General features: G+C 33.2%; 4 protein-coding genes, 2 non-coding genes and 3 pseudogenes across 7 annotated transcripts; 7 read left to right on the top strand and 2 right to left on the bottom strand.

Annotated features, from left to right (window-relative positions):
* Window positions 1-12,588: 12,588 nt before the first annotated feature.
* On the top strand, window positions 12,589-16,557 carry LOC120155134 (putative E3 ubiquitin-protein ligase UBR7). 2 transcript variants are annotated; one of them, XM_039166706.1, is made up of 6 exons: window positions 12,589-12,714; window positions 12,844-12,974; window positions 13,465-13,623; window positions 14,473-14,733; window positions 15,311-15,973; window positions 16,212-16,557. In XM_039166706.1, exons 2-6 carry the CDS (start codon window positions 12,894-12,896, stop codon window positions 16,296-16,298), a joined length of 1,251 nt encoding a protein of 416 aa, XP_039022637.1. In that variant the 5' UTR covers window positions 12,589-12,714; window positions 12,844-12,893; the 3' UTR covers window positions 16,299-16,557. The 2 variants fall into 2 exon arrangements, with proteins under 2 accessions (XP_039022637.1, XP_039022636.1); XM_039166705.1 differs by having other exon boundaries at window positions 12,838-12,974.
* Window positions 16,558-18,683: 2,126 nt separating this feature from the next.
* Window positions 18,684-19,001, top strand: LOC120155287. Its single transcript, XM_039166852.1, has one exon. The coding sequence runs from the start codon at window positions 18,684-18,686 to the stop codon at window positions 18,999-19,001; it is 318 nt and encodes a 105-aa protein (XP_039022783.1).
* Window positions 19,002-23,963: 4,962 nt separating this feature from the next.
* LOC120155204 (nucleoside diphosphate kinase III, chloroplastic/mitochondrial-like) lies at window positions 23,964-32,854 on the top strand. The gene is made up of 15 exons (XM_039166786.1): window positions 23,964-24,020; window positions 24,855-24,988; window positions 25,076-25,184; window positions 25,267-25,349; window positions 25,653-25,716; window positions 25,834-25,951; window positions 26,297-26,451; window positions 26,747-26,784; window positions 29,196-29,272; window positions 30,881-31,018; window positions 31,718-31,755; window positions 31,867-31,917; window positions 31,988-32,155; window positions 32,229-32,341; window positions 32,429-32,854. Exons 2-15 carry the CDS (start codon window positions 24,864-24,866, stop codon window positions 32,550-32,552), a joined length of 1,401 nt encoding a protein of 466 aa, XP_039022717.1. The 5' UTR covers window positions 23,964-24,020; window positions 24,855-24,863; the 3' UTR covers window positions 32,553-32,854.
* A 757-nt stretch (window positions 32,855-33,611) lies between these two features.
* On the top strand, window positions 33,612-33,684 carry TRNAA-UGC. Its single transcript has one exon. It is a non-coding gene; the product is annotated as a tRNA-Ala (tRNA).
* A 101-nt stretch (window positions 33,685-33,785) lies between these two features.
* TRNAA-CGC lies at window positions 33,786-33,858 on the top strand. The gene has a single exon. It is a non-coding gene; the product is annotated as a tRNA-Ala (tRNA).
* A 155-nt stretch (window positions 33,859-34,013) lies between these two features.
* LOC120155201 lies at window positions 34,014-38,546 on the top strand (annotated as a pseudogene).
* An 870-nt stretch (window positions 38,547-39,416) lies between these two features.
* LOC120155202 lies at window positions 39,417-40,508 on the top strand (annotated as a pseudogene).
* A 1,522-nt stretch (window positions 40,509-42,030) lies between these two features.
* Window positions 42,031-42,901, bottom strand: LOC120155203. The gene has a single exon (XM_039166785.1). It carries the CDS (start codon window positions 42,724-42,726, stop codon window positions 42,097-42,099), a length of 630 nt encoding a protein of 209 aa, XP_039022716.1. The 5' UTR covers window positions 42,727-42,901; the 3' UTR covers window positions 42,031-42,096.
* Window positions 42,902-64,241: 21,340 nt separating this feature from the next.
* LOC120155206 lies at window positions 64,242-65,590 on the bottom strand (annotated as a pseudogene).
* Window positions 65,591-72,089: the final 6,499 nt, after the last annotated feature.

Here is a 72,089-nt window from a genome sequence, read left to right as displayed (position 1 = left end):
ATTCATCCCCCTGTGGATACCTCTTTTTACAAAGGTTTCTGTGTATGAGATGATGAATGCCATTGTTTCATTTATCCTTTAATATATATATATATATATATATATCCTTTGTTGTCCCCATTTGAGCCTGAATATTTTTTCTTCTAATTCAACCCTAACCAAGGATCACCCTCTACATTGGGGGGCAAGGTAAGGATATTGGCTCACAAGAATAAGATTGTCAAAACAGTTTTATTACGAAGACAAGTTTCCATGAAGTCATGAAAGTTTTGAACTACAAGTATGTCAAATACAGAGTGCTTGAAGATCAATCCAATCAAGAATAATGGAAAACCTCCAAAATGCAAAAGGAAAAGGAGTGCTTAAGCAATTGAAGTATTATACTCATCCAGCAAAGAAAGAAGAAAAAAAAAAAGAAGAAAAAGGAAAATTGAATCAAGATGGGTGACTTATTGAGCCTCAAGTTACAAGGTTGATCAAGTACAAACAAGAAGAGCAAGAAATGCTGGAGATATGAGAAAATGGAAATGAATATAAAATTTGGCAGTCTAGAGGGATCCAGATGATGGAAAATACCCCAGCAAGGCAGATCCAAGTCAAACAAAACAAGATTGATGGCATCAGAATGAATTGATCCTTGGTTTGATTACCCTTAAACACTTATTTGGGCCTTTTTATCCCTTTTTTTCATAACCATAAGCCATGGCCTACGTTACGTACCTGAAAAGTCCATTTTAATCGTACATGGATTTCTAAGTAAAAGAGAATATCTTCAGAATTCATTCCGCCTCTCAAGATTGATTTTTATTTGCAAAAATTGGTTTTTAAAATCTTTAATGCATGATATGAAAAATGATAAAAGGAGAGTTCAAGATATAAATTTTTAAATAACATCTTTGAAACCAAAGGAGGATTCGAGTTGAAAACCTGAAAAGGCGGCTCGAATATTGAATGGTGCAACAACGACATAAGAGACGATCTTAAGCTCTTAATGAAGCACTACACATCCCAAAGACGTTCCTGAGATTCTAGAATCAGAAGTATCTCTACAAGATAGCATAACAATCATTCTTCAAGTTAGTGGAAGCCCGAAGAGCATACTGAACCAACTTGAAAAAACCTACTTTACCAGAACTAACCTACACCTCAAATCAGTCAATAATTTTGACACTTGCCATAGGACTATGATTTTTGAATGATTTAAAAGTGTAGTTGATTTATTTGATATTCATTAAACTCAAGGTTTATGATTCGATTATATTGTGAACCTGAAAGGGATAATACTTTACAAAATTCTTTCATTCTTCAATAAAGAAAGGAGAAAAAAACATTTTCAAACAGGACAGTCTCAAATGAGGAAGGTCCTTGAAGCAATTGTTGCTTATTTTACCTCTGTTGTAGAAAAAGAATGAACGAGGCCAGAATAATGAAGCACTTCACATTTTTGAAGGCAAGTGGTCCTAAAAGCCAGAAAGTCTGGAGAATTAAACTTGTGACACTCTCCTATGACATTATTAGTAGCTCATCAAGAAATATTATCGTTTATCTCATGCTGAGGGCGATAAGCATCACCAGACAGATTATTTTCCCCAACCATCAATTCATGTTCTCTAGAAGATTACATCATAGAGCCATGAACAAGTCACTACCTGCACTCTGGTTATACAGTGATGCTAGCTCAAGTCTTGATACATCATGCTATTTCTTCTATGCCGATCATTTCTTGTCAAGATGATATCCATTATGTCATTCAGAGATTGCTGAATTTGAATTTGAGGACTTATGGCACAGATAAAATTGGAACAGAATCTACCCTTATAGGCCTTTTATATAGGGTAGCATTGGTTACAGGATTCCAAAAGTTGAAGATGACCCAGTTTTACTGTCAACTAAACCGTTCCATGATTCGAAAAGAGGGGATATATTGGAACAGCAGAAGAGACAGCTGTCGTAGCAGTCATTGTAAGAAAATGCACCAACAAAAATCTTCTAGTTCATCCTGATGATGTTTATTTCTTCCAGTAAGGTTGTTACAATGGATGCCACTTACAACAAGGTCGAATTCAACAAAACTACTCATCATTCTCCAACCGATCATCATTCACTTGCACATCTGTTTTCAAAAGTATGCAAGACAGTAAAAGGCAACTTCTGCATCATTGATCCAGAAAGAGAGGTTTGATACCACCATGGAACATGTCTCTATATAGATCCTTGTATATGGTTTTTTAGGGAAACCTAGAAGCATTTCCACCTCATCAGATTCAAGTGGAACAAGTGGCCATGTGCTCATAGCATCTTCTGGAAGTGTTCTTTGAGTTATCTGATCTGGTTTGATATGAACCCTGAAAACCAATCATTGGATTTGAAATATGAATGTGCTCGTAGCATCTTCTGGAAGTGTTCTTTGAGTTATCTGATCTTGTTCGGTAGAAACCACAGAACCAATCATTGAATTCGAAAGATGAATGTGATCATAGTAGAAATAAGAAGACCCAATAACATCTTCTGGAAGTGTTCTTTGAGTTATCTGATCTGGTTCGGTAGGAACCCCAGAACCAATCATTGGAATTAAAAGATGAATTGCATGATCGTTTTCATTAAGAAGCTTCTTTTCAAGCTTCTTCTGCTTATTCCTTTCCCAAAAATCATAGCCCAAGTTTCGCATTTTCTTGTAATTGGGATCATTGCATAATGGATTCCTATCTTCTATCAGAAGAAGTGTGTCAGCAACTTTAGCCATTTGAGCAGAACATATAAAATCTGTCAATTCTGCAATTGATGAATCTGGATCACATCTCTCCATGGTTATTGAAGTCTCAGCCTCTGAGAATCCTATTTTTGTCAAGTATAACAGTTTACTCTCCTCATCAGAATCAGAATTCATGATTTCCTCGATATCAGAAGAACTATCAATATCTGTGAAATCATCCTGAAAGATCGCTTTATAATCAGATGAGTTGTTATCAGAATCAACATGTTGCATGAGTGTGGATTTTTCAAGAGCCTGTACCACTGTATATGTAGCCTTGCCAATGCATCAGATTACTGTTTGCGAAATTGGTTTCTCTCCCACAGAAAAGTATATTTCAGAGATGACCTTCACTGAAAGATGATAAGCCACTGTGTCAGCCTGGAACGGATTACCAAGCTATTTTTACTACTCTGTTTGACTAAATCCCTCCAGATACAGAAAATGGTCACCTCATTCAGAAGACACATATCTCAGACGTTTCTGTCAGAATGATTGAGTACTTCTTAAGTTTGTGACAATATTAAGAGAATTTCTCCAGTTACTTGACAATATTATTGTTTAGTGACACCAGAATGAGAGTATTCAGGATAAACATATTTGGAGCACGAATAAAGCTACAATTACCTACAACAGTTCATTGTCAAAATTGGACCTCGTGGGGATCATGACATACCAGTCAAATAGAGATTGAGAGTGAATCAGATAAATCTAGAGGGACATCTTGAGGGCCCATTTCAACCAGAAATAGAATATTGGGGCATTTTGAAGGCTCACAGCAATATGAATATTTGGGCATTCTTGGAGGCTCATCTCAACAAGAAGTAATGTTGAGCATACTTTTAACATCTTTATCAGCAAATGTTAGGGCATTTTAAAGGTTCTTTCAGACAGATCTATGTGGGGCATTTTTAAGGCTCAGATTAACAAGAAGCAAATGTTGAGGCATGTTGAAAGTCCATTTCAATCAGAATCAAGAATGTCAATGCATTATGCACGCTTGTATTAGCCCATGTTGGGGCATGCTGAAGGTCCATATCATCCTGTGTTAAGATCATTGACTTGAAAAAATATTTCCAATAAGACAGAAAGGTATGAAGAATGAAAATGGTGAAACAATGACAATGAAGCTGAGTATACATAATTGCTTCGTTCATCAGGCAGTTACATTATGATCATGTTGTTGAAAAAATATATACTCAGAAAATATGTTTTCAAATACCCAATCTTCTTAACCATGTGTCACATGATAGCGTGTTCCTTGTTAAGCTACATCACAATCGCATGAATAAAGATGGTTCCCCAGGCAGACTACTCGATCCAGGGTTCAGTTCCTGAAGATCTCCAGCTTTGAATTTTGCATTATCCGTATCGGTGATGATTGGAAATATTCTTTGAGATTCCTGGCAGTTAGTTTCAACCATAACGTTGGGATTATGAAGCTGTTTTTCACATCGGTTTTTGCTTACTTGATGACATTGGAAAGGGAGACTTGACTCACTTACATTACTGTTATTCCCGTTGTTATTGGGATCATCATTGCTAGACAAGATGAACTGAGTTTTCATCTATTTTGGTTTTATCATGTGCGTTTCATCCCCAGCAGCAAGAAATCCATGGATATCTTTATGTACGTAGATCCTATAGATGAAGTGTTTCTAATTCCTACAATGCTCATTACAGAAGAAAACGTGATCAATATCACACTTGCCCTTGCCCGAGATGATATCGAGATCAGTTGGTATCTTTTATTCAACTCAACACTAGCATATATAGTGAATTTGACCAACTTTTTGGTCATACCAACATCTCAAGTGATCTTGTGATATCATACAAAAACTTTGAACACTAGGCAAAGAGCTTCAATAATTGAGAAATCTGAGCAGAAGCCATAGAAAAGGATGAATGTGTTGTCAAATGCTTTACGAACATCTGAGCAGAAGCCACAGAAAAGGATGAATGTGTTGTCAAGTGTTTTACATCCCACAGAAAAGGATGAATGTGTTGTCAAGTGTTTTACATATGAGCTGAAACCACATGAGATGAAGAATGCGCTGTCAAATGTTTTACGAACCTGCTATTCTAATGTTGAACCAATGTTGCGATCATATGGTTTCCATTTATTGATCCAAGATGAAGTTTGTCTTCTTCAACCCAAAGATTAAAAGTGAGATATGATGAAGATTTCTTTCTACAGAATGAGAGCTGAAATTTTAACAACAAGAAACTAATGGCACCAACTAAGGTTGAACGACAGGTTGTTGTTAAACATCTCGACATGATATGGTCCAAGTTGCCATATTCGAGATTGGATTAGATGTGGAGACATGAAAGGAATTAGGATAAATCCTCCTTGTAATATGTTTCAAAGAGTTAAATTAGAACAGACTCTACTCTCCTAATTAATTCCTGCTGAGTCAGGCATATCTACATCTACATTCTTCAAAGATGATAGATTCCCTTTTTAAAGATGACAGATTCTCTTTTCAAAGATGAAAGCTTTATCGGATTTCTGCACAACTCCAAGCAAAGAAAGTTGGTTTTATCCAAGACAAAATGGGGCATCAAGGTCATAATTCTGACTACGACAAGAGTTCCACAAATGAAACAATTCTTCTGAGACTTTCATGAAGCAAAGAATACATAAAGATACAAGTTGATCAGATGGTTCTTTAGAAATGCAAGCTTGATAGTATAAGTTGCTACACTGATATCCAGAGGTGACCCTGGCAATAAATGATGAAGTGGAGGAAAACTGAGTTTACCATTTTGAAGTCAAATGAAGATTGCATCAACATTCATGCATCATATTTAGACATTTGCAAAAATAGGTGCATTTTCATTCATTCTCATCCATGTTGAATATTTGACAGGAATTTCAAAGATTTTAGCAAAGTTCAAATCCATCATTCAATGGATCAGCATTACCAGGTCGAGTTCATAATGAGAAGAACTCATCTGAAGAAGGAAGAAGAAGTTCATAATGAGAAGAACTTGTTCAACTTTTCGCTTGAATTCATCATTCGATGGATCACATTACCAGGTCGAGTTCATAATGAGAAGAACTCATCTGAAGAAGGAAGAAGAAGTTCAAAATAAGAAGAACTTGTTCAATCTTTTGCTCAAATCCATCATTTGATGGATCAGCTTTTCCAGAGAAAGTTCATAATGAGAAGAACTCATCTAAAGAATGAAGAAGAAGTTCATAATAAGAAGAATTTGTTCAACCTTTTGTTTAAATTCATCATTTGATGGATTAACATTGCCAGGTAGAGTTCATAATGAGAAGAACTCGTCATCTGAAGAAGAAGAAATTCATAATGAGAAGAATTTGTTCAACCTTTTGCTCAAATCCATCACTTGATGGAGCAGCTTTTCCAGAGAAGTTCATAATGAGAAGAACTCATCTGAAGAAGAAGAAGTTCATAATAAGAAGAACTTGTTCAACTTTTTACTTGAATTCATCATTCGATGGATCAACAGTGTCAGTTAGAGTTCATAATGAGAAGAACTCATCTGAAGAGGAAGAAGAAGTTCATAATAAGAAGAACTTGTTCAACTTTTTACTTGAATTCATCACTTGATGGATCAGCTTTTCCAGAAAAAATTCATAATGAGAAGAACTCATCTGAAGAAGGAAGAAGAAATTCATAATGAGAAGAATTTGTTCAACCTTTTGCTCAAATCCATCATTTGATGGATCAGCTTTTCCAGAAAAAGTTCATAATGAGAAGAACTCATCTGAAGAGGAAGAAGAAGTTCATAATGAGAAGAACTTGTTCAACCTTTTGCATGACTCTATTACGAAAAGAGATAGATCAACATCAACTTTTTCAGAGAAAGTTCATAATGAAAAGAACTTATCTGAAGAGGAAAAAGAAGTTCATCCGAGAAGAACTTGTTCAGCCTTTGCATGATTACATCATATAAGGAGATAAATTATCATCCCAGTGGAAAAGTTCATAATGAGAAGAACTTATAGCTAAGAAATTTAAACATTTTAAGCTAAAAATGGTGCTTTATGTCTTTGCTCCATTCCTATTCCACAGCAACGAGCAAAGAGGGGCAGCTGTAATCACCATTTTTACCTCTCCATTCCAACAGCCCCTCCACGTTGCACATTCCAGCAGCAGCCACGAAGCTACCCTCTTCGAAGACTCCAGAAACACCACGCCGGCCGTCCACGTCGTAGCTATGGGGAGAGTCACCACATAGTTTGGTGACTCACCAGATAAAACCCTTTGGACTGGTCCGATGAGAGACTCGTCGAGGCTTATAAAAACCATGGAGAACCTGCAAAAGAAGGAGAGAGGAGATAGAGAGGGCACCAAAAAAAAAGAAAAAACAGAAACGAAGAACCCGAGAGAAAGGGGACACCAACAGAGAGGAAAAAGAGGAGACCAACAACCAGCAAACCAAGAAACGGAAAATAAACGAGAGAATGGGAAGAGACTTACCAACATCGTCGAAGCCTCCACTCGCCACCATACGCCTCTAAAGCACTCGAAAACCGGAGGTATAAACTGTAGATTTGCTCCGATTAGGAGCTTTTTAAAGAAAACAGAGACTGTATTCGGCCTTAGGAGGTCGAGATTTGTAATCTAGGATAATTTGGGAATTTCCGGCCACCGGTGGTGGTGGCCGGCGGTGGAGCTCGTGGCGGCGTATGGCTGCCGGCGGTTCCCGGAATTTCCTAAGACGAGGTAAATATAGAGAGAGATGAGAGAATTCTCTCATAAGAGAGAGAATTAGAAAGAAAGAAAAAGAGAGAAATGGCCTTTGAAGGCCGGTTTTAGGGTATTTGTACCCTCATCGAAAAACACTGTTTTGATGAGGGGCCTGGGCGTAATTTCACTAATGGCTAAACCACACGCGCAGTCATCCTAGTTTGTAATCTTTTCAATTTAGTCACCAGAATCATTCTTCTGAACATTTTAATTTGGGCTTCTAATTTTATTCTATTATATTTTAGTCATTACTAGCTTATATTTATATTTAAGGTAAAATAACCTTTTTAGCCCATATTAATTTTAAATTTTATTTTTATCCATTATAATTAAATAGGTTAAATTATACTATTATACATAGTAGTTTATTAATTCGAATTATGCCCTTTAATTTTGATATTTTATTTTATTTAGTCACCAATTTTTTGTTTCTTTTCATTTTTATCCTGATTGTTTTTATATATTTTGCAATTTAATATTATTACTTTTAAATTTATATTATTAATTTGTTATTACTTTTATATTATTATTATTTTCATATTAATCACATAAATAAATATATATATATATATATATATATATATATTTATATATATATATATTTTAAATAATAATGTTTATTTATTTTCAATATCAAAGAAAAAGGCAGTCTTAATATAACTAGATGTCCTATTCTGGTATTTTAAAATTAAATATTATAAAAATTTTTAATTATTATAATATATATCGAAGAAAAGAGCTGTCTTAAGGTACCTAGAAGTCCTTTTCTGATATATTTTTAAATAAATAAATATTTTATTTATAAATATATATATATATATATATATATTTATATATTTATATATATATATTTTAAATAATAATGTTTATTTATTTTTAATATTTTTTTATAATTATAATTTTGAAATAATAAGATTATAAATTAAATATATTTAAATTTTTAAATTTCTAATAATAGAGACAATTTATAATTAAAAAATACCAATTTTGGGCGTTGTAGGGGTGCTAATCCTTCCCTAAACGTAACCGACCACGAATCCCTTTTTATTATTAAAAAGAACGAATTTTTGGTTAAAACGCATATCAGTTTATCTTTTAATTGATGTTTTCTTAAAAACTCTTTTAAAAGATATTTTTTAGGTATTCGACCTACCTGACCCAAAAGGCCGATGGCGACTCCCAAATTATTTTCAAAACCATTTATTCACATCACTTTTCCCGCCAAATAAAAATTTCGTGCCCAGACGAAAACCGGTTACGACAAACCTCTTAGTTATGTGAAAAAGGAAAATGAACAAAAGGTCTATAGGTTAAAAATGCACTTTATGGACTAAAACATGCACCACGTGCTTGGTACAGTCGCATTGAAACTTATTTTATCAATGAAGGTTTTGGGAAGTGTGACTATGAGCATACTTTGTTTGTAAAAACAAAGGTCCAGGGGAAAATATTGATTGTAAGTCTCTATGTTGATGACCTTATCGTTGTTGGAAATGATGAATTGATGATTGCAGAGTTCAAAGCCTCGATGAAGAATGAATTTGATATGACGGATCTTGGAAAATTACGGTATTTCCTTAGTCTTGAAGTGCTGTAAAAATCAGATGGATTTTTTGTGAGTCAGAAGAAGTATACATCAGAATTTCTACACAAATTTGGAATGGATAACTGTAATTTTGTGCGTAATCCGATTGTTCCTAGCGTTAAACTCACGAAGGATGAAGATGGAGTTAAGGTGGACAAAACTTATTACAAACAAATTGTGGGTAGTTTGATGTACCTCACAGTAACTCACCCAGATATAATGTTTGTAGTGAATCTGATTAGTCGATACATGGAGAATCCTACTGAATTGCATTTGCAGGTGGCAAAACGAGTGTTACGATATTTGCAAGGAACTACTGGGTCTGGAATTTATTATAGGAAGGGAGGAGAAAATGATCTGATTGCTTATAAGGATAGTGATTATGCCGTAGAGTTAGGATAGGAAGAGCACTTCGGGCTATGTGTTGTTATCGAGTTCAGGAGCAATATCTTGGTCATCGAAAAAGCAACCGGTAGTAAGTTTATCCACCACTGAAGATGTGCTTTTATTGGGTTCAGGAGTAATATCTTGGTCATCGAAAAAGCAACCGGTAGTAAGTTTATCCACCACTGAAGCTGAATTCATTGCTGCAGCCTCTTGTGCTTGTCAAGCTGTGTGGTTGAAGAAGGTACTTGGGAAGTTGGGGCAAAACGAGAACAAGTCCATTATCATTCAATGTGATAGTAGTTCAGCCATCAAGCTTTCAAGAAATCCAGTAATGGATGGCCGAAGTAAGCATATAGATGTGCGTTTTCATTTCCTTCGAAAACTTACCAAGGCTGGTACGGTGGAGTTGATACACTGCAGTTCACAAGAACAATTGGCTGACATCATGACAAAACCTCTCAAATTAGATGCATTTTTGAAGTTGCGTGAATTATTGGGAGTATGTTCAGAAACTGATGTAATCTGAAATTTTGCAGTTTTCAGTTTAAGGGAGGATATATTAGGTAGTTTGTTATTTGTTCCTATTATCAAGGGATTTTATCCCTTAAAAGTGTTTTGAATTAGTTTAGATTTCTTTAGATTTTCACTTGTTATGTAAGAGGTTATTTATACAGCCAACGTTGATTCAATAATGTAGCAATTATCTCTAAAATCCTATTTTTCAGTCCAGGCTTAACAAAGACGAGTGGTAACAAGAAGAGAAAAATCCACCGCCGCATGCTGGACAACAGTCCGATAGTCAACCCAAGTGCCCACAGAATCATAAACGCCACAAATATGATTTTTAGCTCTACGACCAGAAGCTCTCGCATGGAAGATCGGAGTCCGATCACCTTGAGGAAGCTAATGAACCTGACTATACTGCCGTCAATACGTTTCAATGTAGGAGAGGATGCGTTCGAGTTCCATTTTCAGAGTTGTCAACTCCTCCAGGCCAGCTTTTGACAAAAAACCTTGCAACAGACCATCAATACGCTGGCGTTGGGAGAGGAGTCCCTGCTCTTATTGCCACCGTTCACGTTGCCATGCATGCAAAGTTGCACCAACCGCTGTAAGTTTGTGGGGAACAGGACCAACAGAGGAAAGCCACGCATCCGTCACTCGGTCAATACAAGCTGAGTTAGTGCCCCAACATTCATCGTCCTTAAAATAATCAAGCCGACCATGTCTTCTCGAGTGGGGGGAGCAAGAGGCAACAATATCCAATTAAATAAAGCAATGATCAAAAGCAAACATATATTCACCAAACGCACGTTACATCGAGTATGGTTAGCTCTAGGATGACGTTGCAAAAATCGATCGATACGCTCACAGAGTCAACCAGAAAAATCTCGTCCCTTATACCACTTGAACCAACCTTTGGAAGGGCGAGTATCTGTAAGATTATTCCACTGCAGTGCTAAGCGAAAGACGGTCATATCATTACGAGAAGGAAAACATCCCTCCTAATTTCTTGGAGTCAAAAAGTATTTCATTGAAGTCCCCACCAACCAATCATAGGAGAGAGGAAGCCGATCAAGTAGAGCCCAAGTATTATTGTACTGACATTAATCATTATACCTATAAATACTCGTAAAGCGAAAGGAAACATAATCATTCAGAACAATTATATCTATAAATAGATGAACTAAATAACGTGAGTACCTTTAAATAAAAGAACTAAATAAAAACTTTTCTTTTGGGTAGAAACTAAAAAAATAGTTGATTGAAATTAAATTAAAATACATTTAAGAAAAAAATAAAAATAAAAATAAAATAATTTTTGTTATTCTTCAAACATGAAAGTGATTCCACACTTGAGAGAAAGTCTAAGAAGAGGCTGCCTAATTTAAAGTTAAAAAATTGTGAATTTTGAGTGTAACAAAAAATATGATAAAATTCATAATATTATCGGTTGAACTAAAAATGATATATTTTTCATAATATTTTTTATTGACAATAAAAAATGTTATTAAAAAGATAATATTTTAGGTTGCGTTGAACCTAAAATATTACAATTTTTATTACACTTTTTGTTGTGTCCTAAAATCACCGTTTTTAACATTAAATTAGGCTACCGCACAACATAAGTATCCCACACTTAAACTAACTCCGGTGCATGAAAATGAAAAGAAAAAAGTGGGTTTTAAATTGGATAGAAGGGTGAAAATGGAAAAGAGAAAGATTCGACTGCAGCATGTTTGGTCAAACGGAGCTTAAGGGGCCAGTGAAAATGGTGCGGTGAAACAATCTCACCATCTACATCTAAAGTCCTGTTTGAGATTGTTTTTAGGGTCCAAAAATCACTTATTTAAGCAAAAGCAATCTCAAACATTTAGCTTTTGATTTATAAAAACCGGTTCAAAAGTGATTATTGACCCCACGGAGAAGTTGATGTTCAGGTGTTTAAAGCTTTTCATTTTGGCGTTTTACATATATTACGGAAACACCCTTGTTCCAGCACCGTTTTGTATGGGTAACTAAACGAGCATATGCATTTAAATTTATTTATTTTTTAGTGAAAAGAGTGCGTTTCAATTTATTAACGTCGGGGTTTGATTACGCCAAGGTTTAATTTTATAATAACTATATTTACAAGTGATACTAATTTTTAATATCTAATTTATATATTCAAATAAATTTGATGAATAAATTATATTAATTCTTTATAACGTAATAAAATTAATATATTCTAAATTTTATTTAGTAATGCCTAAAAAATATTTTATTTTCTAAAAACACTTTTTAATAATTTTTTTCATTTAAACATTTATGAGTTCTTATAATTTTTATATTTGTATTATAATTTATGTTAGATTTATTTCATATATAATAATATTAGTAAACTTGAACACCATTTAATTTATTTTCAACTTGCCTAAATGGTGTTTTTGGGGCAGTGAGAAGGAATAACGGGGAATATTGCCCTAGCAAAATGTGAAACATTGCACCGTTTATAAATGAGAAAGAAAACAAATTGAGGGAACGGGCCGCGTAATTTGATTCCATTAGGGCGTTTGTGGCGGGAAAATGACCATATGCTACTCAGTCCATTACTACTCTATTTATTAGGTATAATTAAACCCCAGCTCCTCTGCTCCAAATTCTAAAATCTCAACCCCTAAATGTTTTTGTTTTTCTCTGATTTTCTCTCTCGCGTTTGTACAACAGGAACCTGATTCCTTACTGATCCGTTAAAATCTGTGATTTGCGAGGTTGAAAAGGTATCCTTATTCTTTTTTACAATTTTAGGGTTTCTCGTTATACGAAACATCTAGATTCCCCGAACAAGTAAAGTATCCTTTTATATTTTTCTGCGTTGCCCCTTTTTTTTTGTTTATTTACAGATTCAGTTTCGAAGAGTGGAGATTTTGGCTTTGACTGTCACGGTGATTTAGGGGAAATGGCTGCCAATCTCGACGATGACGGTGAACAGACTGTGTCAATCAACGAATATCTTGAGAGCATCGAAGAAGAAGAGTTGGTAAAAGCCTGTCCCTACACTCTATATGAAGCCGTTGTTTAGGGTTTTGTTTTGCAGGAATTATAGAATTTAGTTAGGTAGGATTTTTCAATTTCTTCTCGCTTATGGACATGGAAATATTTTTCTCTTTTTATTCATTGGCTAGAAATGATAAAATCAATATTATTTAAGTTTTATGTAGTGAAAATTTTGGTTATAACATATTTAACATTTGAATTATTGTGAACGTTGATTACATTTTGAGAAAATTTCTGGAATTCAAGTGCCGTTTAATTCTATGCTGGTTTGGAATGCATCGAACTTATTCTATGATATCAGTCAAATGCACTTCTTCTATCCTAAATTTATACTGAAAAAGCGTTAGATGCAAATATATATCGTGTATAAGAATAGTGAAGTATCTATTAGTTGTTTTTATTGGTGATGTTGTGCTTGCTTCAGCTATATATGCTGATGGGCAATATGTAACGTATTATTGTTTAATCTAAAGGAGGCAGATTTGGTTTTGGGTGGAGATGAGGGAGACGAATGTACATATTCTAAAGGTTACATGAAGAGACAGGCAATTTTCTCTTGCCTGACATGCACCCCCGAGGGGAATGCTGGAATTTGTACAGCTTGCTGCTTGTCTTGCCATGATGGCCATGAGGTAATTTCCTTTGCACCATTCTTTATTGCATTGGTCGTCCCCTCATGCAATCTTATCTCTCATTCTTAACGCTAAGCTTTAATTTTTTTTCTGTTGGTTCAATTCTTAAGATGTGACTGAAATTATAATGTATTGAAGTGGGAGTTTTTGTAGTAATTTTGCTTTATGCAGATCATGACTTGAGTTATGTTATGGTTTGCACTTTGTGGGTCATGTAGTAGTCATTATGACAGCAAAACGGGAGTTGATTCCTACGTTCATATTATTTCCAACTGATGCAGCCTTTTCTTTATTTTGTCCTTCTAACTTGGAATAACATTGACCTCTTTGCTTCTGTACTAGTGTTAACTGCATTAAACATTCACACTGCTCATTGTTTCTGGTATCTAACTCTGCTCTTTGGTAGTGATTTCAGTTCATATTTTTATCATCTGTACAGTTACATGGTTTTTTGGATCATCATAGACTATTGAGTTTTAACATGTTCTATAATGGAAGAACTTGGAAGTTGATTTAACAATTCTTGATTGGTTAAAACATGTGGCATGCAAGGTTTTCATTCTTATCATTTCATATGTTGATTTGAATTTCTGCATGCTTACTTGAGTCTTGAGTACTGAACATATTTTATTTATGCTATTATCAAAAAATAAAATAAATGCACAAGCTTACTTGAGTATTGGACTAAAGTTATGTATGTTATGCTGGAAATATTATTTGTGTCCAATTGGTCATACTTTTCGAAGAAAAAAAATCTTATTTTACTTATTTTTTCATAAATATTCAATTCTACTATTTCTACCTGCTTACATGAATGTAAGGGATTTCCATTTTTGCTACAAATTCAAGGTTTTGGAGCTGTGGACCAAGAGAAATTTTAGATGTGATTGTGGAAATTCAAAATTTGGAGAGTTCTCATGCAAGCTTTCCCCAAATAAGGATGTAGAGAATACAGAGAATTCATATAATCACAACTTCAAAGGTCTATACTGCACCTGCAATCGCCCCTATCCAGATCCAGATCTTGAGGAACAAGTAGAAATGATACAGTGCTGTATGTGTGAGGACTGGTTTCATGAGGAACATATCAGTCTCAGCTCTCCCAATGAGGTTGGTAGGCTGCATCTCAGTGAATGTACTCCATTCCTGTATCATGGTTTTTCCTTTGATAGTTTTTGCGTAAATATCCCATAAAATTGCAAAGTACTTTGGTTTCACTGTTAAAATTATTGGCAAATCTAGATATGACCTATTGAGCAAGCCCATATTATTATTTACCACTGTTAAAATTATGAAATGTTCTGTAGCCTGCTCGTGATCAAACTTTTTGTGAATACTGCTGCTGCCTCCTTTAGGGTTCAATTCATATTAAGCATGATGCCATTGACACTGTTCTGGCCTGAACTTTTATCTTTATGGATATGTACTCTAATCATTTGTAAACATTGAATAATTTGGTGAACTTATTGATTTTAATGACAATTTATTTGTTTGAAGGACTTTTCAATGGGGAATTTTTTACATGGTTGGTTTAATTGAAGTTGAGCAATGTAAATAGCTAACTTGAGCTTTGATATTGCATAAGAGGAAGTAAAAAAAATGACTGCTATTTAGCTGCTTTTGCACTATTCTTTTGAGTTATTTGTATTGGGTATCAGATTATGATCTGAAAATACTTGTATGACAGATTCCTAGAGATGAGGAAGGGGAGCCACTATATGAGGATTTCATATGCAAGGCATGTTCGGTGGTTTGTTCATTTCTGACTCTGTATCCTAAAACCATATGGGCAGCTGGGAGACAGCTTGTTGCTGCTAACAAAAATAAAGTTGTGGTGGAAGACATCCCTTCTAAAGATGAAGCTGGGAAACTTGACAATGATTCGTGCTCTGAAGCTGTCCAAAAGGATCATTTGGTTGCTGATACCAATGGTGCAGCTGCATCTGATGAGAAGAAGTCCATTGTTGGAGAAGGCTCTGAGAGCAATGCTAGCTCAAGTCTCTTTGGAAGTATTGCTAGTTCACATGCTACTTGTGTTCTTGTAGTAGACTGGATGGCTGCATCACTTGATTCAGAAAGTAGACCCTTTTTTCTTTCAAAGAATTGGAGAGATGCCCTCTGCAAATGTGATAAGTGCTTGGATATGTACGAGCAGAAACATATCAGTTACCTACTTGACAAGGAGGATTCAATAGCAGAGTATGAAAAAAATGCTAAGCAAAAGAGGGATGAAAAGTTGCAGCAAAGGGAGGGCGCTGAATTGAATTTCTTTAACAATCTCGGTCATGTAGAAAAAATGGAAATTCTGACTGGCATTGCAGACTTCAAAGATGAGTTCCGGTCCTTCCTGGTATGGTATTGATTGTCTATCTTTTTTTAAGTAGTTATTTGTTTCTCTTGACCGTGATTGTGCACTTTTTTAGTTTCTAACCTGCGCTGAATATATTCCAAGGAAGCCATGTATTTTTTTTAATGTTCCTTCATCATCAGATTCTTCATTTATGTACCTTTAGATGACTTTGTATTTCTATCCTTTACTAGCCGCATCTGAGATTTAAGTTTAATACTTTTGTTTTCCTATCCTTTAGGGCTCAGTTGATCCTTCAAAGGCAATCACAGCAGCGGATGTCAAACAGATGTTCGAGAACCTTAATAACAAGCGCCGCCGTGTGTAGTTTAAGGTTTTTTCAGTGGATATTACTGCACTTGCTGAGTTTTAACTTAGACTACTATCTCTAATATTATGAATGCAGTTGTGTCTTTGATGACTTTGTATTCACTGTGTTTCTGTACTAGCTGAAGTTCTGCTATGTTTGACAACATATATGTACCCTGTTAAGTGGCTTCTAGTATACTTTATGCATATGGGTTTTATCCAAGTCAAAACATGCCTACGCCCAACCGGTGTGGCGCTTTGACCGATTGTGGTTCTCATACTGGACCCAACTAAAAGTTTTTTTGAAGTTCTTTGAGTTCAAACGAAGTAAGCAGGCGGACCCTTCATAGGTAGTCTATTTGATTTCCAGATTATTTTTTTGTTTTAATTATTGATGCAAGCTATAGGTTTTATATGCAACAAGCAAGAAGATAGTATACCATATCAAATCAAGGTGGCTAATTAATTTTGTTTTTCAGTTAAGATTTTGTGCATGAGGAAAAGAAAAGAAACAAAATAATGATTGTGCATAAGGATAAAGATGAGAAAAAAAAATCAAGTTTTGACAATTTAAAATTGACCCATCTCTATTTCGTAGGCCGTTTTCTGTCGTTGATCAACTTGGTGGATCATTAACCTTCTCTCCTACTGGTTTATGATGGTATTTAGTCATTGATTACTGTTTAGTATAATCAAACTAAATTCTTTCAAGTGCAATACATTCACAAGGCTAATAGCAATTCATACGGTGTTTGGTAAGCATGAGATCATATAGTTGCATTCAAATAAAACATGCAAAATGGTCAAAACAAAGTTCAAGTGGAGACAAATTGTTAGGTTGCATTTATGTCCTCGATGAAATGAAAAAGTTTATGTATTTCCACAGTAAAACATTTAAATAATCTGAAACCAGTCACTCCCCCTACCTAATCTTTGGAGATTGTCGACTAATAATTCACTGCTTTGACTGACGCTCCTTGATTACGAAATCCTCTTCCTAAAAGAAAAATGGTTAAACAATGGGTAAAATATATATTTTTTTAATTGATAGAAAATGTCGATTGATTTTTAATTCGGTTAAATCAATTGATATTATAGTATAATAAGAACTCGGGTTTAAACATGTTTAAGTTCACGATAATCTTTAATTTATAGACATTGATAAAATGGTAAAATTATATTTTTTTCTTCATTAATTTATAATTAATTTTGAATTCTAATATAAAATTACTAGTTTTACCACTATTTACATATAACAAATAAATAAGTATATTCAAAGTCGATATTGCGCATGATAACCTCATACAGAGTTGGAGGTCCTTCAACCATGTCTCATCAGCAGTGTCAGATTTATTAATAGTGTTGGTTGGCAGTTTGTACGACAGAATTTAGTTGAAGCAAAATGGTGGACCCACGCCAACATGCATTCAATAAGTTGAAGCAAAGGATGTTCTTTGCAAACACCACATTTATCAGGAATTTTCTTCTGAAAGAAAATACAGAATTTCGGTGCATAAAATCTATGTCCACATCATGCAGTAGAGATATGCTTGCTGATCACTAGGTTTGACAGAAATCAAAACCCTAATTAAACAACGTTGAACAAGTCCAAGGAGATTGATTTAAACCATCAATGCTTTAAAATCTTGTTTTTGGCCTCTCTTTATAGATAAATGCAGTGCTTGCTTTTGGTAACTTGAATTTCTAAGCTTTCACCCAATGGATGAAGAAGATGCTTAACGATGTATAGACTAGTGTTTTCAAATCAAGATTATCGACGATTAATAATATTGTTAATTATCACTCTCAGTCTAAGGTAAATAACGGTAAAAATAAAATATTATTCTCTTTAAAGTATTCATATTTCAGTAGTAAAAGAGAATTTTATTTTCTTTAAAGAACTCGGATTCAAACAGGTACATCTGTAGAGTATATATATGGTTAAAAAAAATTAAACATATATTATCATTCCAAACTATTATGAAAATAATATTGTAAGTTGTCACTATCAGTCTATAAGACAATCCTTGCATTAAGATCAACAAAAGATCAAAAGTAGTTGAACAATGTCTACGTAAATTCTGCCACTTCTTCATGCACACAGATGCCGACAATATATATAAATATTATAATGCGGTGGTCGATCATGGAGGGCCAAGTGTTTTTTTAATACCCAACTACTATGGAAACATCCTTTAAATACTTATCTAACTCGTAGTCTTAATAAAAACCAAGTTGTAATTAGTTTATATTAAGTTGTCTCTTTCTGTGCGGAAAAATCAAGTCTCGTGAGGAGAAAATCAGTGTTGATTATACAGGAGATTTAGTGTATCTAATTTTGTTTATAAATACCCTCATTCAGTTCCCATTTAACAAGAAGTTTTTGCAGTTGAAAAAAGAGCACATGGGGAATTGTATGAAGAAGACATTCAGATCAAGGCAGCAGGTGGAAGAAGAAGAAATAGAAGAGATTCGTGAAGCTGCTACGAAGGAAAACGAAGGAGGAAAAGGCAGCATGAAGGTGAAGATAGTTCTTACAAAAGAGGAGCTCGAGTTGTTGTTAGTGAAGCTGAAGAATAAGAACGGCAATAATGGCGGGTATCGGTTAGGGGAACTTTTGGCTGAAATGGAAAAAGCTAGATCAGTTAAAGTGGAGTGTTGTTGGAGGCCTTCATTGGAAAGTATCATGGAAGATGAAGAAGACGATGTTATCAGTTCATGAAAGCTTCAGTCCATCCTTTTGTAAACTATTAATATACCCTTTTACTTAGCTAACATTTTTTATTCTGGATCTTCGGGTTAGTGAGTGATGAACCGGGTTAGGCCTTAGGAGTTTTTGGTTTTGAAAATAGATTACTATCTCTTTCTCCTTTTTACTGCAACCTTGAATGTTTTATATTCAAGCTTTCATGGAGAATTAGGTACAGATGGATTTATATGTGCATATATATGTGATCTAAAGAAGAGAGTTTGTGTTAAAGTTAAAACTCCAGTTGTTGTAGGCTGGATTTTTCTGGGGAATTGAGTGATGAATTTTCCTCTTTTGCGGATATATATATATATATATATATATATATATATATATATGTAGTGTTAGTACCCGCTTACATAATATAAAGTTTTAGTTTTACATAAATTTAAGATCATTAGTGAATGAAAATAGAGATTGATTCTTTATTTTTTTTTCCGTGAATATATTCTTATTTCCTACTATTAATCTCGATATCTATTTTCACTCTTCTAAACATTGTGTAACAGAATATTTTCTCATATATATATATATATATATTACTTTTAATTATTAGAACCAGAACCCTAATAAATATTTAAAAAATCCAAGATATAATCATGCCAAATCATCAATAATAGAATACTAGAGGCATGCGGAAACATAACTGAATTAGTTGCTAGGTTGAAATCATTTAGTATTTCTTCGGTTGTGATCTTCCAAGAAATATAGTTCTCTTGCGTATAAACTCTCTCACATGGGATAAGAGAAAAATATTATATGATATATTTCTTGGTGATCATAATCTTTTTATAGAACTGATTTAAGAATCAATTATTGTATGTACTTATAACTTTATCGCTTGTTAAATTATAAATACAATTTAATAGTATCTACACTATTTTCATGATACTTCTAATTCCTTATGACTTTATAACATAATTGATCACTTAATTTATGACAACAATATATATAAAAATTATGTATCCATAATTATAGATTTTAATCCAACATTAATGATCGTCGATGAGAAAAATCATAATTTATATTAATGTTTCGGGTTTCAAAATTACAAAAAACAATAACCCTAAATTTAAAAGTTATATAATATTTTGGCTCAAAAGTTTGTGTATCATTATCAGTTCGAGATTAAATCGAAATAAAATTAATTTGTTTTTGAGACCAATATACTATTTAACTCATGTTTTAAGTACCTAATTTTTTTTTGAGAGTTTGAAGGGAGTTAGCTGTAAACTTGATAAACCACAAACAAACCCAACGGATCAAAAGTCTCCAACTCCTCGACTCCTTGAACCAGAGCTTCTGTTTTCATACTTGTATTAATTTCTGTAGACCGCCAACAATAATTGTTTCTTGTATTAATTTCTTTACACATATAATGCCTACCCAATTGTTTCTTGTGGCATGGCGAGGACTTGGCGGAAAGAGAAGAGAAGCCTGGCAATGGCAAATGTTTAGACCAATGAGCTTCTGGAAAATGAAACTGAGCTCAGATCATAATGATGTAAGCTTTACGACCCAAATCCCAAAATAAATATTAAGTCAATTAGTATAGACTAAATGCTTATGTGATTAAAGGAATGATTGTCATATGTAAAATTCTTGGGTTTAAACATGATATCTAAATAGGTATTTGTGTGTTTATTACTAATAATTGAGAATCTTTCGAACATATACTACATTGTAAAGTAATCGGCCTAAATTAATAAATAAAAAAAATCATTTTTAACCCCTTTTTGTCATCCGGAAATCATCCGGTGAGCGTAAAATGAGGTTTTCATTGATCAAAAGATAAGATTATTATTTATAAGTTTAATCATAACATTATTGTTTTCTTATTGAAAGTTTGATAGGCTGAGCTACCATTAAACCCTCATTTTAACCAACTCTAAAGCCCATTGAGTAAAAATGAGGTAAAAGGTTGGTGCTTAAATGGCCTAATGGCTAATAATTAAATGTTCGGTGAGTAATTACTAATTTCTGCTTACTTATTCCTCCAGGAAACGGGATACGTAAGTCTCAATTATCGCTTATTAAACAATCACCTGTGACCAACAACACTTGATTTTTTTTTGTTAATGTATGTTCACTCAATTACAAATTTAACCTTTTTTTCTTTAAAAATCAAAACAATAATAATAATAATTGAAAAATGCTATGGTTTTCGTTCCGCCTCGCGCTCCAGTTCCTTCTTCCTTGCCTCTAGGTTCTTCTTCAAATAATCTTGTTCATTTGAGATAAGTACTAAAGGTTAATAGAAAAAGAAACAACTCATTGAACGTCATATTTCAGGTCAATAAACTTCGTAGCTGATGGAGAAAAATAGCAATATATGGGTTGCCGAATGAAAACCATACATTGTAGTCGCCGGCATAGTCCTGCAAATAAGATTTTTTTAAATATTTTCAGTTAAATAAGAATTTTTAATATTAACCGGGTACTCGGTATCCGATTTTACGGGTATCCGAATTTCACTGATATTCGATTAGCGGGTATCCGATAATCATTGGAACACTAACCGAAAAATATACTATTTCAAGAACTGGGTACCATACATCTCGAGTACCCATAAATCTGGTTACTCGGTTATAAACACCCCTACTAAGAGCTACATAAAGGTTATTCAACAAGAATATTGATTAAAAGAAGGGTGTATATAAACATATTTTGTTAGATTAAAATATATATTTACGGACACATATTTTTAATGTATATTGTTATAATAAAATATGACATAAATTAAATGACTAATTATGTTATAAAGTCAAAAGATATTAGAAGTATCATATAAATAAAAGCATAGATACTATTAAAGTTATATTTATAATTTAATGAGGGATAATGTTATAAATACAAACAATAAATGATTCTTTAATCAACTATATAAAGAGGTTATAGTCTCCAATAAATATATTATCTTATATTTTCTCTTATCTTGTCATAGAGTTTATACTCAACAAAACTCTATCTTCTTGGAAGATCACAACAACAAAAATACTCAAAGATTTCAACCTATTGATTAATTCAGGTACGTTTTCGCATGTAGTATTTTATTTTTTATGATTTGATGTGATTTGATCCTGATTGTTTTCATATTTAATATGGTTTGATTCTAACATATTTTAGTACAGAAAATTGGTTTTAAGGCGTGACTTGACATTTAATCTTTTTTATTCAATTAGATACTTAAATCAGGTTTTAAAGTTTTTTTAAGTTCAATTTGGTGCCTAAAGTTGACTTATTGTTTTAATTGGTGTATGAATTTCCTTTTTTTCCCCTTTCTAAATTAGTATTTATTGTGAATGATCTACTTGAATAAACTTACACTATGAGATCAAATCCATGTATCAATTTGAACTAAAAAAGTAAAGTCGAAATGTCTAACTGAACCACATAAACAAAAAAATGTAAGTACTAAACTGAACCTTGAGACTAAATTTAGTTATCTAATTGGATAAAAAAATGCTTAAATGTCAAATTGCACATTAAATCTAAATTCAAGCATCTAAATATATAATTACCCTTAAATCATTTTTTAATAATTTATAATAATTATAAAATAATACATGATCATTTTTTTTAATTAATTGGTATCGTACATATCCTATAAAAGAAGTTGCCCAAACATAAAACTTTTAACAAAAACAATATTCTTTTTTAATAATGATATGACTCGATTAATTCCTTAAAACACTTTTTATAAAAACCCAAAAGAAACGCTAATAAATATTAAGAGAACGACTTCTCGAAAAGATAAAATGAACCGTTAATTTACTTGTAAAGTTAATGCGGCATTATCCTAATCTAACCCTACCTTATCTTACAAAACTATAATTCTAGTTATTTGTTTGGATAAACTACTCACATGATCACCCAACTTTTAGAGAACTATCAATTTAACCACAAAATGAAGGAAAAATAAAATCTCCCCCTTAAAATTTTTTAAAAAAATGTCCTTCTGAGTAAACCTCAGATGCACGACTGCTATATCAGACTACTAGATTTGTGACATGATTGAAAATAAATAATTTTGAAAACAAATTGATATTGAAATGAATACATTTATTTTACAAAAATATACTATTAATTATATAGTTAATTAAATTTATAATATTATAATTATGTATAACATTAATTCAAATTATTTTATAATATTAATTAATTTTATAACTGATATATTTTTATGAAATAAATATAATTAATTTGAACATTAATTTAATTTTATAATGATTTATTTTCAGCCATGTAATAAAATTCATAAATTTTTGTGTAATAGTATGTATTACTTGTAATTATACATGTTATTATTTTATTCGAGATAATCTATCATGTTAAATGCCATTAGGAGACTGAACGAGTGAATGAAATAAAAATTCTTTTCGGTGATTAATTTGGTAACAATTAATAATCGGGTGACCATTTGATTAGTTTATTTTAGGATAAATTTTGTATATTTTCTTCACACTAAATTCAAAAAATATAATATTTAATTATTTTTGTTTTTATTTCATTAAGATTTGATCACATTCGTTTTTATTTAATTAAGATGTGATCATTTACTTTATCAACTTTTAAATGTTTAGTTACTAAAATTTTAGTTTCTGCTCATGAACAAAAGGGAATAAATTAAATGGATGTGATCATATTTTAATTAAATAAAAATAAAAATGATCCAATATTATATTTTTTAAATTTAGTAAAAAAAATGCATAAAATTAAAACAGATGTGATCAATAATGTAGTTTACCCTTTATTCTATTTACTCTATTTTCGTGAACTAAAAAAAGGTGGTGGTATGATTGTCTTTTCTGCATAGAAGTAAGAAACTCGAATAAACAACTCGACAGACCGGTGATGGTTAGGAAAGTGGTCGAAAGTCGAAACTCTTTTGGTGGAACACAGAGTCCTTTTCCCTTTAGCTTTCTTCAACCTTGTTCCTTTTGATTCAACTCTTGCTGCTGATACGGTTCACGAGATCAACTGTTTCTGTAAGCTCTGCAGAACCTTTGTTATTTATTATTTTAACCGGGATTTAGATTAATTGGGATTTTTTTCTTATTAGATTTCTTCTTGTTGGTAGCTTTTCGTTTTAGTTGTTGTTTTAGCCGTTGATCATGGGTTTTCACTTGTTTGTTTCCTTTTTTTCACGGTAATTGTATTTCTAGTTGTTTGAGCAGTTAGTTATGGTTTAATTGATGCTGTTTTGGTATTTATGTATAGAGTTAATGGAAATTCAATGGTTTGACCGTTTCCTGTTAAAGAAAGCCTTCTCCCTGTTAATTATTATATTGGCTGATTAATTTCTGGTTAGGACTTGGGAAACAATAGAGCTATGAGCAATTTTAGTTACATTGAAGTCTAACTGATGACTATTATTTTGATTTTTAAGTCTGTTTTTTTTTCTGTGGTGCTTCTGGTGCATAATTGAATCTGATATATTCCCTAAATGTCATGAATTTTCATATACGTTGACACCTTTTAGTTTTCTAGAGATTAGCTAGTTGTATACATCCATATGAACCTGAAATCTTATATTTTTCAATGTTTTTAAGGAGCTACACTTGTTGATTCTTCTGAAAGAACTCAAAATCCCGGTTGGAAATTAGTCTGCTTACCATTTCGACTCATTCTTCTCATATCTGCTCTCTATAATATTGCCTGGGTTGTAAAGCTTTCTGAATAAGTCAGTGATTAAAGCAGATACCCTTTCCTCTTTGTTGGACTTGGAAAGCTTATTCTAACATCTTAAGTTTCGTTATGCGTTATTAGTCTGACTGCTTTATTTGGTTTTATTGATAATAAGTTTGTAAATCATCCTACAGTGAGTGTAGCTTTATGGATGACGGTTTTGGGAGTATCAAGGTGATTCCAGATCATTTTCAAGTCTCAACTCCTCCAAGGGGTGACTCTCTTCAAAACAGTTCACCTGATTCACCATCAAGTACTGGAAATTCTTCGAGGTATTGCTTTCTGAAGGTAAAAAAGAGAAGAGATTAAGTATTTTAGTTCATCTTATCTCAATGTCTTTTGGTTCTGCTTTAGGATAGGTCCCGTAGCAGTTTATGGTCTCGGCGAAAATTTAGAAAGGCTGCATTCATGTTGAATCTGTTCAGCTTACGTGGCTTGTCATTTAGTGGTGCTGATGGTCAAGAAAAGGTTCATATACTATTCTCTTTGTATCTTGCCATTTGGTTTTATTAATAATTGGACATTGCTCACCTGAATTTTTCATATGCAGGTTAATTTGACTGCTGCGGAGTTGGAATCACTAAGATCAGAACTTGCCGATATAGAAGAGAGAGAAGCTCACTTGAGAGCTCGGTAAGGAAGAGTTGAATCTTGACTTTTAATCCATGAGCTATATATGTGTGTCCATAATGATTTAGCATAAGAAAGAGTTATACTTGATTCCAGAATTTCAAAATTATTGTTTCTGAAACTGGAAGTTATGTGATGTTATCCTAGCAAATAATGGTCTCTGAACCATTGGTGTTTCAATGTTTTCTTATGGGTTTCTTTTTTCCTGAGATTGCATGTCCACAATACCTAGCAGCATTGATGTAATATTGAGATTTAGACACAATATTTCTACATTTCTTTTATTGATGTTTCTGCTTTATGCAGGTTGGAACATATTGATGAAATTTTACGGTCTGCGCGTCTTTCTGGCTATTTGTACATCCGAACAGTATGAATATGCTCATCCTGCTATCTTACTTCATATTTTGTTTTTGCTGCATCCTCTCTATGCATGCACAGCTACTGTTATGGGGTAATGATTTTTCTATGAATCTTTCATTTGCAGAGGTGGACAGCTTTACCTGGAGAACCTGCTCCTGTTGATGATGTTGATATTGATGACTGGCTTCCTAGATTTATTTTTCTTCATGGCCAATGCATATTCTTCTATTTATCCTCCACAGGTAATTAGCCTTTGGTATATTCTCCTTTTTTTTCTTTTACTATTATAAGTTGCATCTGGATTCGGTGATGCATGTTGTTGCAACTGCATTGTTGGTGTAATATGGAAAATGACAAAATTTTCTCAGTAGTAGCTGAAATTTCAAATTCAAGATCAAGTTTTTAATTGTTCTCTGCTTTGATGAACACTAAGTTTCAAATAATGTCTTTTAAGATTCTCTTCGCTTAACTTTGTCAAGCATCACCACTAACAATGACGAATTCGTGCAATAGGCTGGTCAAATGTAAACATAGCACAGGCTGGTGGATTATGAACATTACATGCTGATCAACTTCTTGCTTTGCAGATTTGAGCCCTCAAGATTCCACACTTCTGTCTGATGTTGTTGAAGTAGGTTCTCTGCCAAGCTTTATAAGAGAAGATGAAGGGACACAATATGCCTTTTATATCTTAACTTGTCAAGGACTGCGTTACGAGTGTTCACATGTTTCTAAAGTACAGGTATACCTTGTTTTTGTATATGTAATATGCATATATATAAATTCACGAGTCGGCATTAGATTCGGATCATTTTGTTCATAGTATGGATAAACTATAGATGGTTCATGGTTGTGAGGATTGTGATATGCGATAACGCTTCCAAATTGTTTTCATTGGCTTTAAGTAGGACCAAAGAAACCTGTTGGAGCATAGATGAATTCTGGACAACCTACAATAGAACTTCAATACATATTCATATAATTGTTTGTTTTTTCAATTAAAAAAACAACTTTGACTCTTTTCTCTCTTTTCCTAGGTGGACACCTGGTTATCGGCTTTGCAGACAGACTGCAAGTTGGGTTCTGATGTTAAAGTCCCAAACGGTTCGTAATATCATTTACGAGTTCTCTTGTTAACAGTAACTTGGGATAGAGGTCAAGCAAAAATTATGATATCCAGATTCCTTGTTTTCCTTGACGTATCTATGTCCGATTCAATCATTTGCACGGGAAATGATCCTCCAAATATATTGGACAAGTACATATATTCGATACTCGTGCCTGGTTCAGGTAACATATATTAGATCTAGCGTATTGAACTCAGCTTACATTGAAATGTACTGGGAGTCTGGGACTGGGATCCCACTAACAATTGCTTTGTTGTTGTACATATGATTGGCATTTCTAATGAAGCAGCACCTGTCTTGAACGATCCCTTAAGAATGAGAGAAGTTTGATTCCTGGTTTTATTGTAATAAACTAGCTTTGCATGCCAAGGAAGGTGTTGGATGTTAAAAAACTATTCCAAACAGAGTACTTTTAAAGCATTATTGACTGCTTTTGCCCTGTGAGAAGACAACTCCCCGAAGTTCTTTTCTTGCGATTAAGCCCTTAAATGAACATGCAAGACAGATCAAAACATCCCTTGTAACTGGAATATCCAATAATATATATATATATATATATATTATGAGTTAGATCACCATGCATAACAGAGAATAAGGTTTATCCTGAAGCAATCTCATGTTGGGAAACTACAAATATGAAAGATGTATAGATAGAAGATTTTACAGCAGGTAGTTTGGGAAATAAATATTGACAAAAGAGTTAAGTGTATCTGCTTTATCATTATCTTTTTCATTTGTTTTAGTTTCCCAAGACGGCTAAGGATTTTGTTGAAGAATATAACATTTATCATTAGACAGTTATTGTGAGTGATACGATTCTACTTTTGTGTAGTGTGCCCACCGCATTTTGTATATTTTTGGGTAATTCATCACAATTTAACTATAGGATTATAATTTAATTATTAATCTTTTAATTTTATTAATTAAATTATATTTAATTATTTAAATGAGTTCAATAAAGTCACATATCATTAGCATTCCATATAAGAATAATGTGACAATAAAATTAATATTGTTGCATAGTTAGTCCCTATAATCATATATTCTATCAATTTGATATTGCTTTTAATTTAATTTAATATATTTAATCCTTCAATCAAATGATGACATGTGTCATCATTTGATTAATTTTTTCTTAATTTTAAATTATTTAATTGAATAAAATAAGAAAGATGATTTAAGTGGTTCAATTAATAAAATTGAAAGATCAATAGTTAAATTAGAATCTCTTTAAGTCGTCATTACTATAATTCATCTTGTATTTTTTCATATTAGAGCAAGTACTGAGTTTTATTTTAATAAAATACTCTATACTTTTCATCAAATAAGATTTTAATTTATATGAAATAAATCAATTTGATTTCTTAAGAATATAATTGGAAGGTGGGGATTAGGGATTGTGATAAAGTCCAAAAAACCCTAAACATAGTGGCGATATCTGAGGTTCAGATATGAGACACGTGGTTTGTCACTTTTCACCTACAAGTTGGGATAGAGCCTTTTTTGGGCGAACCAAACCCAATCGCGCAACAAAGAAAAGTGACGTCTGCCCCTACTCCAATTGAATCTCAGCCACACATCAACATATCAACAACAACGACAACAATAGTAGTATATTGATTATTAGGATAAAATACATATGATATATAACTCAATTATTAATTTGATTACAAAATGGTTATTTTATTTCTATAAATTATAATTTAATTATTAAATTAAAACATTATCACAAAAATTACTAACAAGTTAAATATTAGGGGAAATCATAATATTGACATAGTATATTAAAAATTTCAATCTTCAAAATTTATATATTTTATCAAATTTATTCTAACTCAAAACTATTTTATAAATTTAATCTTTATTATTTAAAAATTATATTAATTTAATTATTATTATTCTCTTAAATTGTTTATTCATCTCTTAAAAATGATATATCACTTTAATTTAATAATATTATAAAAATGATTAAATTAATAAATTTTTTAAATATATTAAAAATTAAATTAAATAAATAATTTTGAATTAAAAATAAAATGATAAATTTTTAAAATTAAAACGATTATCATATGAAATCATATTAAACATATGATTAATTTTTTTAAAAAATTGATCTATTTATAATACTATTTTAATTAAATGAAATTATTATTATTATTATTATTATTATATTAGAGATCTCAAATCAGAAAATAAACAAATAAAAACTATAGTCACACAACGTGAACGCCCCAAGAGCCTAGTATAAATAAAAGCCTCTCATTTTTCTACTTATCTCCCTCTCGCTTCAAACACTTCACACCCGTTGCTCTCGGCTTATATCTATCAATCAAATCCGCAAAATACAAACAAAAATGAGCTCTCAGATTTTCAGATCTGCTTCTAGAGCTGCGAGGTCTCTCCTTTCATCTTCCAAGTCCTCTCGCTTTTACTCTGGTAATCAAGTCTTTTCTCATTTCTCTCTTCTGTCTGTGTTTTATTTACTTAATTCTTTTTGACGGCTGACCCGTGAAGTGATTTCTTTCACGATGAATATATTTCCTGATAATGCAACCTTGTTCCCCCCCCCCCCCTAAAGGAAAACATATTGTCAAACGTAGAATAATGATTTGAAAGTGTTTTTTTAATATACCAAAATGAAAAAGAAAAAAAGTGTTTGATTTTCATTTCACTACTGTGAAGTATTTGATTATTATCCCCTAGTTTTAGATCGATCCTATGAATCATTTTCAACTCTGAATTTTAACTAGCTTTCGGGATTTACTTTCTCATTCAGATATCAAAATCGATACATTTATTTGATTATTTTGCATTATTTTTTGCTAATTTTGAAATGCGTTAATTTTGTTTGGATGGAAGTCTTCCTACTCTTACTTCCTAGTTGCCTGTTTGCAACGGAAAATCACTTTTCAAAGAAAACTCTAATTCCAGTTTTTAATTGTTATGAACAGTGCTATACTTTTTTCTTTATTCGTAAAAAGTTGTCCCGAACTCATAGTTCTGTTCTTGACGTAGGTTCTCAAAAGGGAAAAGATTAGAAGAATATGTTACTTTTCATGTTTTTTATTTGTAGAATCAATTCTCGTTTTATTGCCCCATAATGATTTACTTTGCATCCCCTATTAAAGAGGAAAAGGGAAAGAAAAATATTTATTCCAAAACTTTATGCCCCCATGCCACATGCGCTATCTGTCTTGGCTTCAACTCTGTTTGTACTGTGTTATTTCTTGCTTTTAATTATTTCATCCACCCTGTTGGGGACACATCCTTTTTCTCTCTAATTAACGATTTTGTACTTAAGTTGGAATATGATCTTAGTTTTGGCTAGGCATCTGATGCTTTCTCTTTGTTTTGGTGCAAGGAAAGGAACGACCACCATGTTTTGTTTTAACATTTCTTTTAACTTTTCAATTTCTGATGCTTTCTCTTTCCTTCATGTTTTATATCATACATTGCATTTATTTTAAGTCTTGGAAATCTGAACTGCTGTTAGGAGTGTTGGCCTGCTAACACTCTTTATTTTCTTTTATTAATCACAATGGCAGTTTAAATTTTCAAAAACAAATACACTGCATTTATTTTAAGTTCTAGAGATGATCGTTGTTAGGAGTGGCGGCCTGCTAGTACTCTTTATTTTCTTTTATTAATCATAATGGCAATTTCAATTTTAAAAAAAATGCACTGCTTTTATTTATTTTTGAATGGAAGACCATTGAAAAGTGAAAACTAATAAAACAGCCTACTTAAGGTTTCTAGACACAGTAGAAGACCGATCCTCAGCTTGCACAGCAAACTGGACTTCCTACTTGAATTTTTGTGCCTCAGTGCACCTAGCGCCGTTTAAAACTAAGAATATGGTTGGGGTGTTCGCTATGTGCTTGGACCTACTTGAACTTAAGTGGGCGGCATGCGTTACTGAACTATTTATGTTAATAAACTAAGAAAAGCGTGCATTCATGTGCTGATAATTTCCATTGCATTAAATGAGAATGTCTATGCAAAACGTTCGTGTGCTGATAATTTCCATTGTATTATGGTTTGTAGAAGGGCGAGCTGTAGCTGCTGCTGCTGCAGTTTCACTTAGCGGTAAAGTGCCTCTTTTAGCTTCGGCTTATGCAAGTACTGCATCTGCCAATGCATCAAGAGCATGGCTTTCAGGAGTTCTTGCTCTTCCAATGGCAGGTTTGGATGACTTTTAACTTTTTCCTCAGTTCTCTGTTTTGTTAATTATGTGATAGGATTCGGATGCATGCCCCTTTGGTTTCATCTGGAATAGTACTTTCTGTAATTTGGATCATGCTTGTAAAACAAATTGATATGGTGAAAGAAGAGGAGCCTGCTCCCTTGCTCAAGTTTTAGCATTGTGGCGTCCTGGACCTCTCCAACAAAATTATACTTTGCATTTGCATAGTAGGGAGGAAATGCCTTATTTTGATGCATTTTAGACTTGACTTCTTCCATTAATTTCTCCCAACATTGTGCCCAAGTCCCTGAATAATGAATGTGTACTGGTTATCATCATGTATTGCTGCATTTATCTAATTTGATTCTACTGCCTTTTCTTATTCTTGCCTATGCTCTCCTTCTATTCCGTGTCCATCTACTGCATGGCTTCACAGATGGTTCCCCATAATTAGTTGATTGTGCTTCCTACGTCCTTGGAATGAATTTTGATTGGTTGCATGATGATGACGATGAATAACTTATTTGCTAGATCAAGTTTCTACCTACTTTTGCTCTTGGAATTAATTCTAAAACAGAATGAAGAGTATTAGCAGTGTAGATGATTGGCTTACTGATTGTAATCTTTGTGGATGTATTCCACACACATTCCCCCCTTAACCCAACCCCTGAATGTTTGTGTTTTCATCATCTTTGTAGCTTACATGCTTCAGGAGCAGGAGGTTCATGCTGCAGAGGTAATCCATCACAATTCAATTATGTAGCTAATACACTATTTTTCATTGTGTATGCTGTTCATTTTTTCCTCATTCTGTTCTCTGTATAATTTACCATTTTTGTTCATTCAGATGGAACGCACCTTCATTGCAATCAAGCCAGATGGAGTACAAAGAGGGCTGGTGAGAATGAGATTCATCAAATCTTTATCTCCAACTTAAGATGTCTTCTCATAATCTTATTCTTTTCCAGATTTCGGAAATCATATCTCGTTTTGAGCGCAAGGGGTTCAAGCTTGTGGCCATCAAGCTAGTGGTTCCATCAAAGGAGTTTGCCCAAAAACATTATGATGACTTGAAGGAAAGACCCTTCTTCAATGGCCTGTGCGAATTCCTCAGCTCTGGTCCTGTTCTTGCCATGGTAAAGAGAAACCATCTTCGTGTTGTATTTGTTTCAAGCCGAACTAAGCTAAGTCAACTTCATTCACACTCAGGTCTGGGAAGGAGAGGGAGTGATCAAATATGGCCGGAAACTCATTGGAGCAACCGATCCTCAGAAATCAGAGCCTGGCACCATCAGAGGTGATCTAGCAGTGGTTGTGGGAAGGTATAAGCATCCGTTTTTAGTGTCGTTTTTACATATGCTAACTTCTTCCTCACGTATCTTAAATTGAGCTCTTCTTTTGCTGCGCAGAAATATAATTCATGGGAGTGATGGTCCTGAGACTGCCAAGAATGAAATCAACTTGTGGTTCGAGCCACAAGAATTGGTTAGCTATACAAGCAACGCAGAGAAATGGTTGTATGGAGAGAACTGATGAGGCGTGTTATAATCAGTAGTTGAGGAAGATTTAGTCCCACATCAGGTGTGGGGTTGAGGCAGAGTTTTTGGAATAAGAGCATCTTTATGGAGGCGAAACTACTTTGTTATCATTAAACTACCGCTCAAAAAACAATCTCTTTTCTTTTCTCGGCAATCTTAAAAAAATAAGCAATAATCCTCTTACCTCCTTGATAGTGGAAATACTGAAATTTTCGCAGTTAATTATTCCTCCTGAGGGATACGATTGTGAACTTGTTTTGCAAATGGAATGACAATTATAATGTGTGTTTTTAGGTCTATGGGTAAACTAAGGATAATTTGAGGGTCTGAAATCTTGGGGGGGGGGGGAAAGAGAGATAAATTGAAGTTAAAATCAACTCTGAAAGCTGGGTTTCCCTACTTCTCTTGTCTACTAAAAAATCGAATTCAAGAGAATTTTGCATGTTTAATTTTATAGTATTTAAATGTATAGAAAGTTTTTGTAATACTTTAAAATATAAAATTAAAGAACTACGAATATCGTATTGTCAAATATTTATATTATAATCTAATTTTATAAATCTAGATAAAAAATTGATAGTGCAATTGGGAGGCTCGAGTAAAAATAACAAATGTAATTATATAATATTGAACGAACATGTTTGAATGATGAATATCATTGACACGGTAGGATCAATTAACGTTACGTGCCTGAGATTAACCATGACAATTGGATAATGTAAATAAGAAAACCATACGGATTCAAAGCTGTCTGCTCCTAGCAAGCTAGACTAAACTATTTGACATCCCGTGGAGAAAAAAGCTTATTAAGTTAGTGGAGTGTTCTACACATTGCATAAAGTGATGTGATCCCAAACAATGTAATTCGTCAGCAGAACGATTTATTTTATCAAATGCGCCTAAAAATTCCAATTACGTCTCATGTTTTCATAACGTCTAGATGGTATGTCTCTGAATATCCTTTTATACACATATACATGTTCTTTTCCAGAAGAAGAAAAAGGCTGTTTAATAAAAGAATTATTAATTTTATCTTGCATATTATAAACGGCCTGGGGGTGTAGCTCATATGGTAGAGCGCTCGCTTTGCATGCGAGAGGCACGGGGTTCGATTCCCCGCACCTCCACTTATAATTTTGCCCATTGGGCATTATCCATATCTTTCTTACTTATCGTTGAGCATATGGTTTATTTTAGAAAATTATAGTAAACTTTCCCGAAATAAGTTGGGGGTGTAGCTCATATGGTAGAGCGCTCGCTTCGCATGCGAGAGGCACGGGGTTCGATTCCCCGCACCTCCACTTGTATGGTTTTTTTCCCATCATCGCCAATGACCATGGCGTATCTTTTACAAAATCACCGTACCAACGGCTGGAAATCAATCAAAGAACATTCACAGTACAAAACAAAATAATCCTTTCCCATCCCATTTGCAGTCTGAACCTCACGTTCCTCATCATCATCCGTCCTCCAAAGAAGGGTTAAATATTAACTTAAAATGCAAACATTAAAACACTGTATTTCCCCGTTCTAGAAAGAGCGAAGAATTGAAAATATGAGTCTGAGCATAGCTTCTTCACCATGGCTCTCACGCTTTTCCCCCCCAAATACTAAACTACCCGACTTTTCTCCAAACAACAACTCCACTCTCTTGTCTCTTCTTTTACGCTCCAATCCCCTTTCTTCTCTCAAACCGAATAAACCTTTCAAACCCATAGCTTCCTTAAAGGAAACCCAATCAAACGGCGTCGTCGAAGAGACCTCCGTTTTAGACGAGACGTTACTGAGCAGGGTCTCGGCTACTAAAGATTCCGAAGAAGGACTCCAAATGATCGCTCAGAACCAGAGTGAAAGCAGTGGTCAACTAAACGGCGGCGTTGTGAGTGTTTCTGACTGTCGTCTGATAATAAAATCTTTCTCTTGTAGTTATTTATTTTTTCAGTTATAGGTGTGAGTGAGAATGAGCCATTGGTTGATAGATGGAAATGGTCAAGACCCGATGTTGGGATTTACACTACGTTAGTTCAGGGATTGGCTGCATTGGTTAGGGTCTCCGATGCTCTTCGAATTATCGATGATATTTGTCGAGTTGGAGTTTCTCCTGGTGAGGAGGTATGGACTTTGAACTTCATTAGCCTTAAAAAGGATGTTCCTTTTTATCATTTTGATTGGAAAAACCTTTTGGGTCTTTTTGTTTCTCTTATCAAAGGTACCTTTTGGGAAAGTTGTAAGATGTCCCATTTGTTCCATAGCTGTTGGTGTTGCTCAACCACAACTTGGAATTCAGGTGAAAAATGCATTTTTAGCTTTTTGGTGCTGGTATATTGCCTGTTCTTTATTTGCAAATCGTAGGATTTGAAGCTTGTTAAGAGTGCTACTACGGCCACTACATTTAGGTTGTAATTGCATGGTTTTAAACCTTTATGCACATAAGCCAACTACAAGGTTATTGTCTCAAGATTTTGCTTTCTATATTTATACATTTTTGCAGATAGTATGTTGCGCCAAATGTCGCTACAAGTATGAGCTAGTTTCTGGAAACATAGTTAGTGTTGATTCAGAAGAAATCAGGTTGGTTTGTTTCTTAATATTTTACTTTCTGAGAATGTTCGACTTTTCCCTAGGAGATGTAAATTTGTTTTTTCCTGACTTATGTTTGAAACTTATGTTCCCAACCACGTAAGTTCTGATCTGTCATTGCATTCAGCTTTAAGCTTTGTTTGCATTTCTATCTCAGCCATCAAAGTTTAGTGCACTCTTGGAATACTTTGAAAATGACTTTCGTAATAGAATAATAAAGGTTGAGTGCTTTTACAGTATAATTTTGATATATGCAATTCAGACATTTCATTTTTTTTAAATACACATGTCCAACAACTATGCCAACATATATTCCAAATGAGTATGGGACATGATCCTCTAAATTTATAGAAATACATGTAAAAAGTTGAACTTAACTGTGTTGGATACACTTTCTTTTAACCTTCATTATGAATGCACTAATTAATATTATTGATATTACACTATATTCGTGTATGGTGTTGATGCTGGGATATTCACTTTTTTCTAAGGAACTCCTCCTGCTGAACGCAGCATGGAGATTCCAGCATGGAAAAGGGGGCTAAAATCTCTGCAGATACTCAAGCAAAGAGTTCCTACTGCTGTTCACTCTATTCTGGTATGCATTTACTACCTTGTTTAGTATTTAGTTTTCTGATTTGACAATATGTTTTTTTGGATTCAAAACTTGGTTTATAACAACGTGCTTTGTGTTCATATTATTTATCTCATCAGTGGTGAAAGGAATTTTTTTCACAATCTTCTTATTATGGAAACCAAATATAAACCCTCTTTATTTGATTTAACACTTTCAGTGATTTTCTGCCAATTCTCAGTTTATGTAAAATAAACCCTTTGGGCCTTCTTTGATTAGTTCCACTTTCATCCATATTTTAGGTACAAACCCCTTCTGGTCTGACCCGTACACACAGGTTTGCTACTGAAACAGTTGATCTTCCTGCACAAGAAGGAGAAAGAGTAACGATTGCTTGTGCTGCTCCTTCAAATGCTTATAGAGAGGTAGGACCCTTCAAGTTTAGTCCTAAGGCACCTAATTTTTACCCTGGGGAACCGATCTGCCTGACAAACCACAAAGATGGTCGGGAATCACAATTAGTACGAGCCCCTGCAAAAGATGGAAACACATCCATACTTAAGCCTCAGTTTATCATTCCACTTCTCACTGTCCTGGCTGCTGGAGATGCTGCGTCAGGGGTAATAGACCCAAGCTTACCACAATTGCTTTCTGTGGCTGCTGTAGGGACCCTTGCTGTTGGAGCAACTTTAAATGCTGTGATTTTCCCCCAATTAAATCAGGTAAGCCGTGCTCTTGGCTTGCTTTAGTTCTACTGTTATGCCTGCAAAACCATAAAACCTTGTTACCATTGAGGTTCCAACCCATTATTAAGGCTATAATTTACCTATATGTTTCTCACACCATTAAGTCTCTACGTTTCTGGTTTGAATGCTAAAAATGACTTGATTGTATCACCTCAGTGATTTAAGGTATTATTTCTTGCTAATGGTAATGAGGATAATTTAGTACAGCTCTGATTCCAGTATTTCTATGGATACTGCTAGGATAAAAGAAGTTTTTTGGGGAGAATAAATGTATACTCATTCTGTTATTGATGGTGACAGCTTCCTCAAAGATCGGTGGAAACAACCGCTATCAAACAGCAGCTTTTATCTCAGTATGACATACTGCAGTCTCGCATCAGGGACTTAAAAGAAGCTGCTGAAAAAGAGGTACGATCTAGAAATGACAACTGCACATGGTCGACTATTTTTCTAGTTAGATCTATCACTTGGGCCTCCTGGTATTCAGATTTTCGGCTCAGGCCCCAAGTTGCATGGGACTCCCTGTCCTTAAACAACATTTCATCAACTTAAAATTATTGTTTTGAAAACTAGCAGTGCTGCTAACAAAATTGTTAAGAATTAATTCAGTTTAACGTGCATGTCTTTTTTTTTCTGGTTAAGCAACTTGATCATACGATTGATTCTCTATATAAATTGAATGATGACATGATTTTTCTTTTGCGGTTATAAATTGAACTTTTATAGTGGAACTAAATATGAGCTTGATTGGACTATCTGTTAATCTTCTAGATGTAAGTCGGAAGAACAAATTTTTCCAAATATGTTAGATAAATCGCACTTCTTAATCAATCATTAGTCAATAGTGTTTTTCTAAATCAGTTCATCCTAGGGTTGTTTGATGTTTTATTCAAGAAGCTTTGTTCATTTCACGGTGTAGGTTTGGATGCTGGCTCGCATGTGCCAATTAGAGAACAAAATTTTTGCTATAGGAGAACCTTCTTATCGGTGAAACTCTTTACACATATTAATTACTGTGTTATTGATTAATTTTATGGCTTCTTGTCTTTATTTAAACATATTTCCCATCATCTTTTGTTTTCAATACAGTGTAACAATGTTTTCTTTGTGATCTATTTTCAGTGCCCGGAGAAGTAGAATCAAAAGGGTGCGCGAAGGCTTGGAGAACTCGCTCAGGGGAAGGATTGAACTCATTGATAGTTATGCAAGAGTAGGTCTTTCTATTATTGAAACCTTGACAACTCTTCGTTTATGTTTATTCGTTATGGATTGTATCGGATTAACATATGTTGTACTTTTACTCAGCAGATCTCTTCAATGATTGAAATTGAAGTGGAAATGGATTCTGATGTTGTAGCTGCTGAAGCAGCAAGCAATGCAGTGAGCACCATTCTTCATATATCTTATCTGCCTTTAACAAGCATACATAGTAATGTAATTGACAATTTGTTTCCTGTAGGAAACCATTGCTGAGCAGATACAACAAATCATGGAGCTCGAGAATCTTGAAGAGGCATGCCCCTATCTCTCAAAGCGATTTTCCTTTCTCTTCCTCCTCCTGCCATGTTCTTCAGTATGTCATTCAACTTTTCTTGATCAATTGTCTCCTGACATGTTTATACAGAAATGGAAACTCCAAGCCGAAGCAAACGACGAGGCAGAGAGACTACTTAGTTCCCAAACTATACCAACCAAACAGATTTAGTAAATATTTGATTCAAGCAACACTCAGTTGGATCATCATATGCTTTATCTCCAGGACATTCAATTTTGGTTGGATCAGACAGAAGTTGTGGAATCGACATTGGAGATTAGATGTCTGACAATGATTCAAATACCCTTTGAAGCATATTTCAATATAATACTGGTATCAGATGTGGGAAAGATGGTGGCAACAAAGCATCAATATGTGTGGCTACTTTCCTGGTCATATACCCAAGAGCTACTCCAACAACTTTCCGGATAACTTGGTCCAAAAGTTACTTTTTATATGTTGGATTCCATTTTTCTCATGTAATTCATTTTGGAACTTGTTAATTCTGCTGCAAACTGTATGTAATAATATAAACAAAGTACTGGTGAAAGCCTGTGTCTATGATTAAAAGATGTATGCAAGAGTGGGGATGAGCATTTAATTCAAAAATATATATTAAATATTGAAATAAATATATTAATAAATTTTATATGCCTATTTTTGAAACAATCCTTTGGGAAAAAACGAAAAGGAAGCTAAAACAATGCCTGTGTCTTACGGGATCCATTGCTTTCTTCCTCGTTTCAGGAATCGCAATAAAACCCGACAGCCAGCACGACGTTAAAAACTTCTGTTGGATGAAACAAGACATATTTCCTCGTTACTTTTATGCCTGTCTCAACAACCAACTGGTTCAAATTTATTACAAAACCCCCATAAATAATATTGAAAAACAAACACAGATCTGCTCCTTTCTCATTTTCAATTCCACCAAAAAGGTAAAATCTATCCTGAAGCAGGAAATGTCTTTTCTTCTTCTTCGGTTTATTCTCGGTGAAGCATATCTATGTTCGATTGTTTTAGTCGTTTGCCTTTGATGGGTTTGCCTTAGTCTTTGTTCATCTCATATAAGTAAACTTGTTAGAAGAACTTTATTTCAGTGGCATGACTAATTTTGAAAGGATGCACTTTCAACCATTTCTGTTGGTTGGTTTGCTCTTAAATTAGTTGATTATTGGTTATGCTGATGCGACCTTTGGTGTTTATATTCCATATATATATATATATATATATATATATAAATTTGTATAATTAGTATATTCCACAATGTTCTTATTGATGCTTTCTTGGCCTTGATAAATGCATCTCATTGAGCAAGTCCTTAGACTGCATGTTCCATTCATATGTAATTACAGGCAGCTTTGTGTTCACTGGCTCAGTTCTGAATATCGAAAAGTAAAGAGAAGAAGAAGAAGCAATTCTTTGATGGGGTCTGCGAGCGAAGATATTGGTCTTTCAGGCCCCTTGCACCTAAACAGTATAGATTGGTAAGCTCTTCCCCTGTTGAACAGAAAACGAGAAGATATTTAAGGTCTAAGAACTTGAATCTTGGCAAGTGGATAGATAATGTCTTGTGTGCTGAAATATTTGTTCGTATGTTACTCGTATGCAGGACAAATATGAATCATCTAAGGTCTGTAGCAGCTAGTTTGGTTCAGGGTGCCTATATTTTGGAGCGAGATCGCCAAGAAAAACGTCAAGGTTCTCAAGCACTGGCTCCATCACGGAGTTCTTCCATTTCAAGTTAATTCGCCAGCTTGTTGATGATGCCGATTCGTGCATCTTTGGTGCCATTTATGAGTATACACCACCATCATCTCATTGTAATGACACAATTGACCGATGCCCCCGCTATGTGATTGCCTTTCGAGGAACCATAAATAAACCTGACTCCTTCTCAAGGGACTTCTCTTTGAATATCGACATCATACGAAATAGACTTCAGACTTCTCGCTTCGAGATTGCCATGAAAGCTGTTCGAAATGTGGTTGCTATTGTGGGTGATGCAAATGTCTGGTTGGCCGGCCATTCCCTCGGTGTAGCAATGGCAATGCTGGCAGGAAAGAAATGGCTAAAACAGAATTTTTTGGAAGCTTTCCTCTTCAATCCACCATTCTTATCTGCCCCAATTGAGAGAATCAATAATGGGAATGTAAAACATGGACTGCGGTTCGCAAGCAATGTCATCACAGCAGGACTCGTTCTAGCCACGAAGGGTAACAGCGAAACAAATCGGTCTGAAGATCCATTCCCTGTTTTGTCTACATGGACCCCCTGTCTATTTGTGAACCCTGCAGGCCACTTGTGCTCTGAATATGTTGGTTACTTTGAGCATAGGAAAAAGATGGAAGAGATCTATTAACGAGTGTCGAGGCTGCAGAACCACTGCATTTGATCCCTTCGGCATATTTGACCGTGAATCCTACCCCTTCACAAGATTTCAAGCAAGCTCATGGAATACAACAGTGGTGGAGACCGGATGTGCACTTGAAGTGCAATCTTCATAAGTACAAATAGTTTGTCCTTATCCAGGTTGTGTTTGAAATATTTGTTGTATGTTACCCGTTTCGCGAACCAAAACGAAACGCGGACTAGGTAACACCGATATGTACACCATTAGACGAACACTTATTACCGGTCTCTGTTGCAGTGGGTTAAGTATTGTTTTCCATGTTACATTGAACTGGTGGATTCCTGTCAAGTATTGCACTACTGTCAAAGATCCATATTTTCAATTAATTCTTCAATCAATTGAACCATAGATTTAATTAAAAACAAATGCATAAAATATTGTAACTATAAAAGCCCAAGCTAAAATTCCAAAAGCCCATGGCTTATATTCAAATCACGAGTCCCAGTCCTTCAGAAATTAAAAAAAAAGGTATAATAGGCTTCTCTATTTCCTCTTTCAAGTCTTGAAAAACCGAAAAATTGAGTCTTTTTAGAGTCCATGTTTGCCGGCCAATAATTATTATTTTAACTTTTCTTCTTCCTTATTCAAAGGAACATACGATTTTAATTTTATTTTCTTTCATATTCCTTTGTTAATGTCATTCTAGAAACGCTCCTCGCCACTGCCTTATTCATGCTTCGTATTATTGTCCTTATTTATGAATAGATTAACATCATTACATGCATGTTATTTTATTGATTAAAAATTGATTGTCCTCTTAGAAGTTTTAGAGTTTTCATTATCTAATAATTAAAAAAATTTAGAATAAATACTATATTATAATCACTTTAAATTAATAAAAAAATTAATATCAATGTGTATATTTATTTCTTTTTACTAATAAGGTTATTCAATAAATTAATTGACTCTCAGTTTAACTTTTTTAATATAACCATAAATATTTAATTTATTAATTAATTAATTCGGATTGAATATTATAAAGTTAATAGTGACAATCCCAACTCAGTTTAATTCATTGATAAATATTAAATCCATACTCTTAACCTTCTTTAAAGGATCTAATACCTCGTCGTATTAGATCAATCGATTATTGGTGACCTATATCAAAATTATAAATAATAGTAAGGTTTTATTTAATGACCTATATAACAAGCAGTGACAGATCCAAACAATTTTAGAATAGATTCCAAAATTTATTACACCTATGTCACAACTACCAGAGAAATCCTGAGCGAAGGCCCGATATTGCAGATGCAGGGAAAGTCGTATACCGATATGCCATGCCGGACTGAAATAGTAAAACACCACCAGCAAGAACTATTCTGTTGGATTAAAAGAAGGAAGAAGACAGACTGAATTTCGAGGTTAGTGGAATCTGGATGATGATGATTTCAATGTCTGCTGCTGTATGTGGGCCCCACGTGCCTAGAACAACTCCGCCAGTTCTTACCCACAAAGTAATTATCAAACAAGTGCCAACTAGTTCGCCCAAACTCTTCCACCTGATTCTCAAAACGCCCTACTTCTCGCAACACTAAATAGTTTGATAAATTTAAGCACAAAAGCTTCGGTTTCCTAAAATAAATTGCAATTGGAAGAAACGCTATTTTTACACTTCTTTCAACAAATCTGGAAATCTTATAATTAGCCGCTCTTAAGTTACATGAACAAAACTACAAAGGACAAAAAAAATCAGCAGTGAAAACCTAAAACAGAACCATCACTCACTGCGATGCTGACTCTGCACTCAGATTTAGCATCCACATGATGTGTGAAGAAATTCAGAACCCGAGTCCGACCCGCCATCTCCATCCGAGACTCTATCTCCATCGTGGGTCCAACTCGATTCCCATTATTAATCCCGCCAAACCCACCAATCACACCGATGGGCCCCGTCGTCGGAGTTATAGGAATCGTTGCGGCCGACGCCTCATTTGGTGCAGCCAAGGGAAAAGACTGAACGGCGAAAGTTGCGGCCATGTACTGGGTCCGACCCGCCTCGATCTTTCCCGCGGGTATGAACATGAATCCGACTTGAGAACCCGAGTAAATGAGCTGGATAGAGCTGTCGTAGTGAGAGAAAGCGGCTCTGTTAGGGTTTTTAACGGAGACGTATTGGGAGAAAGTGAAGCTGACGGAGTTGTTACCGACTGAGAACGACGGAAGCTGGACGGAGTTAACGGAGATCTTCGGATCCGTGGGTTTAAAAACGGTGAAGTAAACGATGAGACCTATTATTACAACGAAGATCAAGAAAATCGTTGCTACAATACACGAAGCTAGATTTGTGCGGCCAGATGGAGGCTTTTGAGGCTTCACCATTTCCTCTTTCTTCGATAATTTAATTTTTATTTAACAAACAGATTAAAGCAAATCAAAGAGAAAAACAGATTCCTGGAGTGAAGGGGTGTTTGGATGAGAGGAAAGTGTATTTAACAAGGGAAAGTGGATAAGGAAAATGATTTAAGTGACGTAAAACAGTAAAAGTGGAGACTTTTGCTGGAATTACTAGGGCCATGCGAATGGTAATATCAAAGGAAATATGAACTAATATATGCTTAAGATTTGACTGAAAATTTAATAAGATATTTAAAAAAGATAGTTAAGTGTTATTGAAAATGTTAATTGATAATAATATTATTGGTGGAAAATATAAAGAAATATTAAAAAAATTAACAATCGATAAACTTTACTTATCGGTAGATATTGATACCGTGCACAGAAATATCGATATATATAGTAATATATAAGAAAGTGAAAAAAATCGATTAAAAGTAGACATGTATCGATACCTTTATAAGTATATGTATAAAAGTATTAATACTTTAGTAATTTATAAGAATTACAATGAAAGTGCTTATAAAACATCGACACTTTACACACATGTATTGATACATGACAATATAACATGTTGAAATTTGACAAATCCGATTTCAATTTAATAAAATAGGTAATGAATTTGACAAAACCGATTAGAAATTGACAAAACCCGTTGAAAATGTCCAAGTATCAATACACATTATTAAAGTATCGATATTTATAATTTCGAAACAATGTATGCAAAGTATGTAAATGTCTAAGTATCGATAATTCTTATGCCGGTATGGATACTTTTATTCCAATATGATTCTCAAACAATTTGCATGCAAAATTTATCAATACACATATATAAAGTATCGATACTTGGAATTTCAGAAACTATTACTTTAAAGTAATAGATAAATTAACAATGTAAACGGTAAAAATTTATCGGTATAATGATAATATGCGTAAATACCAACTATCGATACTCTTTATATAGGTATGGATACTATTCCAGTATGTTTCTCAAACAATTTGCACGCAAAATGTATCGATACATATATATAAAGTATCGATACTTGGAATTTCGAAACATTTTACTTTAAAGTAATAGGTAAATTAATAATGTAAACGGTAAAAGTCTACCGGTATATTGGTAATAGGCGTAAATACCAAGTATCAATATTTTTTATAGGTATAGATATTTTTATTCTAGTATGATTTTCAAACAATTTGCACACAAAATGTATCGATACACATATATAAAAACAATGGCTATCCCTTGTTCCCATATGTAATGGGGTAAGGGGAGGTAAGATAGTAGACTGCCCCCAACACTAGGTTGAGAACAACTTCCGTAGGAGACCTACAAATTATGAAATGCCCTCCATGGGACTTGATCCCACGACCTCAAGGTTAAGAACCTTGTGCTCTACCAACTGACCTGGATGGTCATTTCATATCGATACACATATATAAAGTATCGATATTTAAAATTTTGAAACTTATTATTTTAAAGTAATATATAAATTAACAATGTAAATGGTAAAAGTCTACCGCTATAATGATAATAGGCGTAAATACCAAGTATCGATACTTTTATATATGTATAAATATTTTTATTCCAGTATACTTCTCAAACAATTTGCACGCAAAATGTATTGATACACATATATAAAGTATTGATATTTGGAATTTTGAAAACATGTTACTTTAAAGTAATAGGTAATTAACAATGTAAACGGTAAAAGTTTATTGGTATATTGATAATAGGCGTAAATACCAAGTATCAATATTTTTTATAGGTATCAATACTTTTATTCCAGTATGATTTTCAAACAATTTGCACATAAAATGTATCGTGTTGGGATTTGCAGAAGCTCGAATCGACAACCGAAAATGTTCACCAAGAAGGGTAGGGACGATTCTTGTGTTTAGGGAATAAGGAGATTGAAAGATAGAAAATTTGCACAGCGATTTATAGTGGTTCGACTTCTCAACCAAGTCTACATCCACTACCTTAACTCCTCACTAAGGATTTTCCAACAAATTCACTAATTTGTTCTTTCTTTTTACAGGACAAAGAGATAACCTTTACAACTCCCTAGTTTTTCACAGGCTAAACTAGAACCTTATCCCTAGCTTTTCAAGGGCTCAACTAGAACATTTCCTTTTACAAAAGGATGAAAGAAGTAAACAAGAAAACCTCTCAAAGGTAGGGTGTTTACAAAATTTAAGCTCACAAGAACACAATATTTACAAGAGAATAGAAAAATAAGATTGAAAAACTCTTCTTGTAACACCCTCAACCCATACCCGACCCGGATACAAGTCCAGGATGTCACATTGACTATAACAAAACAATATTCTAAAAAAATGATAAAACATTTGGACTTATATTATTAAAATATGATAAAATAAATATGTTAATACAAGTTTATCAAAATACTCAGAGCATACACAACTTGACCCTTTGATTAAATGCCAACATTCATTTACATAACCAAATGACCTACTGATTAAGTTGCATATGATTTGATAGTTGCAGGAGTAATGTTGTCCAGCTGCTTAACATGTCTCGTCTACTTTCTCGGATCCTACGTGTGAAACACTCACACGCTAAGTCATCGACTTAGTGAGGCAATATAATAATAATAATAACAATAACAAGGAATTGTAATGAAAATGTCATAATAAGATGAAATGAAATGAAGTCATATACTTAATCAATGCAGTTATATCACCATGTTCCTTACCTATAAACATATTACATTAACATTCATGAATTTGTATTAATAAGTTTATTGGCCCATGATACCATATTGAGAACCTAAGTGTTGAGTTAATCGATCGACGAATATGGCCAAGATGGGGGTGAATTGTCAACTAAAATTTTGGTGGAAGCTTTTGCAGAAAATTGAAAGAAGTTGCACAATGATTTAGAGTGGTTTGACTTTCTCAACCAAAGTCTACGTCCACTACCTTAGCTATCCACACTAAGGATTTTCCAACAAATTCACTAATTTGTTCTTTCTTTTGAGGCAAAAGAGATAACCTTACAACTCCCTCAAGAATGTACCCCAGTTCTTGAGAACACTCTTTCTCAAATAGAAGATTACAAATTTGCAAACTTACAAGGAAATCCTCACAAGGTAGATTGTTTGTACAATTCTAGAACAAAGAAAAGAAAACTCAAAAATGAATACAATTGAGTACAATTAGTGTTCTTGAAAGAAAAATGAATATTGAATGAAAAATAGGCTTGAAGTGCTCAAACAATTAGTTTGATGCTTTTTCTTTGATTCTCACTTGATTCTTGTTTCTTGTTTTTCTTCTTATTGATCAATGGCTTCTACGCTTGTTTAAATACTCCTTCAATTGATTCTGAACGTTGGGGATGATTAGTGGAGTCAATAGAACCGTTTAAGTTTGAAAACAATTAATAAAACCAGTTAGGAGCGTCAGTGCATCGATGCATACACAAGGTGCATCGGTGCATCAAGTGTAAAATTCAAATATTTTGACCGTTGGACCCTTAGTGCATCGGTGCACTAAGAGTGCATCGATGCATGAAGTGCATTCGATGTTTCAAAATAGCTTGAGTGCATCGATGCATGACTTGTGCATCGATGCATCAAATGCATTCGATATTTTAATAAAACCCTGAGTGCATCGATGCATGGTACCATGCATCGATGCATAAAATGCATTCGATGTTCAATTTATTCAATGGTGCATCGATGCATAGATTGGTACATCGGTGCATCCCTTTGTAAAATTGAGTTTAGGCTTGATTTTGGTTCAAAATACTTAGTGAAAATTGTTTCAAAAATATATTAAGTATAAAACACAATTTTACACATTTAGTAAGGTTTGAAATTGATCTTGAAAGACTTGGAGTAATAATTTGTTATTCGATTAATTGAATCGAATATACTTATAAAAATCTTTGTAAAATCTTAAAATTCATTTATATTTAGTTTGTTATATCGAAACATCAAAATGTTTTCAACAACCTCCCCCTTTTTGATATAACAAAACATTTGTGTAATTTTAAGATTTTCTTTGAAAATAATTTTGGAATCAATTTTGAAAAATTACTCCCCCTTACTTTAATACTTCTCCCCTTTTATAGTTTTACTTTAACACTTCTCCCCTTTTACACTTTTACACTTCTCCCCCTTTTTGTTAAATCAAAAAGACTCTAAAAAGATGTAAACAATATTTATTTTGAAAAACATAGCCATTTGATTATTAATAAATATAGCTTAAGCTGCTGAGAACAAAGATCAAGAGGAATGTTAGCCTTTAGTTTTCATAAACAACATTCATAAACAAATGTGAAATGATATAATTGGTCATAATGCAATTAATATGTAAATTATGCAAAAATTAATAAACATTAAGCTCAAATAGAATGTTAAAACCAAACCAAGTATATATAATAAGTTCAAATATCCAAACATACAAATCATAAATTCAAACATTCAACCATCCAAAATAAACAATCTAGAAACATCAAAATCAATCCAAGTTTTAAATCCAAGAAAACATAACAAGGAAAAATCTAATCCATCGGAGGATCAGGAGGAGGAGGAAATCGTGCTTGCATCTCAAGAGAGAGAGCATCCATACGTGCAAGTATCTGCCGTTGAAACTCTATTTGTTGAGCTTCCAAAGTGTCTAAGCGATGATTCATTGCTTCGTTGCTTGCAGTCAAATGGGATTCAATGGAAGCAAACCATAGATCGAATGTCTCCAAAAACAAACAAAAAATATGGAGGCACTTGATCCTCTTGTGGTGCCGGCGCATTGTCGAGATCGTCAATGTCTTGAAATAATCCTTGAAGCTCGGGATCATCATCTGCAGTCAGTTCCGGTGGAGGAGCATGAGAAGAGCTAGGAGCAGCTCGTGAAGAACTAGCTCCCGGAGTTGGCTTATTGGGTCGAGAAACCCATAGACCAGTTTTCTCATCATGTTTCCAATCCGCTTTCTTCAACGAGGTGAGATTGATTTGGTTTTGGAGAGGGATATGATTGTCGAGAGAGACATTAAGACCGAGTTTGATAAAAAGGTTACTAATAAGACATCCATAGACTAATGTTTCGACATGTTTTGAAGGAATAATGTTTATGGTGTCCACTAGCTCACTAAATATAATGTGTGGCAGATTTATTTTATTCTTATTCTTGATACAGTGCATCCACCATAAATCCCTAGTACGAAGAGTGGAGTACCTACCTCCGGATGGTCTAAAGCACCAAGAGATCATCAAATGAAGAAAACGATCGTGATGAGTACGTAAGGTACTGACACTAGCATTAGGAATGTAGGGATATTCCACAGTTTCTTTTTCATTGTATAAACCATCGTCATCTAGCCCAAATAGTGAAGCTATAGTCTCGGGGATCAATATGAATATATTGTCCTAAAAGATAGGATCTAATTCCTATAGTTCCACATTGATTCTGGTTTTGAATACATACCGCATTAGAGTAGAAAATGCGAACTAACTGATGATAGATGATTGGTTTTAGGGAAAATAGTTTATCAAACTTCCATGTTTTGAGAATCAGAAGGTATTCGAAGTCAAAATCAATCATGGCTTGAACAGAAGGAATACGCTCTTCCCGGATTCTATAAGATTGGAAAAGAATTTATGTACCTTTAGTACAATTCTTCTCTACGACGTTCAGGCATATTAAAACAGGCTCATATAAGATTTATAGGTGGAGGAGGAACGAGATTAGGAGGTCGAGTAGAATGACTAGAAGAGGTCCTAGGGCGTTTAGGATTTGACATGGTTTAAGGAATCAGAATAAGGAAAGTAACCTGCAATTTGAAACACATGTATGCACAATGATCAATCCCAAAACTCAATTGAGTCCGCAATAATTCAAGGTTCTCTAAACTGAATCCTAATGGGCAAGGTTTTGAAAACTATTTGAAAATAATTTTTGAAAAATCATAATATGTATAGTTTTCATGAGAAACAACATAATTGAGTCAAAAACATTTAAATAAATCAAAAGATTTTCGATTTTTTTAATTTCGAATTTCAAATAAAATTTTGAAATTTTGTGTGTTTTTGACTAAATTTGTTGTAAAATCTAGTTTCTAATCACCAAACAATCAATGCCTGATATAATGTTCATCGTAGAACTAATCTAAACTAGTTCTAAAATCAAAATATGATAAAATAGAGGTTTTTAGAAAAATACCTTGAAAATTTTGGATTGATGAGAATGAGAAGTTGTTTTGCATGATTTAATGATAGTAGCAGGACTTGAGATGAAATGAGAAAGAATTCCGATAAAAAACGTTGATTTTGAAGCAATTTTGAGAGTAAGGAGAGGGAGAGGAGTGGCGACCTTGAGAGAATATTAAGAGTGTTTTGAGAAAAATGAGGAAGAAATAGGGTTTTTATTCAAAAACCCGATGGATGCATCGATGCATGGCCTTGTGCATCGATGCACATTCAAGGCGTGCATCGATGCACCTTCATGGTGTATCGATGCACATTCAAAGGGATGCATCGATGCACTGTTAAGTGTATCGATGCATTAAGCACAAAAATGTCAAAAATCCGTTTTAAACACTCAAAATGCTAAATTAATTAGCTCTAGTGGTATTGACAACTCATATATTGAAAATTAATCATGTTCAATCAATCAAATTAATCCTTAAACTATATTTGAACATAAAATTAAATTTTACCAAAGAACATAAACTCCCCCTAACTAATAGCAAAGAATGCAATAAAAAATTATTATTATAAGCATTTTTCATTTATTCTTAAAAGTGCTAAAAATATTTTAAACACTAAGTGAAAATAGGTCAGTTAAACCTAATTCTCTCCTAAGTGTCCAAAATATTTCTTTGTCTAAAGGTTTTGTAAAGATATCCGCTAATTGGTGCAAAGTATCAACAAATTCTAGAACTATATCTTCCTTAGCGACATGGTTTCTAATGAAGTGATGTCTAATTTTAATATGCTTAGTTCTAGAGTATTGGATGGAATTTTTAGTGAGACAAATAGCACTAGTATTGTCACACTTGATAGAAGTGGTACCTACTTCAATTCCATAGTCAAAAAGTTGTTGTTTCATCCATAAAACTTGTGCACAACAACTACCAGCTGAAATGTATTATGCTTCAGTGGTAGATAATGCTACACAATTTTGTTTCTTTGAAAACCAAGAAATCAACATATTTCCAAGGAATTGGCAAGTACCGGATGTGCTTTTCCTATCTAATTTGCAACCTCCATAATCCGCATCGGAGAAGGCATGCAAGCTAAAGCTAGAGTCTCTAGGATACCAAATTCCTAAACTAGGAGTGTCCTTAAGGTATCTAAAGATTCTCTTAACAGCTAGTAAATGTGATTCCTTAGGGCATGATTGAAATCTAGCATATAAGCAAACACTAAACATAATGTCCGGTCTACTTGCAGTTAGATAAAGCAAAGAGCCAATCATTGATCTATATAATTTAATATCCACACATTTACCTCATTCATCTATGTCAAGCTTTGTTGATGAGCTCATTGAAGTGTCATGAGGTTTCCCATTTTCCAGTCCAAACTTCTTGAGCATATCTTTGACGTACTTAGCTTGATTGATGAAGATGACATCTTTTCTTTGCTTGGTTTAGAGTCCCAAGAAAAATGAGAGCTCCCCCATCATGCTCATCTCAAATTCACTTTGCATCTGCTTAGAAAATTCTTGGCAAAGAACATCATTAGTAGTACCAAATATTATATCATCAACATAAATTTGAACTACTAATAAATCTTTACATTTATGCTTTAAAAACAATGTAGTGCCAACATTCCCCTTTGAAAAGCCTTTTTCAATTAAAAAGTTTGACAATCTTTCATACCAAGCTCTAGGAGCTTGTTTTAAACCATAAAACGCTTTTGTCAATTTAAGAACATGATTTGGAAATTTTAAATCTTCAAAACTTGGAGGTTGTTCCACATACACTTCTTATTTTATAAAACCATTTAAAAATGCACTTTTAACATCCATGTGATATAATTTAAATTCATGAAAACATGCAAATGCTAATAACATTCTAATTGCTTCCATCCTAGCTACGGGGAGCGTATGTTTCATCATAGTCTATGCCTTCTTCTTGAGTGTACCCTTGAGCAACAAGTATAGCCTTGTTTCTCACTATATTACCACTTTCATCAAGCTTATTCCTAAATACCCACCTAGTACCTACAGTAGATTTATTGCTAGGCCTTTCAACTAATGTCCATACTTTACTTCTCTCAAATTGATTTAACTCTTCTTGCATAGCCATAATCCAATGTTCATCATTTAATGCTTCTTTAATATTCTTAGGCATTATGCATGAGATAAATGCAACATAATTACAAATATTTCTAAAAGAAGATCGAGTTGTTACCCCTTTGGATGGATCACCTATAATCTCACCATCATTGACATAGTTGTACTCTCTTGGGTAAGATACTTCCCTTTCTTAAATGGTTGGATTCTCAAGAGGATCTTGAGTTTCCTCATCTTTCGTTTCTTCCTTTGATGATGGTTCTCCAACGCCATGTCCAACTTCATTTATATTTATAATACCTACATCATCATTCAAACAAGAATCCTTCATTGGAAGGGGATTATCATCGAAAACAACATGTATAGACTCTTCTACAACTAAAGTTCTTTTATTAAATACTCGATAAGCTTTAGAATTTAAGGAATAACCCAGAAAAATTCCTTCATCACTTTTAGCATCAAATTTGCCAAGATTGTCTTTACCGTTGTTCAAAACAAAACATTTACATCCAAAAGGATGAAAATAGCTAATGTTAGGCTTTTTATTTTTAAAAAGTTCATATGGAGTTTTCTTCAAAATAAGCTTAATCATTACTCGATTAATAACATAACAAGCGGTATTTGTGGCTTCCGGCCAAAAATATTTTAGCAAATTATTTTCACAAAGCATGGTTCTAGCCATTTCTTTTAAAGTTCGATTTTCCTCTCAACAACTCCATTTTGTTGAGGGGTTCTAGGTGTTGAAAAATTGTGGCTAATACTATTAGAATTACAAAATTCAGTGCAATGATCACTCCTAACACTAGTTATAGAGTAACCATTTTCGTTTTGGATTACTTTAGAAAATGTGATGAATTTTTCTAATGCTTCATCTTTAGTACTTAAGAATAGAACCCAAGTATATCTAGAATAGTCATCTACCAAAACAAATGCATATTGTTTTCCGCCCAAGCTAGTAGTTCTAGATGGCCCAAAAAGATCTAAATGGATCAATTGTAATACTCTACTAGTGGATACATCATTAATGGATTTAAAAGAAATTCGCTTTTGTTTTCCTTTAGCACAAACATCACAGATTTTATCATTATCAAATTTAAGCTTAGGCAACCCTCGAACTAAATCTCCTTGAATTAGCCGTTGCAAAACACTCATACTAGCATGTCCTAGTCTCTTATGCCATAACCAACTATCATGCTCATCCTTAGCAACTAAGCATAAATTAGTCATATCTATGAAATCTAAATGCACCATGTAAATGTTTCCTATTCTATGACCAACAAGCATAATCCGATTAGATGCAATGTCAAAGACTTTACAACCATTAGTTTCAAACATGACATTGAATCCCTTATCACATAATTGACTAATACTCAAGAGATTATGCTTTAATCCATTCACATATAAAACATTCTTAATTTGTATGGAAGAGGTATTACCTATAGTGCCTATACCTTTAATGTGACCTTTTGAGTTATCACCAAAAGTCACCTCTCCTCCATTTTTGGCATTGAGCTCTATGAACTGGTTTTTGTCTCTGGTCATGTGTCTTAATAATCCACTATCAAGGTACCATGAGTTTGAGTTTGTTTCCCGTGCCTTGTAGCAATGCTCCTTTTCCTACAAACATAGATTAATTTTTAATTTTTGGTACCCAAATTCTTTTGGGTCCATATTCATTAGTTTCCAAAATCCTAGTCCTCTTAGGTATCCATTTGTGTAGGATATCCTTATCTTTAGTAGTAATGAGTTCTTTAGGAACCCATATACTTCTAACGAGTTTTCTATTAGAGGTTCTTCGGGGACCTCTATGATTGTAGTTTTTAAAACTTTTTCTAACAAAGTTGGATTTTGAATTTTCTCCAATTTTAAAACGTTTTGTTCCAACTTTATCAAAAGAAGCTTTAAGATCATGAATTTTCTTTTGATGATCATCATTGACCTTTGAAAGTAAATTTTGCAAATCCGAATTTTTGCTTTTCAAACTCTTCTTGTTTGATTTGCAAATTACAGATTTTACTTTCAATATCATTGTTGGTCTTGGATATGAGATTCTTTTCATTTTTCAATTTCGAAATATCATTTTTATATTTTAAAAACAATTTCTCATAATTCGAAGCAAACCCATTATATTTCTCTAATAACTCATCATAAGATAAATCATCTAAATCAAATGAGTTAGAGGTTACCTTAGAATCTTCCCCGAATGCCATCAAGCACAAGTTTGCTACTTCTTGTTCCTCTTCATCAGAACCTTCTTCATCGCTCCATGTAGCCACGTGAGCCTTGTGCTTAATTTTTGATTGACCATTCTTCTTCAATTGTGGGCAATCATATTTGACATGCCCTAGTTTTTTGCATTCACAGCAAATGATTGGGTCCTTCTCTTTTGGTTCATTTTTAAAGCCTTCTTTTCGTTTGAATTTTCTTCCTCAGTTAGGCCTCATCATTTTTCTGAACCGTTTAGCAAACAATGTCATTTCCTCATCATCGTCATCTTCATCCGAATCACTCTCATCTTTTGTTGATTTGAGAGCAACTCCTACGTTCTTCTTTGGCTCGTCTCTTTTCTCAAGGTCTTCCTCTTCTTTAAGCATCATTTCATGCGTGAGGAGAGAGCCAATAAGTTCATCGAGGGGCAAGGATTTTAAGTTCTTAGCCTCGATGATCGCCGTCTTCTTTGTTTGTCAAGCTTTTGGAAGAGAGTACACTAACTTCCTTACAAGCTTGTCATTTGGAATGATTTCTCCATATGATTTGAGATTATTGACAATCGTGGAGAATCTATCCGTCATAGCTTTGACATCCTCATCCGGTTTTATCCTGAAATTTTCATAGCTATGAGTTAGAAGACTAATATTAGATTCATTTACCTTGTTTGTGCCTTCATGAGTGACTTACAATTTGTCTTATATCTCCTTGGTGGTTGTGCAAGAAGAAACTCTCCCGTATTCATACAGTCCAAGAGCACAAAAAATAATATGGATAACTTTGGAGTTGAGCTGGAACATTCTTGTCTCTCCTTCACTCCACAACCTCGGGTGAGTGGAGGGTTTGATGTATCCATATTCTATGATATTCCATGCTCCCATTATCACTTGCTTGAATGAAATACATCATCATATTCTTCCAATAAGCATAATTAGATCCATTGAAGAAAGGAGGCTTGTTGGCGGGCAATGAATCGAGACCGAAGTCGGAGTTTGAACTAGATGCCATTGATGACTTGATTATCGATGTAACTCTTCCCGAATTGACTCAAGAGGTGATTAAACCTTCAAATGAGTGAGGCTCTGATATCAATTGTTGAGTTAATCGATCGACGAATATAGCCAAGAGGGGGTGAATTGGCAATTAAAATTTTGGTGGAAGCTTTTACAGAAAATTAAAAGAAGTTGCACAGTGATTTAGAGTGGTTTGACTTTCTCAACCAAAGTCTACGTCCACTACCTTAGCTATCCACACTAAGGATTTTCCAACAAATTCACTAATTTGTTCTTTCTTTTGAGGAAAAAGAGATAACCTTACAACTCCCTCAAGAATGTACCCCAATTCTTGAGAACACTCTTTCTCAAATAGAAGATTACAAATTTGCAAACTTACAAGGAAATCCTCACAAGGTAGATTGTTTGTACAATTCTAGAACAAAGAAAAGAAAACTCAAAAAATGAATACAATTGAGTACAATTAGTGTTCTTGAAAACAAAATGAATATTGAATGAAAAATAGGCTTGAAGTGCTCAAACAATTAATTTGATGCTTTTTCTTTGATTCTCACTTGATTCTTGTTTCTTGTTTTTCTTCTTATTGATCAATGGCTTCTACGCTTGTTTAAATACTCCTTCAATTGATTCTGAACGTTGGGGATGATTAGTGGAGTCAATAGAACCGTTTAAGTTTGAAAACAATTAATAAAACCAGTTGGGAGCGTCAGTGCATCGATGCATACACAAGGTGCATCGGTGCATCAAGTGTAAAATTCAAATATTTTGACCGTTGGACCCTTAGTGCATCGGTGCACTAAGAGTGCATCGATGCATGAAGTGCATTCGATGTTTCAAAATAGCTTGAGTGCATCGATGCATGACTTGTGCATCGATGCATCAAATGCATTCGATATTTTCATAAAACCCTAAGTGCATCGATGCATGGTACCATGCATCGATGCATAAAATGCATTCGATGTTCAATTTATTCAATGGTGCATCGATGCATAGATTGGTACATCGGTGCATCCCTTTGTAAAATTGAGTTTAGGCTTGATTTTGGTTCAAAATACTTAGTGAAAATTGTTTCAAAAATATATTAAGTATAAAACACAATTTTACACATTTAGTAAGGTTTGAAATTGATCTTGAAAGACTTGGAGTAATAATTTGTTATTCGATTAATTGAATCGAATATACTTTATAAAAATCTTTGTAAAATCTTAAAATTCATTTATATTTAGTTTGTTATATCGAAACATCAAAATGTTTTCAACAACCTCCCCCTTTTTGATATAACAAAACATTTGTGTAATTTTAAGATTTTCTTTGAAAATAATTTTGGTTGTGCATTTCATATAATTATTGTAACATTTCATATCATATAGAAACATATATCATCATATAATTATTGTAACATTTCATATCATGAAAAGCATATACATCATATATATTATATTTATCTCTTTATTAGCCCATTACACTGTTGAGAATAGAGGTATTTGAGTACATTGAGGTTGTGCACTGATGCTGTCACCATAGCTCAATAAATTCCCTCATGGGGCACTGAACATTTGTTCAGTATTTGTTCCGAAGGACCACTATGTCCCGAAGGACCACTGGATACGTCCCGAATGACTAATATACCCTCAACTCTTGGCATGCCAACTATACCTATAGCTCTTGTATCATATAACACGAGCATTATTCTTATGTTTCATATGTTCATGTACTCATTTCATTTTTCTTGTGATCATATATATCTTTCTTCTATCACATATCATATGTATGTGTAAACATCTGTATCATTTCATACAACATATATATCTCATAGGTTTATGTCATGTAATATATATCATTTCTCATGGATTCATGTAAACATGTATATCATATCTTATTCACATATGTTCATATATACCTCACATATGCTTTGAATCATCTTTTTCACATAACTCATATAGCACATATCAGTTCATATAATCAAGTATACATACAATTCATGTCATTCACATTTTTAGAATCAATACTCCATACACTATAACTATTGGAAATAGACTTATCTCAAGTCCAATTCCTTATAATCCAGTAAACTAAAATGCACTCATAAGAATCATATAACATTTTAGGAGTCACTTATTACTATAGTAACTCCATCACTGGCTCATCGCAAGCCAATGTTTTTCGATAACATAAGTACAATTAAATTGCACTCACCTTAGCCTTGCTTTGATTCGATCCTAATCCTTTGATTATTCCGGAACTTGTTTAGGCTCAATATCTACATAAATATAACATTTCAAAACAACTATCAGAAGCCTAAACCTTAAACTTGATATTAATAACTTAAACCGGTTTAATGAACCAAATTCCATTTTTTTTCATTTAGGGGGAATCGATACCCCCCAGGGGGAATCTGTTCCCCCTACACATTCTGGAAATTTTGCTCAAACCAAAAATCACTCTTCATTATACAAAAATTCACTATTTTTGCTTCAATTCTTCATATTTTATCCCCTTTTGTATTCTTTAACTCAAATATATATACTTAAACTAATTTATATCCATTTATTTCATCTTAAACCTCAAAATTCTATTCTCCAAATAGAAATCAATAATCATATCAAAATTTCCATATTATCCAAACTTAATTTTAATACTTCTATCTTCTTATTCACATAGATGACAAGTCAAGTTCAACTTAAAATTTAACTTATCAACTCTATATCAAGATTTCATTCAAGAACTTAAAATCTTTAATCTCTTCTATATCTTTCATCTTATTGTTTGAGAACAAATTAAGCTTTCCTTAAGCTTAGTTATCATCTAATGATAAAAACTACTATATTTTCCTTTGATCTTTATAAAATTCATATAATGTCACTCATCATGTATATACTAACATTCCCTTTCATCACTTAGCATCATAAATCAATCAAATTCTTTATAATTTTAATTATCTTGCAACAATAACCAAACTTTTATTACATCATCGTTTGACCAAAACATAACCTTGCATCTTCTTCAATTATGATTAAACATATACTTTATGGAATCAAACAATCTTTCACATTACCTTGCACACTTTTTGTATTTCTATACCGAACTTATCATCTAAACTTTCATATAACCTTTATCACATTTGATCCTTTATACTTCATCCTTTCATTTCTTTATTCCATTATTTCTTAAAAATCAAAATCTCCTTATACATAGGTCATTTCTTTTAATTCATGTTCACATACTCTTTTCTTATCACTTATATTCATCTCCAATTACCGATCTTTATCACATCTTTATAACTTTGATAAGCATCTTTACTTATACATAACCTCATTCTTTACCATCTCTTATACTTGTATTATTTTTTTTTCAAAGCTCCCTTTTAAACATGTAAATATTCATATTCTTGCCTTCATCATATCTATATGATTAAAATACACAACCATATTCAAATACATATCATACTTTATTAACTCACTTTATCTTTTCTTTTAATCTTATAACTCTATCACCTTTACTCTTATCACTAGTCAATAACAACTGTTCAATCTAGGACACAGGCCTTAATCAATTAATCATATACCCTTTTTCCAACCAGAATTATTTCAACCATAGTTTACTTAACTTATCAAATCCACATTCATTCTCATGCATCATGAAATTTATTTGTTCACTCTCAACATTTCAACATCTTCCAACTTATAAAATAATTACCGACATACTTATTTCTTAAACTTTTTCCGAAACAATATTCACATCAATGTATCTTCTCTTATTCTCATTATAACATTTATTTACCATATTTTAGCTCCACCACATAGCAATTAAATTACTTCATCTAACTTTTACAATTTAGGATAGTGGAGATCCTCTAACATTATTCGGTTGTACATTAAATTTCTGAACACAATCCTCAACTTTTTAATCTAGGGTACAACTCTTATAAACTCAATCATATACCTTCTTTTCAATCGAAATTTTCCTCAACAATATCTTACTTAACTTTTCAAACTCGGACTTTTACTCACATACAATATTATGCCTCTGTTTCAAAATCAAACATTATAACTTCATTTATCTTATAAATTTTTTTTCACCGACATACTAATTCTCAAACTTTTCTATTACTCTTTATATTCTCTTGAACATTCAAATCCTTATCTCCTTCACTACATCACATTACATAATTAAAATATACATTGTATTCAAATTCACTTCATATTTGGTTATCATAACCTAATAATATCTTATAATTCCAATACATTTTCATCACATAATTTTGTTAGCCATTGCTAACTCTTTCCATTTATAATGCAAATCCCTTATGATATCGACACTCTTGCTTATACACAATACTATTTACAATTCTAATATTCCTTTTCACATATCACATCTTCAATAAATCTTTCATGCTATCATAATCTTCACTTTATTACTTTAATTCTTTCATTACCTTTTTCTCTTATGCTTTTACATTCCTTTCATATCATTTATACTTTTCCTTCTTTATCTTCTTAACTTTTCTATCAATCCTTAGTTTCCATCAAACATGCAAATCCTTTAACTTTAATACATTCACCATCACACTAATTTTTATTATTCAACTTATTTCTTTCAATCAAAACGTAAACATTCATCAAGCTATCCATATATATATATATATTCTTTCCATTCAAAATAATTCATTCGTTATTCCCATCGCTTATCAAACTTTCATTCTCATTTGCCCATAATACAATTCATTTGGTTCAAATTCAACCATTCCATTTACCTTTTTCTTATACATAATTAAACCATATCATGTTCTTCATACTCCCATGCTCTTTTATATCACCTATATTTATCCTTAACTATCACTCCTTATCACATTTTCATAACTTTCATTGTCAACTTTACTTGCGCAAAACCTTATATTTTTTTTCTGCCTCAATTTTCATAACTTTTAACAGAGCTTTTAACCTAATTCACAAATATTGTCTTTAACCCTGATTTATTATCAATTAAATCCTTGCTTAATCTTTCAAGATCAAACCTTACTGCTGGAGTCTGTCGAACTCTCATCTGATTTGATTCTCTGACGGATAATACAACTAATTCCTATCTGGTTTAGAGTTGAAAACCAGAATCTCTATCTTTCTTTGATGGTGCTTAACTTTATGAAGCACTAATTTTCTTAATCATCTAAGATTTTTGTTCTCCAATCCTTTCATTTCGAGCTTTCTCTCTAGAGCTTTGGCGCGATTAACCATTTCTTGAAACGAGAACAAATTCAAAACTAGTAACACTCTTTTAATTTAAGGCACAAGTCTTAAACAATCAATCACATGTATCCCTCTTATCATTCTTAATCAGAATCAACCCATCAATAATTCTGCTTAACTTATTAAACTTATACTCATACACATGCATATGTAATTTCCTTGCTTCAAGCTCATATATTCGAGCTTTATTTGTTTTATGAACTGATAATTCATGTAATTATTCTTGAATTCTTCTACAAATAATACCCACATCATTGAGTCTTTTAACATTCTCATGGTGACATTTGTCCACCATACTTCTAGCTTGCCTACGTAGTAACGAAACTACTCAATTTAACTTCTCCAATTTGGAGAAATGAAAACCTTCTAACATTATCTACCTATCATTTAATCAAATGCCCATAACAATAGAACATTTCTTCAAATTCACCCTTGAACTCGGGTGTTCTCAACTCTTTTCGATACATTCGTTCTATGAATTATAGAAGTGTAAAATTGAAAACACACCATAATATCATTCAACATCATTCAATATTCTTTAATCATATACAGGCACTCCATGAGGTTTTTCGCTCTTCTCCCTGCCTGGCCAGGGCAGGTGAATGTTATTACCTTCAGTCTATTGCCTTTTTCTTCACTTCGGAAACTCTTATGATCATACATCTAATATAACATAGCATTTTAATTCTATTAGCAAGACAATACACTCCTTACACTATCAGATCAGAAAATTTTTCACTTTATGATGGCATGTATACTTTTTCAAACACTTTTGACTTCGTTTTTAGCCTAAAATCGGCTAAACCGTAGCTCTGATACCATTAAACGTAACACTCCAACCCGTACTCGACCCGAATACAAGTCCGAGATGTCACATTGACATTTAAAAACATTTTTCTTACAAAATATCAAAAACATTTGAACTCATTTTAGGAAAATACCACAATATTCTATTAAATTGTGTTTCATATAAAATTTCCAATCAAAAATATATTTATGAACAGTAAAATACATATGAACAGTGCCTGCTACAGTACCCGAATATTAAAATTTTCCAGATTCAAAGAGGGGAACCGATTCCCCTGCTACAAGGAACCGATACCCTACTACAATACTGCTACAGTACTTTCGTAAAATACATATGAATTCATAAAATTTAAAACGTTCATCTCTATACATTTACCATTTAAATATATATATATATTTAAAAAATTTCAAAACTCAATCAGAGCGTATCTAATACAAATATTTTTTTTATTACATGCCAACTAAATTCTTTCTAACAAAATACATCTAAATTTTATCTACATTTCTGATCTGATCTTTGGTAGGGAGAACTGACATGTCTTGTTCCTCTTTACTTATCTTTTCGCTTTCCAAACCTACGTGTGAAACAATCACAAGCTAAGTCGATGACTTAGTGAGGCATATAAAAATATAATAAAGATCATAAAACATCTTACATAACATAATACATACATGTATATATATATCAACATTATCATGATCTCCATCATATTCATATACTATTATCATTCATATTTCTTATTTCTTGTTCATATAATCTCTTATGCTCCAATCATATCCATTATGTCTCATTCTTATAATAGATACAATGACTTACAACACTCGTGTATCATATAGAAACATATATCATCATATAATTCTTGTAACATTTCATATCATCAAAAGCATATACATCATATATATTATATTTAATCTCTTTATTAGCCCATGTACACTGTTGAGAACAGAGGTATTTGAGTACATTGAGGTTGTGCACTGATGCTGTCACCACAGCTCAATAAATTCCCTCATGGAGCACTGAACATTTGTTCAATATTTGTCCCGAATGACCACTATGTCCCGAAGGACCACTAGATACGTCCCGAAGGACCACTGGATACGTCCCGAAGGACTAATATACCCTCGACTCTTGGCATGCCAACTATACCTATAGCTCTCGTATCATATAACACGGTCATTATTCTTATGTTTCATATGTTCATGTACTCATGTCATTTTTCTTGTGATCATATATATCTTTCTTCTGTCACGTATCACATGTATGTGTAAACATCTGTATCATTTCATACAACATGTATCTCATAGGTTTATGTCATGTAATATATATCATTTCTCATGGATTCATGTAAACATGTATATCATATCTTATTCACATATGTTCATATATACCTCACATATGCTTTGAATAATCTTTTTCACATAACTCATATAGCACATATCAGTTCATATAATCAAGTATACATACAGTTCATGTCATTCACATTTTTAGAATCAATACTCCATACACTATAACTATTGGAAATAGACTTATCTCAAGTCCAGTTCCTTATAATCTAGTAAACTAAAATGCACTCATAAGAATCATATAACATTTTAGGAGTCACTTATTACCATAGTAACTCCATCACTGGCTCATCGCAAACCAATATTTTTCGAAAACATAAGTACAATTAAATTGCACTCACCTTAGCCTTGCTTTGATTCGATCCTAATCCTTTGATTATTCCAGAACTTGTTTAGGCTCAATATCTACATAAATATAACATTTCAAAACAACTATCAGAAGCCTAAACCTTAAACTTGATGTTAATAACTTAAACCGGTTTAATGAACCAAATTCCATTTTTTTCATTTAGGGGGGGAATCGATACCCCCCAGGGGGGAATCTGTTCCCTCTGCACATTCTGGAAATTTTGCTCAAACCAGAAATCACTGTTCATTATACGAAAATTCACTATTTTTGCTTCAATTCTTAATATTTCATCCCCTTTTGTATTCTTAACTCAAATATACATACTTAAACTAATTTATATCCGTTTATTTCATCTTAAACCTCAAAATTCTATTCTCCAAATAGAAATCAATAATCATATCAAAATTTCCATGTTATCCAAACTTAATTCTAATACTTATATCTTCTTATTCATATAGATGACAAGTCAAATTCAACTTAAAATTCAACTTATCAACTCTATATCAAGATTTCATTCAAGAACTCAAAATCTTTAATCTCTCCTATATCTTTCATCTTATTGTTTGAGAACAAATTAAGCTTTCCTTAAGCTTAGTTATCATCTAATGATAAAAACTACTACATTTTCCTTTGATCTTTATAAAATTCATATAATGTCACACATTATCGGTACTATTTATACTATTTATATAGTACCGGTACTATTCATACAATATAATACTATTTATAAAAATATTTTTGTGCTCAATTCCAAATTAAATGGACTTTGAAATATTTTTGTAAACTTTGAAAACTTTGAATAAATTTAATTCAAGTCCAAAAACATTTTGCCATAAATTGTTATATCAAAACATAGTTCAACATATCGATACACATATATATAAAGTATCAATACTTATAATTTCGAAATCTATTACTAAATTAATAGGTAAATTAACAATGTACACGGTAAACATTTCTACCGGTATAATGAAAATAGGTGTAAATGTCCAAGTATCGATACTCGTATACAAAGTATCGATACTTATAATTTTGAAACATATTACTTTAAAGTAATAGGTAAATTAACAATGTACATGATAAACATTTCTACTGGTATAATAAAAATAAGCTTAAATGTCCAAGTATTAATACTCATAAATAAAGTATCGATACTTATAATTTCGGAACCTATTACTTTAAAGTAATAGATTAAATTAATAATGTACACGATAAACGTTTCTACCGGTATAATAAAAATAGGCGTAAATGTACAAGTATCAATATTGTCATATAAGTATTAATACTTATAATTTCGAAATATATTATTTTAAAGTAATAGATAAATTAACAATGTACATGATAATATGTTGATAATATTAAAAACAAATTAAGTAATTAACATATTTTATTATCGTCAGATTTCTAAAGGCCCATCAGCTTTAAACAGGTGCTACATATTACATTAAATAAACGCTATTTGTTATGTTATAATGGTTGAAAATATTTTCAGTAATTAACCTATTTTGTTATCGTCGGATTTCTAAGGCTCCGTTAGCTTTAAAAAACGCTAACTATTACGTTAAATAATCGCTACTTGTTATGTTATTATGGTTGATAGTGTTTTCAGTAATTAACCAGTCATATTAAAGTCAAAAATATTTTGACGCATTTTACATACAACAATGATATTGTCAGTTATTACCATTATTATTACCATAATAAATAATATTTCCGGTGAAAACATATAACATTTACGATAACGCTTTTAATCGATTACCTATTTAACCAATCACACCGTTGTTTTAACCATATTTTAATCACCTCACACCATAACCTCCCCATGCGAGTCAAAAGAAAATCTTTAAATTCCTTTTCTCCACATGGTCACCGGTCTTATTTGTCAACCCTGAAAATTGGTAGGAAAGCAAACAAATTTGTACTCTTTTTCCACATAGAAAAAACACAGTGTTTTTGCTTAGATTATTTAGTTAATAAATCATCCGACATTTATCTCATATATATATATATATATATATATATATATATATATAATAGGTTCAGTATATACATGTATTTCATTTGCTTTCCTTCTTCCATTTGCAAATGACGATTGCAAATGACGATAACCTGATAATATTCCCTGAATAAATTTTGAACAATATTTACAGAACTTCAACATCTGTACAATTTTGAACAATCTATATATAGAATCTTAGCGTACATTGTATTTTATTATCTTCTGCTCTCTTGAATATACATGTACTTGACAGAGCGAAAGAAATGAGGGAAAAAATAAACACGAAAGCGTCGGGCTCGTGTAAAAGAAGATAAGCCGTCGACGTTCGTGTTATTCGATGTCCATACGAACTTGGACTCTTCGTTCGGTGAATACATAAAATTTTCATTCTAAGTGGCATCAGTTTGTGAGCTTGTCAAGCCAAGAATCCATGACTTGGGAGACACTTTCCATAAATGTCGTTTCACTCATGCCCGGAAGTAAGGAATCCCGAGCTTCACGAACAATCTATTCGATCACAGATTCCTTGTTTACAGTTTCTCTGCACATGATGCTTCCAATGGCGAAAGGCGTGAGGCCTCGCTCAGCCCCTTTTTTCAGAAGCATTGTGGAGATCTGCAGTGTGCGAGCACACTCCATAATATTTCAGAAGTGTGATATCCTGTTCGGCATCGAGCGACTTTATATAGTTAATCGTGTCCGCTGAGTACGGCTTCCGTAATTGTGTCCAGTAAACCCAATCGAATATGCAATCCTCAAACTGTAAACAAAGCAAAAGGAGATTTGTTCAAAGATTTATATGATCTGTTCCTTCTTGGTGCATAAACATCAAGCATGTCATTATTAGAATAACTCTAGTATGCTTACATTCTCGGGCAGGCAGTACCCGTGATCGATAGGAATAAGCACAGTCCGACCATCATCTCCTTTTCGAAACAAGATATTCCCAGCATGCCGATCAGCATTCGCCATTCTTATGTCGAACACACTGATCTTGTGCACTTCCTCAACAGGGAAAGATGCAGGACCCATGTCCTTTCTTCATGAACATTTGTAACGATCCAACCTTAACATTCTCAGGTGCAGATTCAAACCCATCAGGATGGTTAAATCCTTTGTGCAAACACTGAACCATACAGGTAGGGGGCACACCGGCAAACCCAATCAGCTCATCGCCCGACGAAGATCGAGGTCCCTTCTTGGGATGGTCCAATAAATAAGCAGCCACTTCTCGAACTGCTCCTTCTCCAACCCTTGTACCCCTTTTCAGCCCTTCGCCATTCGTTGATGGAGGTAGCCCCTGTGGATTGTTCACAGCCAATGGCTCCTCGTCTATCGGTTTAAAAATAGAAACATAGTGGAGCCCCGATTTATCTTGCATGAAGTAAAGGAAGACAATTTCACCTTGGGATTAACAAAAACAGGTTCCAGCCAGAAATCTGAAACAATTGGCTCATTTTTCACAATCTGATGCTCCTTGGATTGATTTTCTTCTCTCTCTACACCTACTCTCATCTAACTCACTCTCGGTGACAACCGAAATTTCCAAGTCTTTCTCAACGTGCTTAGCTTGAACTTTGGCTGATTTCTGAACCACCAAATGAATCATAGCATCGTTGTATTTACATAGTGTAATCACTACTTTTATCTCTCCATTCCGGGTTGCTGCCACGTCACCACAGCCGCAATGAAGATTTCAGAAGAGATGAGGATGACCGCAATCTTCATTGAAGCTAAGATGAGTCACCATCGTAAATCTGGTGACTCACCGAACAAACAACGTTTTGAAGACCTATAAAAAAGCCATTTAACCTGCAAATAAAAAGACAGAGAGCAAGCAAGAGAACCAATCTACCACCAGCAGTAAAAAAAATCGAAAGGAAAAGGAAGGAGAAAGCTTACCACGGTCATCGGAAAATCAAAATATCGAAGGTATAAATTTAAATCTAGAAAGTTATGAGTTTTTAGGAAAAACGGAGGTTTGGATTCGGCATTAGGGTGTTCCGATCTACGATTTGGGGGTATTTTTATATTTTTCGGCCACTGTGAATAGTGATCGATGGCCGGAATAGTGACCGACGGTGATTGGAATAATGACTGACGGTGGCTAAATTTAGAGAGAAGTGAGAGTTATCTCTTTTAGAGAGAGAAGCAAAATGAAGAAATGAGAAATTTTGGGAATTTTGGGTTATTTAAGGTCTATTTATACCCTTATCAAAACTACGTCGTTTTGGGGAGGGACTTATGTGTAATTTCGTAAATATGCAAATCATTTCTGTGGTCCCCTTGGATTTTTAATCTTTTCAATTTAGTCACTGAAATCATATTTTTGTGCCTTTTAATTTAGTCTTTGAATTTTATTTAATTTATATTTTAGTTACTACACTATATTTATATATATTTATGGTAAATATCATATTTAGCTCCTACTATTTTTAATATTTTTTATTTTAATCCTGAATAATTTATTATGCTTAAATTACCCTTTTTAATATCTATATTATATGATATTTTAAATTAGTATCTATAATTTTGATATTTTATATTTTGATCCCTAATCTATCAATTATGATTAAATTACATTAATAATACCTATATTTATAATATTTATATTTAAGGCTATTAATATATATATTTTGCAATTTAATTTTATAGTTTTAATTTTCTTTATTTTAGCCATTATTAATTTTATTTTATTATTCCCTTTTAAGTTTCAATATTTAATTTAGTATTTTAATTATTATTTATTTATTTTATCTTTATTTTATTTTAATCATGAAAATATATATATGAAAGATTTGTAAATATTATTTGATTAATTTCACAAATTAATTAAATAATAATATTTATTTATTTTTAAATATTAAGAAAAATACTGTCTTAAATTAAGTAGATGTCATATTTTGTATTTTAAAAATAAATAAATATCATGTTTAAATATATATATATATATATACTTCATTTTTATTCAAATTGTTTTAGGAAAATTTATCATATTCTTATTAATATTTTATTTATTTTTCAATATCAAAGAAATGAGATGTCTTAAAGTAACTAGATGTCCTTTTCTAATATTTTTAAATAAATAAATACCCTATTTATAAAACCTAAGTATATATATATATATATATATACTTTAATTTTATAAAAATTATTTTAATATATTTTTCCTTAGAATTATTCGATTGAATCTGGAATAATAGGATCGTAAATTAAATTCATATTTGAATTCTTAGATTTCCACTAATAGAGACAATTTATAATCGATGAGTACCAATTTTGGGCATTGTGGGGGTGCTAATCATTCCCCAAACGTAACCGACCACAAATCCCTTTTTATTAGTAAAATAAATGAATTTTTAGTTATACGCAGATTTTTTATCTTTTAAGTGACTTTTTCTTAAAAACTCTTTTAAAATGTGATTTTTAGGTATTCGACCTACCTAACCCAAAATGTTCGATGGCGACTCTACAACATTTCATTAAAAACCATTTATTTCATTCACATTACTTTCCTGCCAAGAAACATTCGTTCCCGGGCAAAAACCGGTTACGACAGCTTGGCGACTCCGCTGAGGACTTGGTCAAACCTATTTTGATTAAATATTGTCTCTATAAGTTAGAAATTGATAATCCAATTTTATTTAATTTATGATTCTTTTGATTTCTTTTAATTTATTTTATACCCTTGTATATTTATGTTTGTATTTTTAGATATTAATTTTTGTGTGAAAATTTCTCCTCACACACAACACTTGCATTGCATAAACATAAGCTCTATACCCGAGCTCTTTTCCCTTTTAAGTGGGAGTGAAAGCGACGTCTTCGTGAGAATTTATTCTCTGTGTCAGACCTAGCAATTAGCTTTTGGGGTTTATATGCTCTATATCTTCGTGAGAATTTATTCTCCGTATCAGGCATAGGGAAATGTGTCCCCTCGAATTGAACTCGATCCACTTAAGTTTGTAATGGACTAGGATTGAGGGTTTGGCAGCCCAAGGGAGCACCAACAAGGACAATTCGAGTACCTTTACTCTCAGAACCAAACCCTGCATATAACAAACCCTAGAAATTCACCCAATCTAAGACAATGCCGAAACTTTGTCCATAGGTGTACACAAAGGAGAAATAAGCTCTAGATTTTATTTCCTTTTTTCTGAACAAATGCACGCGGACTAGTAATCATGCGGTTAGGTTAATTTTTCCAAACAAAGCATGGAACTAGAAAGCATGAGGTTAAGATATATTATATACCATGATAGATAGAATCTTTTCTTTCCATTAATTGGTACTAACCAATTTATTTTTTTCCTTTCTCATTTTTATTTTTCATACATTTTATTTTGCTCTAACTTGTTTATATTGATTTCTTTTGTTTGCATTGCATGATCATGGCATAACCAGAAGGTGTTGATTTGAAAGAGTGTTCATCAAATTGAAAAGTTTTCATAAATGGACAAAAAGTTTTATGATCAAGCAATTATGGCGCAGCTAAGGAAATGCATCCTGAGGAAACTCCGAAGATAGAGGAGAACTATGTACCCATAGATTGTATGCCTGTTGAGGAGCTAAAGGAGATACGAGAAATAAGAGAACAAATGTCCAAAATGATGGGTAGAATATCTATTTTGGCCAAAGGAAAAGAGACTACTGTATAAAAAGATAGAGAGCTCAATGAAAATAACCATGCAATCTCAGATATACAAAGAACTTCGGATCTTAACCAATTTGAGAAATTACAGACAATCATCGTTCGTATTCACAAGTTATCTGGAGATACCAAGGAAATGGTGACAACTGTAAAATGCCCCAGAGATGAGAAAAAATCATGCAATTTGAAATCATCGAAGTTTAATTTGCTCCATACGTCATTTTGATGTTATCCCTATATCATATAAGGAGTTGAATGAAAAATTACTTGAAGCACGAGAAGTGGCTCCGTACTACATAAAACCGTTCCAATCTTTGTATCCAAATTGGTATGACATCAACGTTTATTATGAATATCATGCCGGAGCTCAAGGACATACCATTGAGAATTGTCTTGCCTTCAAATGTCGAGTCCAAAGTTTTCTGGACATGGAATCTTAGAGTTTATGATAAATGATCGACCTAGTTTGGTAACTGAAGGTCTTGCTAGATTAATACCAAAAGTGTTCAAAGGTAAGAGTATCGGTAGGGGCGTCTAGAAGGAAAAATATTTGTTGAGGCCCGAGGCTCAAATACGTCATTTAAAGATTGAAAACAATAAATTGAGCACCAAAATGGAAACCATGCATGAAGATTTCCAGAAGGTCAGTCAAGCCTTTCAAAATGCTGGCATAGGAAACACCCTAGAAGAGTGGATAACAGGGGTCACTAAACTGAAAAAGAACTGTAACATACATGAAGGTTGAGCCAAGAAGTTTTCTCATGATTTACGAGTTGCAGAAGAAATACGCAACACATCTGTCTTTGAATTGGGAAAATGTCAAGCCAAAAATCAAATGTTAAATAGTGTTATGACCAACATGGAAGCATCATATCAGATCCATCAACATGAGATTGATACTGAATTAGAAGTCACTAAGACTAGAAACAAGACATTGATGGAATGTTTAGATGATTGTAGAGATCTTATACAAGAACTTCTTGAACACAAAAATTCTATCACAAGAAAAAATGAACAACATTGTTTACAACTCCGAAAATTGACACAGAAGATGAAGGAACAAGACAATATAATGAAGGAAGTTGCTGCTCAGCAAACAATTTGGCTCATAAGCTAGTAGACTTAGTTGGCTTCACGAGAGAATTAAGGCAGATTGATAACTCCACACCTGAGCATGAGTGGAAGTTAATTTGGCTTTTAAGGGAAATAGAGAAGTTACGAGTGAAAGTTATCCCCTACATGTAAAAGTTTTGTTTGATGTATTGAAACTTTTGTGTTCAATGAAATCTGTTTTAAGATGATCACTCTTGAGTAACACATTTTTCATACATGCATTTGCATTTTGCTTCTTTGCATTTTCATTTTGCATTCATACTTTTATGTTTGTTTTTGCATTGTACAGTTTGCATTCTTATTTTTGCATTTATGCATTTTCGTATTTACATTACATTTTTTATTTATTTAAGTTTTGTTATATGCATTAATTATAAAAATATGTAAATAATTCATGAAAGGTTTCTATAACAGTAAAACCGAGATCATTCATTCATATTATTGTATCATCATCATGAAAACAATGGAGTAATTTGTGAGGGATTACAAGATCAGTGGCCAGAACAATTAACAGGGTTACATCATGATATGAGAAATGAAGAGATAACTGCTAAAGAGCAACAATGCTATCAAGTTAATGCATCAATAATGATAACATACCCTGGGGCATCCCACTCGAACCCAAAGAATAACCTCATTAATTATTCACAATATGATAGGAGATTCAAGAAGGTGGATGAAGCAATCAGAAATATGAAAGGTGTTAATGCCTCCCACATAGAATTAGAAGCAAGAGAGCTCAACCTGGTTACAGATTTGGTTATTCCCCATGAATTCAAAATGCCTGATTTTGAGAAATATGATGGCACCAATTGCCCTTAATCCATTTGAGAATATTTTACAGAAAAATGGAAGGATATTTGAATTCTGATGATTTGTTAATTCACTCCTTCCATGATAGCCTTGTAGGGCCAACAGTATTATGGTACAATCATTTGACCAAAGTACAAATTAAGAGATGGGTTGATTTAGCTGATGCATTTTTGGGACAATATCGATATGTTAAAGATTTAGCCCCCAAACGTATGGATCTTCAATGAGTAAAAATGAAAGCCAATGAAGGGTTTCAAGAGTATGCCTTAAGATGGAGAGGAGTGGCAGCATAAGTTCAACCTCCCATGTTAGAAGAAGAGATATCACATATGTTTCATGATTCCCTTCCTGCTCCTTTCTTCGAGTTAATGCTGGGAAATCCGACGTAGGAATTCGAGAATTTATTGATAAATGGATAATTAATTGAAAATATGATAAACAAAGGAAACTTAAAAGTCACATCTAGAAACCCAAAGAATCAGAAAGTGAAAGCTATTGATGTGAATGAATGTCGCATCCAGAGTCCCCGCAACTACAAAAGAAAAAGAGCAAGTAGTTATTCAGATCGACCAAAGAAAGTCACACGATCAAGAAATACTTTGGATGTGTTCCAAACTTCTATTTCAGACTTGTACCCTCATTTGATTAAAGGTCAATACATCACACCAAGACTAATGAAAATGCCACCAAACCCTTCTACTCATAGTTATGATCAAGATAGTGTTTGTGATTTCCACTTGGGGGTATTTGGGCATTCCACGGGCAATTGTAGGCTATTGTTAAAAGAAATAGAGATGATTGTTGACAAAAGAGTCTTGACACAAGAAATGATCAAGAAATAGGGGGCAAATAAAGATGAAAATCTTGGGCCAAGTACACACCAAACATTCGAGGAATGGTAGAGCAAGCTAAACAAAACAAGTGGAAGTTGTTATCTACCACTGTAGTACCTTTCTATTTTCAGCATCTTGTTTGAACTTGTTTATTATTCTTTTCTTCGACTTTTGTGCAATAAATAAATTTGTGTTGCTTGTAAGGTTATGAGCATTGAGTCAATTTTTGCAATCTTGCAGTTCTTTGAATATCAACTGGATTAAAAAACTCTTTACATGATTAGAGTTATAATCTTTGACAAAATATCAGGATTGAAAACTAGAAAAACAAGGACCCTTGACCTTACCTCAGATGAAATATACTCAAACACTATCCTATTACAAATATGACATAGCCTTCTCCTATCGAAAGGAATTACAAAAAGGCTTGGTATTTATATATATGAGCGTACAACATGGGGCATCGTTGGTGTATTACATTGCAAAACCAACTAGAGTATTTCTCTATTGATGACGTTTGATGATGAACATAATTTTTACAAATAGGTAAATCTAGTTTAAGTCAGTTGCTTGGGAATTGAACTCTAACAAAGAGATTTTTTGAATTCTACCAAAACACCTAGACTATAACATGTTCTTCTTAACAAGCTTAAGAAATTGGATTTGGATACCCATGTTATATTATTATATATACAATAAAGCTTGAGTTATCC

This window comes from Hibiscus syriacus, unplaced genomic scaffold, assembly GCF_006381635.1.
Source record: "Hibiscus syriacus cultivar Baekdansim isolate YM2019G1 unplaced genomic scaffold, ASM638163v2 tig00111166_pilon, whole genome shotgun sequence".
Taxonomy (NCBI): domain Eukaryota; kingdom Viridiplantae; phylum Streptophyta; class Magnoliopsida; order Malvales; family Malvaceae; genus Hibiscus; species Hibiscus syriacus.
Note: the sequence above shows the minus strand (reverse complement) of the source record. Positions and strands in the feature narration are given on the sequence as shown.

Coding starts and splice junctions, on each gene's coding strand:
- LOC120155203 (XM_039166785.1), bottom strand. CDS start 42,726: ATGGTGAAGCCTCAAAAGCCTCCATCTGGCCGCACAAATCTAGCTTCG.
- LOC120155204 (XM_039166786.1), top strand. CDS start 24,864: ATGGATGACGGTTTTGGGAGTATCAAGGTGATTCCAGATCATTTTCAA. Junction 24,989..25,075: donor AGTACTGGAAATTCTTCGAG/GTATTGCTTTCT, acceptor GCTTTAGGATAG/GTCCCGTAGCAGTTTATGGT. Junction 25,350..25,652: donor GAAGCTCACTTGAGAGCTCG/GTAAGGAAGAGT, acceptor TGCTTTATGCAG/GTTGGAACATATTGATGAAA.
- LOC120155287 (XM_039166852.1), top strand. CDS start 18,684: ATGGGGAATTGTATGAAGAAGACATTCAGATCAAGGCAGCAGGTGGAA.
- LOC120155134 (XM_039166706.1), top strand. CDS start 12,894: ATGGCTGCCAATCTCGACGATGACGGTGAACAGACTGTGTCAATCAAC. Junction 12,975..13,464: donor GCATCGAAGAAGAAGAGTTG/GTAAAAGCCTGT, acceptor TTTAATCTAAAG/GAGGCAGATTTGGTTTTGGG. Junction 15,974..16,211: donor ATGAGTTCCGGTCCTTCCTG/GTATGGTATTGA, acceptor CCTATCCTTTAG/GGCTCAGTTGATCCTTCAAA.